The following is a 72,089-nucleotide window of genomic DNA, read 5'->3' as shown; positions in this document are numbered from 1 at the left end:
CCCACTCTAATGACATAGAGTTCCAGGGTACCAAACGACATAGCAACACTGATAGCTTGTCATATAATCCTCAATTGGCAACTGAAGAAGAAAATTCTTCAGACTATAACCCAGCAGAAGTGTTGCGCATGACATTGGTGGACCAGTTGCCAGTAACAAATTCCGAAATGCAAAGTGAAATAAGGAATGACCTGACATTGTCAAAAGTCTATGAAATCACCATGCAAGAATGGCCAGCTCATGGTAACCTTGTGTTTCCAAAGTTCTCAACAAGACAAGACAAATTGTTGGTATGTCAAGGAACCCTAATGGGTGGATCTTGGGTTGTGGATGGTTGGGATCTTGTTTACTCTAAACTGAGCACCAGAGTGTTAGAAAATCTGCATGAAGGACATTTGGGTACCGTCAAGTTGAAGCATCTCATCCGGAGCTATGTGTAGTGGCTGGGTACAGATAAACAGTTTGAAAACTTGACCAAAAGCTATTTGGGGTGCCAAAAAGTTTGAAATGCACCCCCACTGGCACGGTTACACCCATGGCAAAGAGTACCTATTGACTTTGTTGGGCCGTCATGGACTCCATGTTTCTGATTGTTGTGAATTCTCATTTGAAGTGGCTGAAACTCATACCAATGAAGTTGACCACATCAGTAAAAACTGTCTCCGCTCTGAGGACTACCTTCACCAGAACAAATTGTTTGTGACAACAGACCACAATACACGTCAGAAGAATTCCAACTGTTCATGAAGAAAAATGGCATCAGGCATTTCAGGTCAGCTTCTCACCACCCAGAAAGTCATGAGTTAGCTGAAAGGTTTATCCAAACTTTGAAGAGATCTATTAAAGCAATGGACAAGGAGGACATTTCTCTACAGAACAAGGTAGACAATTTCCTTTTTTGTGTATTGGTACTCTGATAATGCAATGATAAATCAAACACCTGCAGTGCTGTTCATGAGCAGGAATCTGAGATCTTGCATAGACCTCCTGAAAGCAGACCTCCCAAGGGAAGTACAAAATAAACAGTTCAGCCAGTTGCCAAGTAACGCAGCAAGGAGCTTCAAGATTGGACAGGAATTCCGAGCGCATGATTAGCGAGAAGATAAGTGGACAAGAACTGGACCACTAATGTACACAGTGGATTTTGGAGATCAGACATGGAGATGTCATATGGACCAGTTACTGGATACTCAACTGAAGAACACAACGGAGTTGACTGCATTCAACAAGATGGACACATTACAGTCACTGGACTTACCTCTCAGTGATGATCATGTTACTGATGGCAACATGTATTAGATAGGACACCTGCCAAACCTGAAGCCACTCCACCGATCCAGAGGCGTGATGAGAACGTTATCATTAGCAAAACACTTGCCAAACCTGATGCCACTCCTCAGGTCCAGGCGTTCTATCCTGAAAGAAACAGAACACCACCCAAAAGACTGGGATTTTAAAATGGTGAAGTTAGTTATGGACTGTTAATCGTGTAAGCATGTTTATCTGGAATATGGGTTTATGAAAAGGAAATTGAATGTTTTATACATTTACAGTTTGGTGTTACATTAATCTAAAAGGGGAGGAAGTGTAATGTATGGATCTATTTCTTTTAGAGCAATGACCTGCCCCCTTAGCACCACATATTGATCTGTTGTCTGTGCTTGTGCTGTTGTCTACCCATGCACATTGTTCTCTCTTTCTTTCTCTTGCTGAAAAGTGAATACACCAGTTAAAGCCATCTCCACATGCATGCTTTTATTTAATTGATATGTAGTTATGAATAGACACAACAACTATCATTGACATATGGTATGAAATCTGTCCTTTTGTTGTAACAGTACCATGCAATATGTAAAAATGACTATAAGTTACAATAAGAAATATATAAAAAATAAGTAGTAATAATAAGTAAAAATAAATAGAAGCCTGATAGTTGAAGGATAATAACTGTTCCTCATTACCATGTTCAGGAACAGGTTCTACCCTTCAACCATCAGGCTCTTAAACTAAAGGGAATAACTTCATTCAACTTCACTTGCTCCATCATTGAAAAGTTCCCGCAAACTCTGCACTCACTTTCAAGGCCTATACTTATTGCTTATTATTTATTTTACTTTTGTATTTAGACAGTTTATTGTCTTTGGCACACAGGTTGTTTGTCCGACCTGTTAGGCATGGTCTTTAATTGATTCTATTTTGAATTTACTGAATATAACCAGAAGAAAACAAATCTCAGGGTTATATATGGTGACATATACGTACTTTTCTAATAAGTTTATTTTGAACTTTGAATTTTGAAAAAGAGAGCAAAAGGTGAGGTAGTGTTCATAGGTCCATGGTCCATTCAGAAAGGTGGAGAGGAAGAAGTTGTTCCTAAAATGATGAGTGTGCATCATCAGGCTGCTGGTAGATGAAATAAAAGGAGGGCGTGTCCTGAGTAGTGAAGGTTGTTCATGATGGATGCCACCTTCTTGAGGCATCCCTAACAACTGCTCTTCCCTTGAGTGCAAGAAGCTGCAGAGAGATGCAGACGCAACTCATCACATTACAGAAGCCTGCCTTACCTTCACTATCCCTGTTCGTACATCTGTGGCTTTGGTAAAGCAGCCAATGTAATTAGACCCAACCTTCCAGGACATTCTCCCTTCTCCCTTCTCCCACTGGGCAGGAGATACAGAAAGCACGTACTACCAGGCTCAAGGTCAGCTTCTATCTCACTGCTATGGGCCTACTGGTGGTACCCTAGTATGATAAGATGGATTCTTGACCTCACAATCTACAGTACTGTGCAGAAGTCTGAGTCACATATAAATAGCTAAGATGCATAAGAATTTTGCATAGTACGGTAGTAATTTTATGTATTGCACAGTACTGCTGCCACAAAAAAGTCATGATATATGTGAGGGATGGTAAACCTGATTCTAATATGGATCTCTATTATGGACCGAGAACAGGAAGGGAGCAAGGAGAGGTGAATCATGGTTGGGAAAAGGGAAAGGGAAAGGGGAGATATCTGGAATCATCAAATAGACATTCTGTAATGATTGACCTTGCTAAGTGTCTCAGGGCTGGGTGTGTCTTCACCCGTACCCCCTCTGCCTCTGGCATTCCATCTCTGTCACCTGTGCAACAACTCTCCCAAGGTGCTTCACCCTCACCCCTCCCAACATCATTTTCTCCTGAAAGATTACAAACTTGCTCTCCGCTTCATTTCGACAAATATTGTACTGTCTTACTCACCCTAGCTACATGTGCATGCCTAAGATTTTTGCACAGTACTCTACCTCGTCTGACTTTGCATCTTATTGTCTGCCTGCTTTGCCCTTTCTCTGTAACTGTAAAACTTAATGCTGCATTTTGTTACTGCTTTCCCCTCACACTACCCTAATCCACTATTCTGATAAAATGACCTGGATGGATGGCAGGCAAAGGATATACTAATATTAGAGACAGTTCAGAGAAGATTCACAAGAATGATTTCAGGAATGAAAAAGTTACCAGATGAGGAACTCCTGGGCTGTATTCCCTGGAGTTGAGGAGAATGAGGCAGGATCTCATAGAAACATTTTGAATGTTAAAAGGTCTGAACAGATTACATATGGCAAAGTTATTTCCCATGGTAGGGGAGTCTAGGACAAGAGGACACAAATTCAGTATTGAAGGACGTTCATTTAGAACAGAGATGTGGAGAAATTACTTTAGTCAGAGGATGTTAAATCAATGGAATTAGTTGTCTTGAGCGGCAGTGGAGGCCAAGTCATTGGGTGTATTTCAGGCAGAGATAGATAGGCATCAAAGAGTACGAAGAGAAGGCAGGGGAAATGGGATGACTGGAAGAATTGCATCAGCCCATGATTGAATGGCAGAGCAGACTTGGTGGTTCAAATGTCCTACTTCTGCTCCTATATCTTATGACCTTATGGTCTTCAGAAGCTGTACTTCAGTACATGTAACAGTAATAAACCAGTTTACCAATGCCTCCTTTATCAGTTGGCTAAAGGCTGTGCTGATGAACTGAAGGCCATTACAAAGTTGCCTTATTAGAGAGTCATTGCAACATCTGGAACAGAGCAAAGCTTCGTGGCCCATCTTGTCCAAACTAATCCTGAGAAAAGGTCTTCATCCCTTTCCTATCCAACTATCTGGGGTGTATGAGGTGTCCTGAGAGAGTTAGCGCCACTGGTGAAGGAGCTTGACGTGTGTATTCTGGGGTAGCTCATTTGCCTTTGGCCCCCTCAGTTCTCACCATGGTTTCAAGTAGCTGTTTGCATACAACAGCAACCATACCCTGGTACACCGCCTCGAGAGGCAGGCTAAACTAGGCAGGCCCTATAGGGAATTATCGGTCCTAGTATGTGAAGGCACTTCCAATGGACTGGGCTGATGAGAGTAACAGTGAGATCCAATAGCCAGGAAGGCCATAATGTCATGCTTCATGGGGGGGTGGGGGTGGTGGAGGACATGAAAAGACACAGAGGAAGTAATGGTCATCCTCTGCAACCAAGGAAGTCCCCAGTTTGTGAAGACCACCCATACTACTGAATCCAGACTTCCAAGGTCAAGAGGCCGGTTCACCTGTGAGAAGAACTTCACCCTCCGGCCTACGTTAAATTTCTCCCCTCTCACCTTACAATTGTGCCCCTTGGCTTGAAGTTCCCCTGATCTGGGAAAAGCCCAATTATCCATCCAGCTATGCATCTCATAATTTTATAAGCCTCTGTAAAGTCACATCCTCAATCTGCTATGTTCTAGTGAGTCAATCCAATCTCTCCTTACAACACAGCCCTTCATTACATTAATCTGACTCCAGAATTTACTCCAAAGATTTCATTGGAATGAATCACATCATAAGAGATTCTCTAGATCCTGGAAAGCTCGAGCAACATACACAAAGTGTTGGAGGAACTCAACAGGTTGGGCAGCACCTATGAAGGGGAATAATTAGTCGACATTTCAGACCAAGACTGAAATGTCAGGACTGAAAGAGTTGGGGGAAGAATCCAGAATAATAAAGTGAGCAGCAGGAGATGAAGTACGCATTTTGCAGGTGATAGGAGAGACCAGGTGAGGAAGAAAGTGGGTGGATGGGGGAGAAGATTTATTCATTGGAATGTGTGTGTGCTTGGAGACAAAGACTAACTATTCTACAATCTGTTTTAGTGCTACTTAACTGTGATGGATTTCTCATCAAACATCCTCGACCACATGACGCTCGACTGACAGGCTGACATGGTGGCATGCAGTGTGTTCTGCAGCTACTGCTGGGATTGATCCTGTATATTTAAAATTGACACACAAATCCTTTAGGATATCCTGGTAACACAGCATTCAATCGTCTTTTACCCAGAGTAGCTCCATTAAGAGTGGCTCAGTCGACACAGGAGTTTGGTATAAAACTGCAAAAGACCAGCGAAATCCAGTTAGACTTAATTAAATCTCATTGCATGCAAGCCAGACACCTTAGAGACTGACATCTGTTGTCCTTGTTTTAATTGAAGGTGGCATTATTTAATTAAAAATGGTAATTGAATAGGCATTAAGAATACATCTAATAATCAACAAGAAGCACCTCTATAAGATTTGATGAAGGTACCACAGCAGATGAACCGGAACTGTCAGGCTGGGCAACAGCTTCTTCCCCCGGACTGCTGGACTTCTTAACACCCTGCTGCCACCCAGCATACACGTACACCCTGTCTGAATGCCCTGCCGCCAATCATGCCCACACACTCCCCAACTCACAGACACACTCTCATCCTGCACTGGTCACTTTTCATCTTTTATTGCTGCTGTTTTGAATATTACTATGACTGCTTGTTTTATTACGATAGGCTAGTAATGTTGTACTGTCTTACATATATGTGCTCCTCGCATTTTATGTCAACCTGTCAACCTTCGGGCCATGCCACTCAGGGACTTGTGCTAATATTATTTTGCAAGTGTTATGTGTTGGATTCTAAGTCTATGTGCTGTGTGTGACTATAGGTACTGTGGCCCCAGAGGAACAATGTTTTGGTTAACTGTACGCATGTCTATGTTAGAATAACAATAAACTTGAACTTAAACTTGTCCTTGTATATGCCAGTGAGGCAGAAGCTGGAAGCTGCTGACAGGAGAAGGGTTGACAGCAGAAATTTCTGAACTGAAGTTTGTGAGACTGTAATGACTCCTGGAACGAGGTAGATCCGAATTGCTTTCTCATACCGTCGCTACTGGCTCCATAACAGTACATGCAAGAATATCTCATGCCATTTTCTCTCAGCTACCATCAAGCAGGAGGTAGAGAACACTGGTGCCATAGGGGAGGAAGCTGCTCCTAAATCCTTAGCTGTTCCTCTCCATGTCCGAAGTGATGGTAGTGATGAGAAGATGTCATGTCCTTAATGGTGAGTGTCCTTAGTGATGGATATCACATCCTCCAGGTACCATCTCCTGAAGATGCATTTGATAGTCAGGTGGGTTATCCTCTGGATGGAGCTCAGTGAGCTGTCTGCCCTCTGCTTCCTACATTTGTCAATGTGAGGCCAAGAGTTGTGGACACAGCCCAGTCCATCACAGGCAAATCCCTCCCCACCATTGACACATCTACAAGGAACACTACCACAAGGGAGATGCATCTGCAATCAAGCAACCCCCACAATCCGAGGTTGTGCTCTCTTCTCAGATCTGCCATCAAGAATGCGGTACAGGAGCCTTAAGTCCCACAACACATGGAACAGCTATTACCCTTCAACTATCAGGCTCCTGAACTAGCAGGGTTAACTTCACTCACCTCAACTCTGAACTGATTTCACAGTTTATGGAATCACTTTCAAAGACTCTATGACTCTGGTTCTCTGTACTATTTATCTATCTGTTTTTGCACATTTTGTCATCTTTGTGCATTGTTTGTCAATCTGTGTCTGTGTGCAGTTTGTTGTTTATTCTATTGTACTTACCTGTATAGAGACATAGAACACTACAGTGCAGAAGTAGGCCACTCAGTTCATCTAGTCATGTTGAACCATTAATCTGTCTAGTCTCATCGATCTGCACCCGGACAATAGCCCTCCATAACCCTCCCGTCCTGAACTTGAACTTGTCCTTGTATATGCCAGTGAGGCAGAAGCTGGAAGCTGCTGACAGGAAAAGGGTTGACGGCAGAAATTTCTGAACTGAAGTTTGTGAGACTGTAATGTCTCCTGGAACGAGGTAGATCCGAATTGCTTTCTCATACTGTCACTACTGGCTCCATAACAGTAGAGGCATAGGCACTGGCAGCTTGTTCCACACTCTCATCACCCACTGAGTGAAGAAACTCCCTCTAAGCATTTCAACTTTTACCATTAACCCATGACCTTTAGCTGCAGTATCTTCCAACCTCAGTGGAAAAAGCTTGCTTGCATCTACCCTATTTATACCTATCATAATTTTGTATACCTCTATTAAATCTCCTTTCAGTCTATGTTCTAGGAAATAAAGTCCTAACCTATTTAACCTTTCCCTATAACTCACATCCTGAAGTCCTGGCAACATCTTTGTACATTTTCTTTGCACTCGTTCAATCTTCTTTACATTTTTTCTGTGGGTAGATGACCAAAACTACACACAATACTCCAGGTTATGGCTCAGCATTGTCTCATACAACTTCAACAATAACATCCCAAATCCTATACTCAGTACATTGACTTACGAGATCCAATGTACCAAAAGCTTACTTTACGGACCTATATCCCCGTGATGCCACTTTCAAGGAATTATGGATTTGCATTCTTAGATCCCACTGCTCCACCACACTCCTCAGTGCCCTATCATTTACCATGTAAGAACCACCTTGGTAGTCCTCCCAAAGTGCAATACCTCACACTCGTCTGCATTAAATTCCATCTGTCATTTTTCAGCCTATTTTTCCAGCTGGTCCAGATCCTGCTGCAAGCTTTGGTAGCCTTCCTCGCTGTCCATTACACCCCCAATCTTGGTGTCATCTGCAAATTTACTGATCCAGTTAACCACATTATCATCCGGATTGTTGACAAACAACAGACCCAGCACTGATCCCTGTGGCTTACCACTAGGCATAGGTGTCCAGAGAGGCAACTATCTATAACTCTATCCTATCTCAGTCATATACAGTGATATATATATGCTGTAATAATACATTTTAAGCAAGTAAACTAGAGGAATAGTTCTTTATGTTCCATCTAGTTAGTCTATAGTCTAATCCAATGCGTTTCTGACTTCAGCACCCCACCACTCCTCATTCTGTTCTCTTTTCTGCTAATTTACTCAAGCACCAATGCCTTTCCACTGCTACTCTACTCCCACTGAAAGCTAACTTGTTTCTCTCTTTTCCAGTTCTAACAGCACTGACTGTTTCTCTTTCCATAGATGCTGACTGACCAGCTGAATCTTTCCAACATTTGCTTTTATATGCATCTGCAGATTTTTGATTGGCTTTATGCAATTTTGTATTTAAAATGGTGTAGTCCACTTCATCATTATCCATTAAACCTTGAGTACAGTGTCAGCCCCAAGCCACTCTCCCCATAGGGCTTAGCATGTAATGAAACACAGGAATATGTCAATCAACTTCAGCACATCTGAAAGGACATCTCCAGCAGAATATCTGTTATCCAACTGCAAACAAATTCCATGAATAAAGGTGACAAGGGCTGTCTTAATCGACAGGACAAGTAGAGAATCAATCAAACTAAACAAAATCTATTCCTCCACTTTGAGCTGCACATTCAACAAAATTGCCTCCAGAGTTTTGCATACTATGGATCGAATATAACATAGGCATTCTCTTCCTCTTTCAACTTCACTTGTCTTCACTCAGGGGATTCTCTGGAATTTAAAATCTAAGAAGTAAACTTCGAATTTAAAGATAATCAGAATTGCGTTGTGACAGAAGGCCCAACTATAATGAATCACCAACTTTCCAGGCCAATAATCAATGAAAGATGTTGGCAGATCAATTGTTTATTGATTCATCTTAATGACTAACAGAATAGACAATTAATAACACCACCAAAATTCAATTTAAGACACATTAAATTATAACATTATCATTAAAAATAACTTTTTCCTCCCTTTGCCTATAGGCCCCAGGCCTAAAATCTTCATTTATCTTCTGTCTTGAAGAAGGGTCTTGGCCCAAAAGATCCACTGTTCTCTATAGATGCTGCCTGACGTGCTGAGTTCTTCCAGCATTTTCTGTGTTTTCCTTTGGATTTCCAGCATCTGCAGATTTTCTCATGTTCATTTAGTTTAATAGGCTGGAAAATAAGCAAGAATTCAGTGCTTTGCTGAAATTTCCGCTCCTGAAAGCCAACGGTTCCAATTAGCCCAGGTAGCCACATTCTGTTGTGTTAGATTACACATTGCAATTGATTATTTTGTGCTGTTGGCCAAGGTGGGTGGACTAAATAGATCATGAGTGTTTCTGTGCTCTGGTGAAAATTCTCAAAGGATTTTATCAAGTCCTTCTGCTCAGTAATGAGAGTTTGTCCATATGTGACCCTCACTCGGGGATTTCACATGCAGATCTTATTAGAAAGAATGGAATACAAAAGGTCATTTGACCATCATCCATCATCTAGCCTGCAGCAATTCTCAAGGATATTTAACCACCTGAAGCGATGTCTGCTGTTACTTTCATTTCTGAAGACAAATCCAATTCAATTATGAAGAAGCGCACATCAAAAACGGCTCACGAGAAAGAGTGCGCATGCAGCCATCTTCCAGGCTTCTGACTCTGCGCTGCCAGGAACGTGAGGCAGATTGGGTCACAGTGCACCGGGTCCTTCCTCTGCAGCTGGCCTCAGCAACGTATACAGCTACAGATCTCGCTCATCCTAAACTGAGCTGGTGGAAACATTCCCCATTTGTCCAGCGCGAGTTCTTTTCACAGAGGGAGGTGGATACCTAGCGTGTATTTGCTAGGGTTGGTGGCAGAGGCAAATATGATTGCTATCCCTTAGACAGACAAATGCATTCGCAGAGAATGGAGGGATAAGGAACGTGCACAGGGACAAAGGACTAGGTGTCATTAGCTTAAATAATATGGCCTAATATCAAGCTTGAAGAGCCTATTCCTGTGCTATACTGTTCTATGTTCTTGCTCTACTATTTGTTGATTAACTTTGCAAGAGTCTTAGTAGCCATATCCTACATGGCCCTGTTCACTTACCTGGATTGGAATAGAAAGTAAGATTTGTGAATTTATTTTCCTTTAATTAGTATTTATGTTCAAGTCCATTGTCATAGTCATATACTGTTTCATTCATTCATTCATTATGTGTAATGTCATTATGTGGAGTATTGTGGTCTTGACCATGATCATGATTGCTTTTGGCAATTTTTTTCTGCGGAGTAGTTCTCTCAGAGTAGTTGTCTTCTTCTGAGTAATGTCTTTACAAGATGGGTGTTCCCCTGACCCAGCCATTCTCAATAATCTACAAAGATAGTCTGCCTGGTGTCAATGGTCACATAACCAGGACTTGTGATATGTACCATCTGCTCATACGACCACCCACCACCTGCGCCTATGGCTTCATATGACCCTGATCAGGTGGCAAAGCAGTTGGTACACTTTGCCTAAGGGTGACCTACAGGCTAGTGGAAGGAAGCGACAACTTATATCTCCTTTGGTAGAGATGTATCGCCACCCTGCCATCCAATACTGTATATACAAGATATAAATACTATGAAAATTAGCTTTTTACTGCAACAGCACAGTACATTGCAAATGTCACAAACTTAAGTTAACATAAATTTAAATGACCATCAATTATACATAACTTTCATGACAAAATAAATTAAACATAAATGACATTGGTACAAGTTGAAAGAGAGAGTGAAAAAAGAAATACAGCCTGAGGTAGTCTGCCTGACTTGCTGGGTTCCTCCAGCATTTTGTGTGTTGCTCAAGATTTCCAGCATCTGCAGAATCTCTTGTGTTTATGAGGTAGTATTATGGTTTCTCTGTTCAGTTCAAGGACCTGATGGCATTAGGGAAAATGTTGTTGTTGAACCTTGAATTGTGGGTCTTCAAGCTCCTGTGCTTCCTTCTTTAAAACAGCATTCAGAAGACAGCATGGCCTGGATGGCGGAGGCCCCGATCATGGGACACTGCCTTCCTGAGAAATTGGCTCCTGTCAATGTCCCAGTTATGGGTTGCCAAACATGTGAGCTCATTAGTGTCTGTATTAATTAACATCCTAAACATATTACTTCAGCATTTTTGTTTTTGCAACTTAAACAAATGCTTTAGATATTTATTTATTTATTGAGAGACAGCATGGAATAGGCTCTTCTGACCCTTCGAGCCACGCTGCCCAGCAATCCCCTAATTTAATCCTAATCTAAACACAGGACAATTTACAACGACCAATTAAGTAAACTTCAACTGTTTCCAAAAGCTGCCATCTATCAGAGAGGTAGAAATGGTGGAGAAGACCTTCTTCTAATGTGTGTGGTTGAAAACTCAGTGTCAGCTCACTTAGATCTGACCACTACTCATGGACTTTTTTTTACTGACAATATAACCCTGACAATGATAGATCCAGCCTCAAAAGCCTTGAAAAAGTCAAATGCAACATAGAACGAGATGAGTGTCCCATCGGACATCCCAAGCCGATTTTTATTCATAACTCTTGGTTAATTGTGACTTTTTTCCCGATTTCTTTTTAGAGTGTCACTAACCCCACTCCTAAATGGACAATTTGGAGTCAAGGAATCATACAGCACAGAAACAGGGCCTTCTTCCCACCTTGCCCATGTTAGCCCACAGTTTTCCATGCAAGTTGTCACATATAGTGGATTCCAATTAATTGGGACAGTCACTTAAATGGGACTACTCTTAAAGAACAAAAACTAACCATGAAAATAGTCAGGATTCCCTTTATTTATCTGGGACACTATGTCATTTAATTGTGACAGGAGACAGTTGCCGAACAGTTTCTAATTAGCATCACTTGCATGTACGTGTGGCTATTAGACATTCTATTGAGCTCAGAGCAAACAGTTTTTAAATAGCGCAAGTTGTGCATACTTGTATTCAAAAAGCAATGATTTTTGTCACTGATACTTGGTGATAAAAAAAGCAGTAAGACAATTCAGAACTGTTCTGCTCACCGCAGTTTCAATCGTCCACAAAGTTTGGAGATGCCAGACGTGGTCGGGAATGAAAATGAAATGATTCCACTATTTCATCAAGTTAAGAATTATGAAGAATTTGAAAGTATCGACAACATCATAAATGTTGCAATGAAAACAAAGATTTGGAGACTACAATCATTGAAAGCATTGTATAACAGCATTCTATGATCTGCACTAAGTGTCCACACTGATTTTGTTCATTTATTGTCAATCAAAAGTACATGATAGCATCGAGCTCCTCTGTCAATGACTATTATGAAGTAGTACACAGTTCCATAGTACTGTAGCGTATTGGTGGTGTTCTAATTTGTACTGTATTTTATTTAAATGCATAATTTGTTACTCAGTTTAAATTACTTTATGTTTTTATACCTTTTTGAATATTTCCTCAAAACATTGGCTAATTGGGGCAGCTACTTAATTGGGCCAAAATATATTGTTCGCAATATGTCCCAATTAACCAGCTTCTACTTTTGATGATTTCATGCTGTTAGAGTTCCTGTTCTGCATCTCACTCATCTATATATATATATATATATATAAAAACAGAGGAAGAAAGGAAAGGAATCATAATCTGATTGAAGAAAATAACTTATTCATAACTTAATACTCTTGTTACATTAGTCTCCCTTCTCTTTCTCTTTCTTGGCAACAGAATTTACCATATTCCCATTTAATCTGTCTCAGATGCCGCTTGCTGTATTAGAGAAGATTACTCTCAATTGGGAGCTCTGGGTTAGTAGTTAGATATTGGCAAGTCTATTTACCAATACAGATGGAAAATTATGATCGCATTGGAGCTAAACTATAAAATTACTGACAAGTAAGTAGAGAGTCCATCTGTGCGTACACTAATGTGGATTTTACACACACGCATCAATTCACAAAAATGAGCAGGCACTTATTTGTTGCCAGAATCACCAAGTCTTTGGTCAGAACAGAGCCATTAAATACACTGGATTAATATGGCATCATTAAAATACAATGTTATCACAAAATGTATAATTCTATTGCTAAATAATTAATCTGTACAGGAGACAAAGTCTAGTTAATAATAATAATAACATCATTTATATAGCATCTTTCATATACTAAGAGCCAGGCTCAAAATACTTCACAAAGATTGTAAAGATAAATCAATATGCAAGACAAAATTTTAAAAAGTCAGAAGTTAAGACAAACATTGTATAGAATTAAATGTAATTAATTATATCAAATTACTGCATATAAATGTAATCAACATCAACAGGCATTAAGTAATCCTTTCAGTAGGTAAAATTTTAAAAAGTATATTTTTAGAAGTGTTTTGAAATGTTCCACAGTCCTAGCCTGGTGTATCTCAGTCGGTAGAGTATTTCCGATTTTTGATGCATAAGAGCAAAACGCCATATCACCAGTTGGATCAAGTAAACACACACCGAAGATAACCACATCTAAACACGTGATTTTCCTTTTGTTACAATTAGATTTTTAGCTCTGATATCTGAAGACACTGGTCTGTCGATTAAACAGAAATACATATCTAATTTATCCACCTCTACTGAATTTTAGACATCTCAAATCACTTCACAGACAATCAGCAGACAATGCTGGAAGAACAAGTAAGGCAGTATCTATGGAGGAAAATACAGTCAACGTTTTGGGCCAAGACTCTTCAACAAAATTTGTATCTTGCTGTTCCAAGACTATAGAGTGGACCTTTTAAACAATAGGATGGAGCCTTGACTTCGCAATCCACTTGGTCTTGACCTTGCACCTTATTATCAGCCTGTTCTGCACTTTCTGTGAAACTGCAATTCTATATTCTGCATTCCCTCACTGTTTTCCCTTATACTACTTCAATGTACTGCTGTAATGATGTGTATGGATGGGATGCATACTGTACATGTGATAATAATAAACTGATTACCAATTACCAAACCCCTCTCATGCTGCAGAAGATGTCAGAATCACATTCAGTTCACTGGATCTGTGAGATATCTACCTTGTGCCAACACTCCCTAATGGTTCCTGTTAGCACTCCTGAATGGTATGCAGCTGAAGCCAACTGGTCCTGGGGCTCTACAGGAGGAAGGAAAAATGCAGGGAAGCAGCAGAGGCAACAATGTGCGCTTTATTGTTGTATGAGAATATGCAATAATAGGATTCAAGCAAATGAGTTTCCAGTTTTTAGTTTTAAGCCCAATGATTTGAAGCAATAGGGAAATTAAGTCTCCAGTTGCTCATATCATTAACATTTGCAGAAAACTGTTGAAAGGCTGAGGCTGTCTTTAGATATCTGTGTTTGAAGTCCAGGTGAAGGAGGTGACTTCAGGCTGGGATGCGGTTGTTTACTCAAGGCTGTGTGAAATCATGTAAGTCTGTTGCCAGGGAAGCAGGCTTTCTCAAGGTAGGCTGCCAGTGAATGATGTCTGCACTGAAGGACAAACTGTAGAGTCTGCGAAGCTTCTTCTCATCTCACAGAACTGTTTTATTGCAGAATCTGAGAACCATTAGACACTCTGAGCGAGGGGAGCCCAATCAGCCCACTGAGTCTGTGCATCCTCCCTCAAAGAACAATTCATTTAGTCCTAGTCCCCAACCCTTTCCTATCTTGACACATATTTATTCAATCCCTTTTAAGAATAAATATTGCTTACATCAATCTTACTGGTTGTCTCAAACTATAATCATCTTTAAAGGAACTGAATAGAAGTATTGAATCAAAATATGCATTTTAAATTAAAAAAACATGATTATGATAGGCTTTAAGCATTAGACAATTAGAAAAGTTTCCCTGCAACCAAATGGTGTTCACAATTTTTATGCAATAAATTTTTCTAGGTTTCTATTTCAGACTTTCAGTTGTGCAAATACACAAATCCAGTTATTTATCTATTTTGGCATGGATGAGTTGGACCAAAGGGCCTGCTTCCATACTATCCATATGACTTTCTATATGACTTTGCTATGGTAATCAATAAGAAAAACAAAGGTTTTATTTTGTCCATGTTCACCATGTTGTATTTCCTTACAGTGTAGAAGAAGGCCCTAGATCTGTGCATGGGTGGGAGCTGAGAGATGGGTTTGTTTTGGTTCTGCTGCTTGTTCTATGTTTGTTGTGTGTTGTGCTGCTGCATATTGTAGGCAGGTTATGCCAGTGCTGTAATGTGCACTGTATCCCCAGCACATCCTCGGATTGTGCTTGTTATTAACACAAATGACACATTTCAATCCCTCTCCACTTCCCAGATCTCTCAGAAACCACACATTGGAGCAGGTTTATGATGTCCAATTAACCCACCAATCTGCAGGATTTGGGATGTGGATGGAAAATGAAGTCTGTCTGTCTGTCTAGGTATCATATCCAATGTGGATGTTGGTGACCATGGTTTCCCATACAGATGTATCCTTTGTTCTTTGGATGACTTCCATTTCCTCGATGTGAAGCCACCTGGCTAGGCTATTGATGTACATAATCCGAGGTCTTCCTCTAGGTTTGCTGTCCTCGATCTTTCCAGAGAGTATGAGTTTTTCTAGATCATCTTTCCGCATGATGTGTCCTAGGAATCTGAGTTGTCTTTCTCTTATTGTTGGTCTGAGTGATCTAACTGCTTGGGCTCTTCTGAGAACTTCTTCATTTGATGTGTGTGTGGTCCATGCTATTTTGAACACTCTCCTGTAGAACCACAATTCAGTTGCTTCTAGTCTCTTTTCCATTGCTGGGGAAATGGACCAGCATTCACTTCCAAAAGTCAGGTTAAAATAAATGTAGCACTGCACTATTCTGTTGTTAGTGTTCATGCTCATCTTTCTGTCCGTTAATATGGTCTTCATTTTCTGGAAAGCTTCTTTCGCCATTGCTATTCTGTATTTGATATCTGTGTCGCACCTGCCATCACTTGTTATTTGGCTGCCAAGATATCTGAATTTGTTGATGAGTTTGATGTTTGTATTTCCGATCTTGATCACACATTGTGGGATGTTTGTCTTTCTGAAGACGACCATGCTTTCTGTCTTCTTGGTGTTGATTGAGGGGCCTCTGTGGTTACTTTCTGCTGCCACTGTAGTGAGTAGTGCTTGAAGGTTTGTTTCTGAGTCAGCTATTAGTACGATGTTATCAGCACATCTGATGTTATTTATATTATGGCCTCCAATTGTGAGTCCTTTGATGTCATTGATACTTCTCAAGATATTTTCACTATACAGGTTGAATAAGTCGGGTGAAAAGACACAACCTTGCCTGACTCCTCTCATGATATTCACGTACTCACTCACTCCTCCTTCTATTCTGATGGATGCTGTCTGGTCCCAGTATGTTTCTTAAGAAACATATATCTTTCTCATCTATGTCAAGATCTTGAAGCAGTTCCAGGAGATCTTGGTGTCTGACAGTGTCAAAAGTTTGTATAGTCAATGAAACATAGTTAGATGTCTTTTTGTACCTGGATGGCTGGATGGATCATCTGTAGCATGAAAATTGCATTTCTGGTTCCAGTGTTTTCCACACAGCCGCATTGTTCTTTACTGTTTTCTGGTTTTACACGGTGTCTTGCTCTCATCATGATTACTCCGAGAATGATAATAAAAATGCAGTAACCAGGCGAAAAAGCCATGCAGTTACAGGGAGAATGTGCAGACTCCACATATTCAACTCCTTGGGTTGAAACTTGGTTTGTGGGTCGCTGCATCTATGAGGCAGCAGCTTTGCCAATTTCTGGTTGAATAACCTAACTCAGTTCCAATATTTTATGGACTTAGACTTCCCGCTGCATTAGTAAGAATTCAAGATCTGCCATTTTAGGATAATTCATCCATTGACTCAAGGAGTCAACTGAGACCGTGGTGACCTATGAGAATGTTTGGAATGTTGACAATAAAAAAAGAGTTGAGCACCTAAATAAGTCTGTCTGCAATTAGATTACTTTTAAACCAAACTTTGATTTATTTTCTTTCAATGAGGCATCAGTTGAAAATTGAAAAAGAAAGAAAAAGAATGAAACTATGCCAAAAATTAAAAGGTAGCTTCTGTTTAGCAAGTGTGATCTCCCATTGATGATCAATTGATAAAATGGAACTTATTTGAGAATTAAGGGTTCCAGGCAATTGATCTTGTGAATTGTTAACATTGCATTTGTTCTCAAACATTCCCCATATTGTATGATGCATAAGATATAAGATAAGGAGCATAAGATATAGGAGCAGAATTAGGACATCCACTCCATCAAGGCTAGTCTGCTATTCAGTCATGGCCGATAATTTTCAACCCCATCATTCTATATTCTCCCAGTAACCTTTCAAACCCATATCAGTAAAGAAGCTATCAATCTTCTTTACAGTGTAGAAGACTGGTTGATCTTTGAGACTTTCCCAGTAGATCTAGAAAAAAATAAAAAATAAACACACTAATACCGTTGAGAGATTGTTTCCAGGTTGCGGGGTTTTAGTTCCGTTATTTCTGCCCAGTGCGCATGCGTGTAGCTCCCCTGCATTACACAGTGTACTTCAGTGGTCCCCAACCACCGGGCCACAGGGAAGTGATATGAGTCAGCTGCACCTTTCCTCATTCCCACTGTTGAACTTGAACCCACACGAGGTCATCAGTCACCCAAATGCACTGATACCCTCATGCCAGGCGTCACTGGTTGGCCTTGCATGACTGGCAGGAAGTGCCGTTGCTACTGGCCCGGAGCGCAGACAGATGGGCGCCGCCTCTAAACCTGTTTAGCACACCAAATGTTCGTGGGGAATCCCATGCTAAAATGTTCACAGCCGACCTAATTCAGACTCAGGGTTTCGTAAGTAGCTGAGCAGCTACCTCGCTGCCAACTACTGAAACAAACCTTTGTCGGCCGATAGATCCTACTCCTCGCTCGGTCGGTCCCTCTTTCCGGACTGCGACCACTGTGGCCCCGGTACGGGGACCTCCGACCTTGAACTTGTCCTCTCACCCTCCCTGCGACCAGCCGCACCTGACCAAGGCGTCTGGTGGCGGGTGGGCGGGAGGCTGCAATTCGGGCTGGGAGGCTGTCTAATGAGGCAATAAAGCCCTCAAAACTGCTTCGGTACCTTGAATCCAAGCATCCTGCACTTAAAGACAAACAGTTGAGCTTTCTCAGCGGAAAAACATGAGCAAGTGCGACAGCAGCTAAGTTCTGAGAACAAAAAACTAAATTGCGGAATAGACTGGAGATAAGGAACCTGCTTCTAGTATCGCTGTATTCCGTTTGTGTTTAACACTCCCACCCCCCGTAGGCCGGTCCGCAGGAATATTGTCAATATTAAACTGCTCCACGGTGCAAAAAAGGGCAGGTACCCCTAGTGTTTATACATTATTTCTACTTCCAGGTTGCGGAGTTTTACCTCCGGTTTTTTCTGCCCCGGTGCGCATGCGTGTAAATAATCGATCTGGGGTTGACCTTGCCTTTCAATAAGGCCGAGGTAGGGGATCTTGAGCTTAAAAAGATTGGTGACCATTGCTTTAGAACATTCTGCTTTTGTTCCCGATTTTCAATATCACTGGGGGAGATATTGTTGTGGCAGTATTCAGATTTACATCTCCCTCAAGCAAATTTTAAGCATATTTAAATATGGCATTGGAGCTGTATTTAGCCTCACAGTCTTAAGTATAAGGCAAGTAGAGCGGGGGAAGGGGGGACTAAGTATACGGCCATCTTTATCCCTTGTATACCTGTGCTAAACACTTTTCAGGAACGTATGTATGTATTCCAAGAACTCGTGGTTCTATAACACTTCCTAGGGCCCATCCATTGCCTGGTTTATCTTGCCAAAATTTTTATCTGGGAATTAAAATCACAGCCTTGAATATTTGCATACTTGAGATGACTGTGCTTGGAGTGCATTTTACAGAGCCAATCTCACCTTTACTTATCATTCCCACTAGCATCCTGGGAGTATAATCGACCCAGTATGTAAACTATGACAAGATTTTTGACAATGAAAAATGAGGTCCAGTCAATTATTTCTACTATTTCTAAATCTCTGACGAACATGGGCATCTGAAAACAGGACGTACGTAAGACAATAAGAAACAAGAGAAATGGGTAAAGCAATCAGCCCCTCAGACTGGCCCTCCCAGTCAATAAGATCAAGGCTGATCCATTCCTGATCTCAACACCACCTTCCCATTCAAGTTCAACTTCAAGTTTAATTGTTATTCAACCATACGTATGATTACAGACAAACAAAACAGCATTCTTCTGGGGCCTTAATACCAACAATCACACGTAGCATTCAACACCGATAGCATATATAATTATTCTAAACCCCTATCTCTAAACTTCTTGTAGTTCAATTTTTCTTCAGTCTCTGCCTTGAAGATGTTAATATAGCAGGTTCAATGAAAGAAGAAGAGTTTCGAGGGATCCAAGGAAGACTTTGTTTTTTTAATAGTCTGGCTGGAGTGTGGAATGCACTGCCGGAGGGGTGGTGAAAGAAAAGTTTCCTTGCTCTCCAGCCCTTTATGTTTCCTACCCAGCCTGGCTTTGCCTATTACCCCCTAGCCATATTCCTACCCTCCCCCCACCTTCATATTCTGACATCTTCACCCTTCCTTTCCAGTACTGAGGAAAGGTCTCAGTCCAAAACGTTAGCTGTTTATTCCTTTTTATAGATGCTACCTGTCTTGCTGAGTTCCTCCATCATTTTGTGGGTGTTTCTCTCTATAGAATCTAGACCAGCACCTGACTCATCATTGCATGGAAAGCAATTGGCCCAGAGTTTATAATTAGAACTGGCATAGAAAGCCACTCGATGGTTCACAATCCAGTTGAGCCAAAGGGCTTGTTGCGCGACGCTAAGGTTCTGTAATTTACTGTTTGAAATGTTTACAAAGGAAATGACTGCTCCTTTAACTTCTCCAGCTCATCACACACTGTGTCATCTAACACATCAGGATAGATCTTGCTGGGCTGGTCAGATCTGTTGGGTGAACCTTCAGTGGAACTCAGACTTTCACACTTTCATTGCTTAATGTAAAGGTCTGAACATTACTGGGAGAGCTGTGATGCTGGCCAGACTCCATGCAAGTGATATCGAGGACGCAATCACTCAAATCGTAATTCAGTTGCGCGTGGTAGGATGAACACTCAATAACTTCACAGCCTATAGGCAAAAGGGAGGTGAAGTTGTTTATAATCACTTTACTATAGTTTAATACATCTTGGTGTTTTGCTTAGATTTTAATTAAATTTCTTTAGGCTAGCCAAGCTTTTATGCTTGTTCATGAAGATGAATCAATAAATAATAGATTTGCTAAAATCTCCAATTTTATTATTGGTTTGGAAAGGCTGATTTGTTAGGCTTGTTGTCAGAACAATACACTTCTGATTAACTTTTAAGCAGAAGTTTAATTTTCTGACTTTAACTTCTAAAGAATCCCCTGAGAGAGGGGGAGTGGAGTAGAGAGATGAAAATAGACTGCATGCTTGTTTATCCCATCCAGTGTATCGGAGATTCTGGAGATGATCCGACTCTATGTGAAGCTGAGAGTGGAGAAATTGATTTTGCTAAGTTTGATTGGTTCCATACTTGTCCAGTCAATCAAGCCAGCCCTTGTCAACTTCGTGCAGGGAATATGTGTGAAGTTAGATTACAGATGTTCTGCAAGGCATCTCATTTTATCTGCTGAAGTTGATTGACACAGTTAATCATCTCACTGCATCGAGAGTTCTCCAGGGAGAGTGGCTCAAGGGCTGAACTGAGCCACTTCCTCACTGAACTGAGGAAGTATTTTTTTAAAACAAAGTAAACTTTATTCCTAATAAAAATATATTTTCAAGAATAAGCCGCAAAATGCCTTTTCATTTTTACATTCAAAGCCACTGCTTTCAGCACTGTTCTATTACGTTCCTACGTATCAATCAATACCACTGCCATTCAGGTGGCCCTCTGGGGTGATATCGTATTACAATAAATATCCTTCCTTCTAGTAGCAGGCGAGCCCTATGCTGCTGTCCTTCTCCACTGAGCCCTTGTGGTGACTGCACCAAGCCAGTGGGTTTCTTAGCACGTACTCCTTCAGCCTGGAAAGTGCTAGTCAGCAGCTTCTCCACGGATATCTCAATGCGATGGCAGACCAATAAGTTTTGGGCAGACCAGAGAGCGTCTTTCTCCGAGCTGATAATCTGCCTGCAGCATTTGACGTCCACCTCTGTGTGTGTCCATGGGAGCAGCCCACAGATCAGGTACAGCAGGCAGTGAAGAAAGCAAATGGCATGTTGGCCTTTATAACAAGGGGAGTTGAGTATAGGAGCAAAGAGGTCCTTCTGCAGTTGTACACGGCCCTGGTGAGACCCCACCTGGAGTATTGTGTTCAGTTTTGGTCTCCAAATTTAAGGAAGCACATTCTTGCTATTGTGGGAGTGCAGCATAGATTCACAAGGTTGATTCCCGGGATGGCGGGACTGTCATATGTTGAAAGATTGGAGCGACTGGGCTTGTATACACTGGAATTTAGAAGGCTGAGAGGGGATCTGATTGAAACATATAAGTTTATTAAGGGATTGGACGTGCTAGAAGCAGGAAACATGTTCCCGATGTTGGGGGAGTCCAGAACCAGAGGCCACAGTTTAAGAATAAGGGGTAGGCCATTTAGAACGGAGTTCAGGAAAAAATGAAACAGGAAATAGTCTATTGTCTATTATCGGAGAGTTGTCTGTCATGCAGCTGCTCGGGATGGTCTGAGGCACAAGCCCTTGCATCTTTCTCCACATCCTCTTTGTAAATCCACAGTGCACAAAGGGGTGAGGTACCATCTCTTCCCTACTGCAGTCATCCAGAGGGAAAACGCTGTGGGAGTAACGCTCCAGGCGTGTAGGAAGGACCTCACTGGGAGCTGAGTATATACGTATTGTGGGGCCCTGAGAGAGTGGGTATGGTCGACAGCTCATCCCAGCGTTCCTAATGGCTAGCATTATTTATTGTTCTGGCGTTAAAAAGCTTTCATGGGATTATAGTGGGATGTTCAAGTTCATTTACTGTTACATTTTAGCGTGGGCTATACAGTTACTCACGTGTGTGTTTGTGAGTCACCCTGACTGAACCAAGGTGTGTAATAATCATCTCCTCCATCTGTATGTGACTAAATGGGTTCTCTCCCAGGGTCCTAGTGCGCAGTCTGTTTTTGTGCTTGTCGCAATAAAACAAGCAGTTGCGCTAAATGAGCTTCTGACGTCAGTCATCACGGACGGCACATTGGCTCCAGGAAGGGGATTAAAAATTAACAGCGAGATTGAAGAGCTACGACATTGGATGGAGCAACTGACAGCCCAGCCCAGTCGAGGGACCCGGCAGTGTGCCTCCGCCCCCATCCCCGGGCTGGGCTCCTGAAGACGGGATGCTGATCCGGATGGAGGACCAGGGAACCGAGCATCATGCCTTCCCAGGGAACCCTGATGAGACGAGCGTGCCCAGGCTCCCCAACCTGGGGGACACAGCGGAATGCCTCACCCATCTCCCTCATGGCCCACACTGAGGAACCAAAGATGCTGCATGGCAGGAAGCACTGATGCAGCTGGAGCAAGGGAACGACCAACAGGCCTCAGCAATTCACACCACAGGGTCCATCCTGAAGCTCCCCAGAGACAAGAGAGCCAACCACCTGGAGCCTTTCTTGCTGCAAGTCAAACCTGCCACTTAGCACTACAAGTGGAGTCCCACCGAGCCAGCGGTGAAACCTTGCCATGACGCAGGAGAGGTAAGCCTCGCGGGCCCTCCTCAGCCTAACGCCGGCTGAGCAGTGTGAGTACAGGGCTCTCGTAGCGGTGCTGGTGCGGCATTTCGGGCAGAAGCCATTGGAGGAAGCAATGAGGGAAGAACTGTGCAGCAGACAGCGCCGCGTGGGAGAAAAGCAGGGGGCGTTTGCAGCAGAACTCCAGCACTGTGATCGTCATGGCTACCCCGTGTTCCCTCCCACAGCGCAGGAGGTTGCCCTCCATGCGTTTGTAAAGGTGCTGATGCCGGAGCGCCTTTGGCAGCGTGCTCACCTGACGTCACCATCATTGCTGGGCCAGGCTGCTGGCAGAGGCGGAGAGGAGAGAAGAAATTTTGGCCCCTCAAGGTGTTCCAGCCTCACCCTGCGCATGATGTCACCCTGGCCTGGGAGGAAACTGGTGAGGAGAAGCCTGTGAGACAGGTCTGGCCAGCACCACACTGGCCCCGTTATGTGCCATGGAGCGATCTCTGCTGGCGGTGTGACGAGGCAGGCCATGTGGCCCAGGACTGCTCCACACCAATGCCACGCCATGCCACAGCCCAGTGCAGGCATCTGGAAAAATCAAGATGGAGGTACCACCCAAGTCCTCCAGTAGAATCCCTCCATTGTCGCCCCTCTGGGTGGGCCATTTGGGGGAAGAGCAAGGCTTATACATGGACTGTATGGTGGAGGGCATCAGATGCCATGCATTGGCGGACGCAGGGTCAACCGTCACTATCAGCCATCCTAGTGTCCTCCCCAACACAGACCAGCCATCCCCACCTGGGTGGACAACGACAGCGGTCCAGCCGGCGACTGTCACCAGCTACTGTGCGGCGATGTGAGGGAAGATGAGGCTGCATATCGCAGTGGGGAGAAACACAGTGGAGCACAAGGTGTCGCTAAGTGACATCCAGGAGTCCTGCATCATTGGTCTGGACCTGCTGTCTCGCTGGATGTCCTGCGTGGATGTGCCAGGGGGCAATGCTCTACCTGGGCGCTGAAGCCGTGGCTCTCCCGTAGGACAGCTCCAGAAAGCAGAGCCGGCGCAGGTAGTGACCACCACTGGTCTCACAGAGGCTCCCAGTGCAGCACACCCTGCAGTGGTCCAACCAGCACGGCAGAGCCAGGGGCAAGTGGCGGTGGTGGTGCTTCATGTGGCCGCGAGGTAGAGCTCTCCACCATGGACCACCAGCTGGTGAATGGATACCGTACCAGCCCAGGTGACGGGTTGGCTTAGCGTGAGATGGCTGCCAGAGTAGGCAGAGGACTCCACCCTGGATCCAGGGACCAAAGCCCTAAATCCTCAATGGGGCACCCTGGAGATGTGGAATGGGTCGATCTGCCGGTGGTGGCTGTTTTCTGGTGACAACAGACATCTCCTGCAGCTGCTAGTCCCCAGGAGCTCCACACCATGGTGCTGTGGTCAGTACTCTTGCTGGTGGGGTTCAGCCATTTCAAGGCTGCAAAGACATTGGGTAAGTTGCACAAATGCTTCTGCTTGTCGAGAGCACCAAGGCACGTGGTGAGTCTGCTGCCTCTCCTGGATAAAGGGACTATCCCCCAAGCTGGGAAGCTACGAGAAGGGGCTGGGAGAGCTGCTCAACCACATTTCTGCTGTGTTATATTGGGTGCGGTTAGCTGAGCAGCAGAAGGTAGTTGTGTTGCATCAGTAAACGACTGGTACAGTATTGGCCCTCGACCACCACTGACCCCGTGGGGCTGAAAGAAGGAAGTTGCACCCTGGGTGCCTTGTCCTTTGCCTTGCCAAACAATGCCTCCTATTGGGGGGGTGGGTGCTACAGGCACCTCACAGTGCCCCAGGTGGTGGCATTCACCACCACCACCAGGACTTTTGGACTTCATTGTGGACTCTGGGGTTGCTGGGGACACCCCTGACTGTAACCGGGGTATGTAATAATCACCTCCCCCATCTGTATGTGATTGAGTGGGTTCCCCCTGGGTCTGTTTTTTGAGCTTGCTGCATTAAAACCGGCAACTGAGTTAAACGGGGTTCTCCCATTTGTCATCGTGGACCGAATGCTCGCCACAATATGTATATTAACACACATCACACATACACACAGTACTGTTCAAAAGCCTTAGGCACACACATATATATATATAGGCTAGCATGCCTAAGACATTTGCATAGCACTGCATTTGTCAACGTGGGGTGCAGAGTGAGTTTGTAAATCTGGCAGGAGCAAAGGATGTTGGGAACGTCAAGCGTGAAGCACCACGGTAGGGGTGTGGGACAGGTGGCAGAGAAGGAGTGCCAGTGTGTGGGAGGCACAGATGCAGAAACACACAGCCCTGAGACACAGGGCAAGGTAGTTTGATTCCAAACAAATTGTTTATTAATCCTTACAAGAATGTTTCTCTAGTACTTCCCCTCCCTCTCCTCTCCGTTCCCCTTTTTTCCAATTATGATTCATCTCTCGCTGCCCACTTCCCATTCTCAGTCCACAATAGAGACTCATATCAGAATCGGATTTATCATCACTCACATATGTCATGAAATGTGTTTATTTTTTGTGGCAGCAGTACAATGTAATACATAAAATTACTACAGTACTGTGCAAACGTCTTAGGCAACCTAGCTATAAAATTCAAAGTTCAAATAAACATGCCTAAGACGTTTGCACAGTACTGTATAATTTGTGTGTGTGTGTGTGCCTGTATGTTTGCTTTCTATCTTATGTGTACTATATGTGTCTTGTGCTGTGTATGACTGTTGGTACTGTGTTTTGCATCTTGCCCCAGCGAAACATCATTTCCTTTGTCTGCATTCATGGGTATTCATCAATGTTTGAAAAATGATTAAATTTAAACTTGAATTTAATCTCTGATTCCAAGAGTTAAAAGGGGGGCAATGGTTTCATATAGACCCCCTGTTCACTGGTGAAGTGGACGGCACATTTTTAATGTGGGATCATACTTGTAGTCCCAAACAGAAGTCTGATTCAAGCAATGGTTGTCTTTAGCATTAGAACCAACTGTTCTTGGGTGTACAGTGTTGTGACTGACAAAAACTGAGTCGACAGAAGCTGTAACAGGGAAGTACAGTGAATAAATCTTCAGTCACACAGCAAACCTTCAGGACAGAGAGTCAAGTCAAGTCAAGTCAACTTTATTGTCATTTTACTATATACATGAATGCCATCAAACGAAACAATGTTTTTCTGGACTAGGGTGTAAAGCACAGTTATACACTGTTACGAAGCCCCATAACTGGGTCACTTACCAGCAAAGATAGAGAGGTCCGTTGAAGTCTGATGGTACTATTTTTAAAAGTATTTATTGATAAAGGGGCACAAAAATAAGATTAATGCAAACATACAGATAATATACATCGTCAATACCAAATCTAAAGCACGGGTATAATAATAACTAATAAGAAATAGCTCTATCGTTGTCTAGGGGTTAATGTATTGTCTGATGGAAATATAAAAGTCACTGTTAGTTTGTTCAAGCTGCAGTGTTTTGGGTTTAAGAGAGAGACGGTTTAAAACTTGCCCAGGTCTTTTATGATGCCAGTCCTTTGAGTCAGGGGAGTGGGTTTCCCCGTTGTTAGCTAAAAGCCGTTTTCCGTGGTACCAGCCACCAGTCCCAGGCAACGGAACTGAACGCACGTGGCCTCCTTCAAATGGCTTCCAGCTTCCCGCTATTACGGGAGCGATAGTGTTTCTTCTGGTGCGTCTGAGGGGCTGTTCCCACAAACCCTCTTTTATCCTGACTCGCAGGGTCGCAGATGTCAATCAGGTTGGGGGTGATGCAATCCCTCCCTCAACCAGCCCACTTTGCCTGAGGGCGTTCACGTAGCATAGTCTCCAATCCACAAATTCACCTTCCGGAGACAGTGGCTATGTCCCGTAGCTGGGGAAACGAGACATTCTGCACATCTCCATCTCATTTCCTGGGCCCTCTGACCCAACCCAACAGCGATCTTGCGATTCTCACAAAGGAGGGGGCTGCAGGCATAACAACACATAACATTTATGTAACCCACAATAACTTAGGAAAGAAATAATAAAACCTACAAATGAATTATTCATAATTAAACAAACTAAAGTGCTTAAATTAAGTATTGCAGGGTACAGAACAGATTAACTGCTGACACTTCAAATGCGATGTAGCAGGGAGTTCAGAAGGCAAACGGCCTGAGGGAAGGAACAGTTTTCCCATCCTATCCGTTCTTGTCTCTATGTCTCCTACCTGATGGTAGTAAGTCAAAGAGGATGCTGGATGGTTGAGTGGGATCCTTGATAATATTTCCAGGAGAATCGAAGAGAATCTCACCCTCCTGATCCAACACGAAGATGACCATAAACAACTAGCACAGTTTGTATTGCTATATTCATCTACATAACTTTAACATTTTGAATACAGTCCGGTGAATTTACAGAATTACAGATTTACAATGGTAGCACATCCCAACTAGCAGAAAATCTGTGAATGTTCGATACCGGTGTCTGTTCCAAAAACCAGACAGCCAATATATATCCCTTTTGTTACAGTGCTGAGGCATCAATAAACTATTAACCAGAAGGTTACATAACAACTCAGATATGTCCTGAACTCTATCATAAGTGGCAGGGTTACACCTTCAACAATGCACAAATAACAGGAGCATTCATCTATTGTCTTTTCCTATGTCGTTACAGTAAGTTGGCCAGCGGAGTAGTAGCATCCACAGCAGATTTCGAGGCAAATGCTCCAGGTTCGAATCCAGCCAGCTCCTTGCACGCTTCCCATCTGTGCTAGCGTCAGGCTAGTAACTCGGTGTCATAAAACACAGATAAATGCTAAAGAAAAGGCAAGTATGCTGGCCGATGTGCCACAAGTCATGGGGGTGGGGTGGGAACAATGACACAGTTACAATGGGTCAGAGAATGTCCCTTGCCTAATGCTTGATCTCACCAGCCATAAAGTACCAGTTGGAAGTTAAATAGTGTGCGGCTTTATGTCCTGAAGACCGGCTTTCATATTAGTTAATCCATAATTATGCTATCCTTAACTTCATAATCCCAGAATGATACCTAACACAAGAGTTCTGTTCTAATAGTCCTATAGCCTGGACTGAGAACAAACCAAAAGCTGAGTTCAATTGTCAAATTAATTCCATCATTGTAATCTGTGGATTTCAAACCATTTAAAATGACAAGCTGTGGTTAGAAACATGATCTTATGCAATGCTGCCTTTCCAGCATTCCTGGGTTTTGTTTCAGGCTTGCTACATTTGCAGAACTGAACTTTTCCAATCTGTAACTTGCACTTCAAATTCAAGATAGTTTATTTTCAATCTTCAGTACCCAAGTATAAAGGAGAGCAAAATGATGGTTGCTCTGGATCTGATGAAGCATAAAAATCACAGTAATCAATAAAAACAAAAAAGAAACATTGATGAATATAAATATAGAAGCAATCCTAAAAATACGCAATGTACAAGTGACTGTTTTATAACGTACATAAACTTACAATGTTAACAATAGATCTTCCTATTTACACTTTCAGCACAGTGAAAAGCCTTCTCCACCCTCTCTCACTCAGCTCAGTTCTACTTATGTCAATTATCTGCTCCATCACATACATTATCTTCATTCTCACCACCCCTCCTTTTCTGGACATCTCAAAACTTGACGAGGCGATGCTTCAAGAAGGCAACATCTATCATTAAAAATGCCCACTATCTGGGTGCTGCCACTTTCTCATAGTTACCATCAGAAAGGAGATACGGAACAATTAAATCCCACACCACTAGGTTCAAGAACAGCTACTTCCCTTCAACCATTCAGTTTCGAACTGACTTGCACGTCCTTAATTACCACACTTTAGAAACACTTTGACCGCATTGCACAAAGGACTTCACTTTTCATTGTTATAATTGTGGTTTTTTCTAGTAAAAATTCTGTAATTATTACGTGCTTTTATTGTATATGCTGCATTTCTGAATCTATCTGCCTGTGATGCTGTTCAGTTTATCTTGCATGTACTTGTGCATATGACAATAAACACAGCATCGACTTTGATTTCAATAAAATTTAAGTTTAATTGTCATTCAACCATTCATGAACACCTATGAACACAGCAAATTAGACAGTGTTACTGTGGAACCAAGGTGCAAAACACAGTACTAACAGTCATACACAGCACAAAGCACTTTTCATACATATAAGATAGTACAATCTTACACTGCCTAGCTTCATTGATCTGAATCACAAGTTCTGCTCATTGCTTCACTGCCTGACCTGCTGATAATTTCCTGTATTTTGTGTTTTTACACAAAAATATATATATGCACCTGTAGTTTTCATTTGTTTTTCTCCCTTTTGTCACTGTTAGGCCAATATCCCCAGAATCTTTTGTCCTCATCTTTGGAGAGAGCTGAAACTGACATTCTTGGACTGTTTTGATGGCTTGTGGTTTGATGTTTCATATTCTGTTTTTTTTGCCGTATGTGCATAATTGCATCCACCACTTGCACCACTAGCTGGTTCTATACTCTCTGAGTGAAGAAATTTCCCTTAATGTTCCCCTGAAATATTTCATTTTTCACCCTCAAACTACAACCTCTAGTTGTAGTTTCACCCAGTCTCAGTGGAAAAAGCCTGCTTGTGTTTACCCTATCCATACCCCTCATAATTTTCAATACCTCTATCAATTCTCCCCTCAATTTTCTACGTTCTATGGAATAAAGTTCAAACTTATTCAAGCTTTCCTTATACCTCAGGTTCTTAGTCCCAGCAATGTCCTTGTAAATTTTCTCTGTACTCTTTCAATCTGATTTTCATCTTTCCTGTCAGTGTGTGGTGTGGCCTCCGTCAGTTGTGGTTGACCATGGGTACTGCACCTCAGGCAGTCACTGGGAGTGGCTTCTCCAAGGCGCAAGCCAGGGCAGAGTTGATATGGAGATCCGTCTGTTGCCCATGCAGTGGGACCCCCTCCCCCCATGCTGATGACAGGTCTAAAGGAACGATGAAAGTCGATACAGTTTGATGGCAGCAGGATCGCAGGAGTTGCCATGCCAGTGCTGGGTACAGCAGTCAGCCCCTTCGGGACTCCGACTCTGGACTTTCCCTCCGGGTTTACTCCCAAAGCCTTTCCCGTGAGCGGGTTCAGCCGCAAGGCAGCGGAGGTTTGAAACTGTTCTCCCTCTCCTGGATGAGCTACCATCCGTGGTTAACGACCCCATCTGCCCGGAGCAACTGGTTTTAAGGTGCCAGTGGCCCGCCTTTGCCCTTTCTCCTGACAGTGAGAACAGCTCTGCCAGGCATAAGAACTGTGCCACACTTGAAGGCCAGGAGTTGGACTTGGTTGTCAGAGGCTGTGTGAGATGCACGCCATGAAGAGCATTTGTTTAGCAGTGGGAGCTCATCCCCACTACCACCCTTCGGCTGTGACTACCCTTGGACCTAGAAAACAGCAAACAGTACTCCAAATTAGTCCTCACCAACTTCTTCCACATAACATCCCTTCTCCTGTACTCAATACTTTAATCAATGTAGGCCAATGTGCCAAGAGCTTTCTTTACACCCTTTCTACTTGTGACACCACTTTCAAGACATTTTGGGCCTAAGTGCCCAGATCACTTCATTCTTCCACACTCCTCAGTGTCCTGTGGCTCACTATGTAAGACCTGCTCTGGTTGATTTTCCCAAGGTGTTCTCTCAAACTTAACCTGAATGAAGCAGTCCCGTCCATACCACAGGTAGCTGAGGCAGAATATGACCCATCCTCATTTTGTTCACCAAAATAAACTAAATTATACACACAGTGCTGTTTTGTTAGTTACATTTGCTTGTCAATACAAATATCTAATAAGCAAATCATATGGCAGTAACTCAATGCAGAAAAACATGCAGACATGGTCGAGAGGTACAGTATTTTTTTTCAAATCAAACATCAGAATGGAGAAGAAATGTGATCTAAGTGATTTTGACTGTGGAATGATTGTTGGTGCCAGACAGGGTGGTCTGAGTATCTCAGATACTGCCAGTCTCCTGGGATTTTTACACACAACTGCCTTCCAAGTTTACAGAGAGCTTATGTGAAACAAACAAGCAAACAGAAACACTCAGTGACTGCAGCTCTGTAGGTGAAAAATTCCTTGTTAATGAGAGAGGTTGGAGGAGAATGGGCAGACTGGTTCAAGTTGCCATGAAGGAGACCGTAACTCAAAGAATCATGTGTCCTGACAGTGGTGTGCTGAAGAGCATCTCTGAATGCACATGTCAAACCTTGAAGTAGATGGGCAACAGCAGCAGCAAACCACAAGCATACACACCGTGGCCACTTTATTCGATACAGGTGGTACACAATAAAGTGACTATTGAGTGTACAATATGTCCCAAAGATGTGTTGGTAGTTTCACTGATGACTGTGCTTCCTTTTTATTGAGGTAAATGACTAAAGTAGTTAAAGGGAATGAGTGCGTAATTAAGAAAACATTTCAGATTTAGAGGGAAATATAGAGAGCATGATTTGGATTGATGAAGGGTGCTGGTCTGAAATGTTGGCTCTTTATTCCTGACTTGCATTCAGGGAGAAAACTTCATAACATTTGGATTTCCCAAAGAGCTTTGCAGTTCAACAAAAAAAAGAAAGCCTTAATATGGGAAGCTCTAGGGAGATTAAGTAGTTATTCAGCCATGATGTATTCCATAAGGGTACTCAGTGCTGTGGCAAACAGGGTAGCTGTCTCAAAGCTCCTGTAGGCAAGGTTTTATTTTAATTCTTGTTACTGTCCGTGTGGATTTTGCACACTATTCCTTTGACAGTGTGGGTCCCTCATGGGTGCTGTGCTTTCGGAGGTGCTCCCAGTGAGAGGACGGCGTCAGTGCTGGGCAAATGGGATAGGTTGAGGAGGGGAAAAAGCTGCATGATAGGGACTGGTTTGGTGAGGGGCGGTGGGCCGCAGGGTGGGGAAGTGGGGTGATGAGGAATTGCGTAGACCAGGAGGAGAGAGAAAGGGACAAGATCTAGACTCCAGCATCTGCTGTCTCTTCTGTACGGTGGTTGTCCGTCACATCTGATGACGACAGAAGACCTGTGTGGGAGAGCCGTCGCACTGGGGCAGTTCCACTCTCTTGACCTCAGAAATCTGAGTCCAGTGGTACGAACAAGCGTCACAAACTGGAGTCTTCCTTGGTTGCAGTGGATGACCATGTTATCTTCTGTGCCATGTCATGCCTTTTGCTCTCTAGCAGTAGTGTCTTCTTGGCCATTCGATCTCACTGTAGCTCTCATCCAGTCTGCCAGAGCTGACTTCACCTGCTGGGACAGGCATGTCCCTAACTCACCGGGGTATGAGGCCACCAGCTACCCTCACATGGTTTAGCCTGACTGTCGTAGTGTTGGAACAGGTTGTGGCCATTGTCACATGTAAACAGCCACAGGTGGGCACTGAGTGTCCAGTGGGGAAGAAAGGTGATTAAGCTGCCTCAGAATGGACACGACAAGCCCCTTCACTAGAGGAGCCAGTACTAAATGGAAACTGATTCTAAGTTGCTTCCCAACTGAAAAGTGTAAATTTAAATCCCACAATCAGCTTAGAGCAAAATATATTTGAATTATCAGCAACTTGTATTTACACCACAAATTCAACAGTGCTCTAAGATATTACATTGCAATATTGCATGAAAAAGTTTCTACTTTACTGTTCTTTTTTCTCACTTCCTGGTCTATTCAGTTTTTCCTACATTGCACCCCACCCCACATTCATCTCATTTTCTTCCCCTTCCTCCACCCTCTTCGTCTACCCATCGCCCACAGACTTATCCTGCTGGGTCTTCTCCCCACTCTCGTATTTGTACTCCCCATCTCTTATTAGTTCCATGCTCCAGCTTCCTCGTGGTCCAATTCCATAATATGCAGCCCTTTGTCGCCTGTTCCTGTCACCTCCCAGTTTCTGTTGTTATTTCCACTTGTTCCTCCTATTGTATGCCAATTTTTATCCCACCTTTCCCCCTCACCTCTTTACACTGGCAATCTCCTCATTCTCCCAGATGAAGGATTTCCATTAGAAATGTTGTCTGCTTTTTCCCTCTGCAGATGATGTCTAACCTCTTAAGTTCCTCCAGCAGTTTGTTTCTTGTTCCATATCGCAGCATCTGCAGTTTCTTCAGTCTTCATTTCTAAATGGATTCAGTTCATAACATCAAAGGTTCAAATATTCAAAATATAGTTATTATCAAAGTATGTGTGCCGTATGCAGCACTGTGATTCATCCTCCCGAGGCGAGCCATGCAACCAAGGAACACCATGGATCCCCTTCAAAGAAAATGGCAAGCTGCCGACACGCAAAAGAAAAGAACAAATCAGGCAAACGGCAAAAAATGAATGAATAACACACAGGATGTTGAATATCAAACCACAGAGTCTTTGAAAGAGTCTAGGAATATTTAGTTCAGTTCAATTTAGCGCTGTGTCGTTCGTTGACTGCAGGCCTCAGAGCCACTCTGCCCAGATCAAAATTACACAAAACACCAATAAAAAAAGGAGTGACGAGAAACCAGAAACACGGTTAACATGAACTGCGGAGTCCTTTAAAAATGAGTCAGACCCACAAACCGTGATAATGAAACCCTGCCCAAGACCCAAGAGTCCCGCACCTTCGTCTGGCAGCAGAGAGTGAGAACGAACGGGTAACCAGTCAAATGCAGGCAGACGGAGATTCAAAGATTCAGACAACACTGAACACCGCTTCACCTTCCACTCTCATCCACATTGATTTCAATCCTGCTCGACTCTTTAATCAGCGAGTTGGTCAAGAAATGATCATAGGTTCACAGTCCACCATTAGGCACCCTCCATTCTCAACCAAGCCACGTCACAGAAATTTTTGAATTAGCTCATAGTTTGCATTTGAAATGTAAATCACATAATTAATTGAGAGCAAAATATATTTGAATTAATCTGACAGTTTGCATTTAAAAAGTACCTTTAACATGAAATGCTGCCCTAAGACACTGGACTGGGACATTATATAGAAATCTGTTGCCAAGTCACTTAAACAGAAGTTGACCAGCTTAAAGAACTGGGTTTAAAAGTGTATCTGAAAGCAGGAATGATGGAGGAGAGTTGCAAAGAACCACATTTTTAAGATTCTTAATTATATAATTATTGAAAATTGTCTAGCTTTCATCACATGCTGGCTGTTGGTTGTCAATTGTCAGCCAGCCTATCCCTCGTACCTTCACGTTTTCCAAAGTTTAGATTGAAATCTCTGGTTCAGATTCACTTACAAAGTCAATGTAAATTCCAAGAGTCCCTTACCATTCACATTATTAATTAACTTTCCACACTTTCTAGCACTGTTGTGTTCCTTCTTTCATTCCTTAAAACATTGATCTGGAAATCTCTTTTACATTCCAGAAATTCAGCCACGTCATTATTAATATTGATTTGGTTTATCCAGTCTAGACCAACTAGAGCAACTAAAGAGCCCCTTGATTACTGTAAGCCACTGTGTAAATCATCTCTAATTTCCTCATTTATACCCTGCTCTGCTAATGTTCTCTGTGCCCCACCACGTCTTCTCTTCACTCAGACTAATTTTATACATTGATCTGCCAAGCATTGTACTGCTGCCACAAAACAAAAAAAATATATCATATCTAAGCTGTATAACGTATAGGGCGCCATAGTGGCATAGACAGCACTACGGTAGTGTAGCAGTTCACACAACACTATTACAGCTTGGGGTGCTGGAGTTCAAAGTTCAATTCCCGTGCCTTCTGTAAGGAGTTTGTATATTCTCCCCGTGATCATGTCTGTTTCCTCTGAGAACAGAGTCAGAGAATAGAAAAAAAATAAAAAGCTGAATTTAAAAAAAACAGTATTTCCACAATTAGCTATACAATCCACTATTGCTGTTGCTCCTTCATTCTCTTCCTCCTCTCAGGTGAATCCAAGGCAATTATGATGCTGGTCTGCCAGTTCTGAACACACTCTCCGAAGGACCATTACACTTACCTGGCTCCAGATTGGAAAATTGGTTGTCAATTTCAGCATCAATCATTTGGTTCCGACCAAAAGGGTCTGTCCAGTGATGAAACATGAAGACCATTGGGAAAGACTGGTGCTGATCTTCTTCCTCTTCACCACCTCAGGAAGCAACACGATTGAGGCCGTGAACCAACCCCTGCTGTACAAAGGGACAAGCACAGAAGTGTGGTATCACAGGTGCAGAGATGCACTGCTGTAAATCAAAGCTCGGTCAGGCAAAGACAGATCCACATCAGAACCAGCTCCACAGTATTGCTGCATCTTTGGGACATATTACAGCATCTTCTTGTGAACTAATTGACTTGGCTCTTCAGTCAATGCTGCACTGCAGGTAAGCTTGGCAATCTGTGCATGGCATCTGTCTATAGTTGAGATGAAAGGTGGTATGTGGTGAAGCGTGTATGCAGATTGTAGTGTTGTTTAGAAAGAAAGAAGTATCGGCAAATGACATCTCTTGTCCTTTTAAAATAATTTCTAACCATTTATGAAGAAGAATCTGACTGTATATGGTATACATACTTCTGTAATAACTTTGAACTTTGAACTCACTGTAACATAGAGGCAGGCCCATGCCAGAATGAGACTCTACTCAATCTAATTCATCCTTATCCATCATGGACTTAATTAACTTTGCTTAAATCTTCCCATAGTGCTTGCTTCTAGTGATTAAGAGGTCCACAATATTCACAAATTAGCTTGTTGACTGAGAGGGCTTTAACTTGAGGCCTAGTCATTGCTACAGTCGAGACTATGCAGCTCCCCTGCTGTCAGTCTCACCACTAAACAATGGGAACAGACTTGCAGTACTTTAGATAACCAGTGTGCAACAGGGTCTTGTGATTTCAAGAGAAACTTTCAAAATAATCACTCGCTGTTAGACTGCACACTGCCTTAGTGCACCAGCTTCAGCGCCCCCATAGTAGGCAGGAACATGGTCCACACCGTCCAGCTTTTCTGCAAATGAGCAGCTCATTGATGGGATAGAGGTGCAGAACTTGAAGTTCCTCATATCCAGCATTGCCGTGTGATTTTAAGAAAGATGTTTAAAAAATATTTTACAAAACACATTTAGTTGGCTGAATGTGCTGTCATTGTACCAGAAAGATCTCATCTGTATAAACAATTTGTAAGACAAATGTTTCACCGTGTCTCAGTATATCTAGCAATAATAAACAAATTCCAATTCCAATTCCATGCTCAGTCACAGAATTTTAGTCTAGCAATAACTGAATGAAAAAAGATATATTCTTAAGTCATTTTCCATGTGACTTGATAGTGGGTTGAATATACAGATAGTGGTGGAAATTGAACCTGGGGTATTAACACTGTAATAGTGTTATAGTCACCTCCTGTAAGGAGTTTGTTCATTCTTTCCATTTCCATGTGGGTTTCCTCCAGGTGCTCCAGTTTCCTCCTACAGTCCAAAATTGTACAGGGTTGGTGGGTTAATTGGTCTTGTAAATCGTCCAGGATTAAATTGGGAGATTGCTGGGTGGTAAAGCCCAAAGGGCCAGAAATACCTATTCCACGGTGGATCTCAATAATTTTTTAAAAATGCTAACCACTATGCCACCATGGTAACCCAAACATCTGAAAATTCCTGAACATTTTAGATTCTGGAAATGTCATTAAAGTAGTTCTGGGTAAGATTGCACATGGTGTGACAATCTGAAAATGGTTATCTGAAATCAATAACTAATCAGCATTTTACATGAATATCTTTGTAACTAGCTTAATAAATGGGCAGAGCTATTCCAAATAAACCTTCATGCAATAAGCAGAAGAAATGAAGCTTTATGGGGAATGCATTCAAGTGCTTGTTATTCATATCACACTGTGCTATTTCAACCCACTGCTTTCTTGAATAACAAACCAATTGTTCACTGCGTGTTTCAAAGACCTGCAGCTAGTTTTTAACTAACATAATAAATTGCAGTTATTTTTCATGCATCTGTTTCGAGAAAGGTATAACGAGTGGGAATGAGGGTGCAAAATGCCATCACTGGCAGACAAATACAAGCAGTCCATTCTTTTCCCCCGCAATGGGTGATGAGGCAACCTTGTGTAAGAAGCTGCTAGTATCTAAAAGAAAAAATATAATTTTATACCATCATTTACTTACATAGACATTCACCTTTAATTATGATTTTAAAATTCAAGCATCTTACAAAAAAATTCCTTGATGTACAATACAGACGCTTCTGTGCCTACCGTCACTTTATGGACATAAATATAATCTATTGACGTAAGCTATCTTATTCATTTATATTTATTGCATTTTTTATTATTACATTATATATATCACATATGTATAGTTAATGTCCCCAGGACTTTTACACAGTACTGAAGTAATTATACAACTGCTGCTGCTGCAGAGAAACAGATTTCATGACATATGTGAGAGATGATAAACCTGATTCTGATATTGGTCTCTATTGTGGACTGAGAGTGGGAAGGGGGCAGAGAGAGGGGAATCATGATTGGGAAAGGGGGAAAGGAGAGGGGAGGCAAAGGGAAGCACCAGAGAGATCTTCTGTAGTGATTAATAAAACAATTACTTGGAATCAAACGACCTTGCCTGCAGTCTCTGGGCTTGCCTGCACCTGCGCCACCCTACACCCCTTCTTTGTCACTTGACCAACACCTCTGTTGCAGCACTCCACCATCACCATTCCCAACATCCTTTGCTCCTGTCAGATTTACGTACTCAGTCTCTGCTTTACATTGACAAATACAGTACTGTGCAAATAGGCACCCTACCTATAAATATATATGTGCCTAAGACTTTTGCACTGTACTGTATAATCTATATCTTACTGCATTTTTTGTGTCACATCAGATACAGAGAAACAATCATGCCCCTTTACACTTGTTTACGGGAAATGATATTAAACAATTTTAAATCTTGAGTCTTGAAAATGTATCACAAAAACAAGAACTGCTGAAACACTCAACAGGTAAGATAGTATCCTTGGACTGAAGAAACAGAGCAAATATTTTTGATCCAAGATCTCTGATATATGATCAAAGTCAAAGTTGCTTTCATTGCCCTGTACTCAAATACATGAACATGCAAGTGCAATGAACAACTTCTGGGGGCTTCCTCTGGGTGTTTTTGTTTCCACCCTCATTCCAAAGACACATCGGTAGTAGGTTATTTGCTCAGCTGAGTGAGGTAATTCAGTGGAGTATCTCTAAATAAATGAAAATAAAATGCATCACACTCCCTTCCCACCAGTCATTCTGAGAAGTTTGATGTTTTGTCCACTTTGGAGTTGATTTGTCATATTTCCTGGTCCCATCTCCTAAAGTTGCCAGGGAGAAGCAACAAGCAGTTTACTAGAAAATAGGCTTTCTGATGGTCTTGGAAGACAGGAAATTCAAAAATCAGTTTGGAGAGTTCAGACCTAATGCAGGGTCTTCGCCCTAAGCATCCCAGCTGTGGCAGGGGCTGATGCCACCACCTCTTACAAAGTGCAATCAAGTGACAGAGGTGACAACAGGGCTTCACTTCCAGATGAGCTCGATGCCTTCTATGCTCACTTTAAGGGTCAAAACATGGAGGAACTATCACAAACTCCACAGCCTCTGATAATCCTGTGATTTCAGTCTCTGAGGCCGGCATGAGAGCATCCTTCAGGAAGCTGAACCCAAGGAAAGCATCCAGCACAGACGGGGTACCTGGCCAAGTACTGAAGACCTGTGCTGATCAACCGGCTGGTGTGTTCACTGAGATCTTTAACCTCTTGCTTCAGCAGTCTGAAGTACCCAACTGCTTCAAAGAGGCTTCAATTGCACTGTGATAACCTGCCTCAATGATTATTGTCCAGTTAAAATTACATCCAGGTGTTTTGAGAGGTTGGCGATGAAACATATCAACGGCAGCCCGAGAAGTGACTTGGATCCAATCGAATTTTAGTACCAGCATAACAGGTTCACAACTGATGCCACTTTATTGGCTCTTCACTCAACCTTGGAATATCTGGATATCTAAGACACATACTATACATCAGGATGCTTATCAACTGCAGCTCAGCAGTTAATACTATCATCCCCTCAAAACTAACTAATATGCTTCAAGACCTTGGCCTCAATACCTTCTTGTGCAATTACATCCTCAATTTCCTCACTAATAGACCCCAGTCAGTTTGGATTGGCAACAACCTCTCCTCCACAATCTACATCAGCACAGGTGGACCATAAGGCTGTGTGCTTCGTCCCCTGCTCTACTCACTTTAACAAGACTCTGTGGCTAAGCACAGCTAAAATGCCATATTTAAGTTTGCTGATGGCAGCATTGTTGTAGGATGAATCAAAAGTGGTGATGAATCAACACATAGGAGGAAGATTGAAAATCTGGCAAGTAAAGCCACATCAACAAATACCTCTCACTCAATGACAGCAAGACCAAGGAGTTGATTATTGACTTCAGCCCACGAGCCTGTTCTCGTCAGATCATCAAAGGTTGAGAGGGTCACCAACTTTACACCCACCTCCGAGGACCTGTCCTGGGCCAGGCACATTAAGCACAATAGCGAAGAAAGCACACCTACAGTTATAAGTCTGCGAAGATTTGGCAGAACTTTGACAAACTTCTATAGGTGTGTGTTGGAGAGTGTTGGCTGAATCACAGCCTGGCATGGAAATATCAATGCCCTTAAATGGAAAATCTTACAAAAAGTAATAGATACTGCCCAGTCTATCATGGGTGCCCACTACTGAGCACATCTACATAGAGTATTGTTGCAAGAAAGAAGCATCCATCTTCAAGCCATCTGGGTCATGCTCTCTTCTCAGTTATGCCATCAGGAGGAAGGTACAGGAGCCTCAAGGCTCACACTTGCCCTGTTCAGGAACGGTTATTACACCTCAATCAGGCTTTTGAACCAGAGGGGATAACTTCACTCAACTTCAATTGCCCTGTCACTGAATTGTTCCTACAACATATGGACTCATTTTCAAAGACATAACATCTCAAGTTATTGATATTTATTGCTTATTTATTTATTAATAATATTATTATTGTTATTGTTTCTTACTTTTCTTTCTATTTGTATGTGCACAGTTTGTTGTCTTTTGCACACTGGCTGTGCATGCTGTTGGTATGCTCTTGCAATGATTCTGTTCCAGTTTTTGGATTTATTGAGTATGCCTGTAAGAAAATGAATCAGAGTTGTATATGAAGATATATATGTACTTTGATAATAAATTTACTTTGAACTTTGAACACTTCCTTTCTTCCCACGTGTGCTGCCTGGCCTGCTGAGCTTCTCCAGCATATTGTTTGGTGCCAGACAGTCTTTGACCTGAAAAGTTAGATCTGTCCCTCTTTCAACATTTGCTGCCTGACCTGCTTATAATCATTCCATCATTTTTAATTTCACTTCAGGTTTCCAGTATCAGTGTATTTTGTTGGTTTACAGTGCCTACGTGCATTAGCATATAGTGGTTAGACTCCAGAATTCACTCTATCTACTTGAAAGGATTGTATATTGGAGGTAGAATTCAAAGATCAGCCTCTAATCAGGGTCAAACTGCATGACAAGATGATAATATTAAATTCTTTTTGCAATTCATGTGATAAAACCTAATCCTTACCAGGATGAGTGGTCTGAGGGAAGTGGGCTAGATATGTTGTGTCAGCGCACTCCCTTGTCACCTCCAAGAAGCCTCCAAACCCAATGACAAAATTGAGGCTTCCGTGCCTCAGTGACCTGGAGAGCTACATTGGTTGGAGTTAGGGCTCTTGGGAGGGTTACCCATGCCAAACAGGTGAAAGGGTAGAGGCCGGACAGAGAGTGGTCCACCGGTCCTCCAGGTTCAGGGGTTCAGATCAGGGCAAACGCGGACTGGTAAAACAAAATTGTTATAGATACAGCAATGAAGAATCTGCTCACATCTGAGTGTGAATGTATTCCTGAGTCTCCACCCGGGACTTGTGTGACCGACAGTTGTGAAAAATCAGAGAAAGCTCCTGACATGATGATGGAAGACCTGAACACTGCTGGAGATGGAAGACCTTATTGCTGCCCTAAATGACAGTAGTGTGCTGGGCATTAAGTATGTAAGTACTCCCTTGTCCAGAGGAAAGTAACTTCCTTCAGCAATTCCTTGTGCTAACCTAAAATAGGACTACACACCCCAGGGGGTAGCAGTTAACTGGAATGAGCTGCCAAAGGAAGTGGTCAAGGCAGGTACAACTGCAACATTTAGGAGGTGTTTGAACAGATACTTTGAGTGGAAGGGTTTGGAAAGTTATGGGCTGAATGCAGGCATCTGGGACTAGCAGGGTTGATGCTGAGGTGGATCAATTAGTGACAGACCACAGATAACAGGGAGCAGCATGGTGGATACTATGGTGGACCAGTTGGGCCAAAGGGCCTATTTCTGTGCAGCATTACTCTATGAAGCTATGACCATAAAACAAGTATGGTTTATTGAGCTGAAAAACTTGCTTCTGTGCTCTAAATACATTGTAGTACTTTATACTTTTATTAAGGTGTGGTATTATGAAGAAACAACCTAATAATTAGGGCACACTGTAGTGTAGTGGTTAGCGAAATGCTATTAAGGTGACATCTGGTGGTTCAATTCCTGCCACTGCCTTTAAAGATTTTGTACTTTCACACTGTGACTGGGTTGGATTCCTCCAAGTGCTCCGGTTTCCTCCGTATTCCAAAGGTTAAGGTTAGTAAGTTCTGGGCATGCCATGTTGGTACCAAAAACATGGTGACGCTTCTGGGCTGCCCCCAGCACATCCTCAGGCTGTATTGGTCATTGATACAAATGACAAATTTCATTGTATATCCTGGTGCATGAAGCTAATCTTTAGAAGGGCGGAATGGTAGCATAGTGGTTAGCATAATCTTTAGACGGGGTAAAGGTAGCGTAGCAGTTAGTGTAATCTTTAGAAGGGTGGAACGGTAGCATAGTGGTTAGCATAATGCTTCACAGAGCCAGCAACATGGGGTCAATTCTGCCACAGTCTGTAAGGAGTTTGTGGGATTCTTCTGAGTGCTCCAGCTTCCTCCCGCGTCACAAAGACATACAGATTAGTAGGTTGAACATTAACATGGGTGTAATTAGATGTTGCGGGCTCATTGGGCAGGAAGGGCCTGTTGCTGTGTTGGCTCTCTAAATGAATAAAATAAACGATAATCACCAAATTCTGCAAAAAGCTAACCAATGTTATTTTGCACTTGGAACTAAGAAAGATAGCTGTGCTGTAGGCTAATTACGAGCCATTTCCTGATCCTAAAATCCTGCTCCAAGTAGATGATAATTTGGACAATAATCATTCCATTGCTGATAGTTTGTAGAATTTAAAATGCTGTTCAAAAGACCTAAAATAGAGCATTATTTAAATTGTACTACTTTATTTTTGCTTTAATCACCAACATTTCTTAACATTAGATTACTTTGCAGTCCAATTGAACATACTTTCATATTACTTTCTTATCCAAGTGAACTATCGGTCGTATCACCAGTGGAGTGATGAAAAGGTCTGTTGCTTCATGCTTTATAATTTATTTTGCATTTTCATAAGATTTTGTTCTTGTCTTTGAGGTTGTTAAAGTATTTCTATAGACCTCAACAAGCAAATCAATTTTATAAATGAACATAATTAACTATAAATAAATTATGTGTTAACAGAAGTCACCATTGCACTCAGTACTTGAATGAATATGATAGGATTTCAGTCACAGCAGTAAGCTAAATTACCTTGTCTCTGTGTCAAAAGAACTGAGGGTGTAAATCCTCAAATCTTTGCTCAACCCATTGGCATGACCATACTGACCTGGAAGAAACTGGAGTTGAACATAGTACATAGAACAGTACAGTACAGTAGAGTCCATTTGGCCCATGAATCTGTGCCAACCTTTGAGTCTACTCTCAGCTCAATCTTGCTGGCCAGTGGGGTAGTGGCATCAGCACTGGACTTTGGGGCCAGAGGTCCCAAGTTCAAATCATTACACACTTACCAGTTGGGCTGAGCTGGGTGTCAAGCTGGGAACTTGGCCTCGTAAGAAACAGGCTAATGCTAAGGAAACAGCAAAAAATGATGCCCGGTGCACCGCAAGGTGCAAAAAGTAACAACAAGTTGAATCCAACCCTTCTCGTGCCTATAGCCGTTTACTTTTCTTTCATCTATGTGCCTGTCCAACAGTCTCATAATTGTTCCTAAAATATCTCCCTCTACCACAACACCTGGCAGCATGTTCCACGTGCTTACCACTCTCTGTGTATAAAATTTACCTCTACTATCTCCCCTGAACTCTCTTCCAACATATTAAAATTATACCCCTTCGTATTTCACCCTGGGAAAAAGTCTCTGTCCATCCATTTTACTATGCCTCTTATTATCTTATACACGTCTATCAAATTACCTGTCATCCTCCTTCTCTCCAAGAAGAAAAGCCATAACTCACTTAACCTATCCTCAGAAAACATTAATTTAATGGTGTCTGTTTCTCATGTGCTAAATTATAAGGAGAGTTGCTGGAATATGTGAGGTAAAGTGTGGTTTGTTTGAGGTTTTCTATACATTATATGAAATTATTAGGATTAATTTCAATGCTCTGGTAGGATGACCAGAGCATTGAGTTTACTTGAGTTTGCTCCACCATTCACAAAGATCACAGTCAATCCAACCTTCTTCCAACCTACTTTCCTGTCCTATCTTCATAACTTCCAATTCAGCCCCCAGAGCTTTCTAGAGCAAGGAACAATGAGGAAGCTGTTGTGATGAAAATTAAAATGGCTAAAGGATGTTTTTACAGGTAAATGAATATTTAAAATCTAAATATATATGGGCAATGTGCATGTAAATAGAGAAATCTTGGTCAGCATGGGTGAGTTGGACTGAAAGGCCTGTTTCCATGCTGAATATCTTTATAATTCTATGTCTGAGAATTATGGGAGCTTATCTCCTAGTAAATTATTCTCACTGAAAAGACAAATTTATTTTTGAAACACATCTTCACCACTTGACATACAGTTGAGGACAATCATTAAAGCCTGTTAGATTTTTTTGTTCTCTGTTGATGGTTCTGGCTGACTCAATGCACCTGTATGCAGTAATCTTCAAAAGCAGGAGAAAGCTAAGTACTGGCTTCTTTTATTTTGCCTCAGTGAAAATCACAGCCTTTTGCCTTCAGTATATTTTCGCTACCACAGCAGTGTCTACACTTTCTGAGGAGACTGAGGCATGCAAGACTCTCTGCCATCATTCCGACAACTTTCTTCAGGAGCAACATCGAGATTGACATGAGAAGAAACTGTTTTTCCCAGAGAGTGGTGAATCTGTGGAAGTCTCTGCCCAGGGGAAGCAGTTGAGTCTTCCTCACTAAATATATTTAAGAAACAGTTAGATAGGTGTTTACATAGTAAGGGAATTAAAGGTTATGGGGAAAAGGCCGCTAGATGGAGCTGAATTTATGGACAGAGCGGCCATGATCTTATTGAATGGTGGGGCAGGCTTGATGGGCCAGATGGCCTACTCCTGTTCCTACCTCTTATGTTCTTATGTTAGGTTCTTATCGTCTTGTTTTGTCTTGTCTTGTCTGGCACAGAAGTTGCAAGGTATTAGACTACAATACCCTACAGAGGACAGTAAAAACTGCCAAGAAAATCATCAGGGTCTCCCTCCCTTCCTACTTATGATATTTACAGGGAGTGTTGTAGACAAAGGGCAAAAGCACTGTTTAGGATCCCTACACCCCTCCCAGAGTCTTCTTGAGCCACTATCATCAGGAAGGAGGCACAGAGCATCAGAACTGGGATTCTCATACTGGGTAATAGCTCCTTCCCTCAGGCTGTGAGACAAATGAATACCATGCCACCACTGAGGTCTCATCAACAGGACAGTGGGTTGTTTACTGCCCACCTATACTGCATACTTCACATGCATTTTGTGGGTGTGGCGTGGTCCATAGGAACATTGTTTCGTTTGGTGGTATCAATGTACAGGCAGATGACAATAAACTTGAATTTGAACCCGAACCTTTGAGAGAGAGTAAGGGGAAACAAAATAAGGTATTTTCATTTTTACAGTTTTTCATTAAGCATTTTAAATGTCCCAAAGCATGTTACAAAATGAATTCCTTCCTGAAAGTTACTGTCTGTTCTGCATCTAATGCCATTCCACATCAGAAACTGCCTCATAAACTAGGATGAGATGAACTCATCAATAGAGTTCTACAACACAGACTCAGGCTTTTCAGCCCAACAAGCTCATGCCAGCCATCAAACACCTGTTTACACTAAGCCACCCACTAATCCCATTTCACTCAATTCATCTTCTTCCAGGGTTCCACCACTCAGCACCACACCAGGGATAATTAACAGTGGTCAATTAATCTCCCGACCTGTACGTCTTTGGGATGTGGGAGGAAGATGGAGCAGAGGTTTGGGGGAACAAGGAGAATCCTAAGTAGTCACATGAAGAAGGTGCAAACCTCATGTGGGAAGCGCCAGCGGTCAGGATCAAAGCCAGGTTGCTGTTACAAGGAGGCACTGACACCCTTAGCTGTGCCACTGTGCTTCCAGGCATGTTTATTTCCACCAGAGTATTTTGGCAGCACTGTTTGAGGAAGGCATATTGGCCAGGTCCTCTGGGAGGACTACCTGATCTGTCTTAGAATCGTGCTATAGGATTTCTGATGAATATCTAGTTTGCAATCAGTTTGTTGTTAATATTAATTTTACCAATAAAGACAGCACATGGCATAACACCGCTGAGTGTCGGTAATCATGATTCAATTCCTAATGGTGTCTATAGGAGCTTGTATGGTCTGCCTGTGACTGTGAGTGTGTTTCCTCCTGCATTCCAAAGACACATGGGTTAGTATGTTGGTACCAGAAGCATGGCAACACTTGTGGGCTGCCCCCAGCACATCCTTGGACTCTGCTGGTTGTTACATTTCACTGTATCTGTTGATGTTTTACTGTAAATGTGACAAATAAAGCAAATCCTTAAAGCTTTATTGTCATGTGTAGCGAGATACAATGCAAAGCTCTTGCCTACATACCATCCGGAAAGATCATTTCATAGATCAGTAAATCGAGAGGGCAAAAAGAGCAGAATGTAGTGCTGTTACATAGAAAATGCAGTTCAGGTGGACAGGTAAAGTGCAAGAATCATAAGGTCAACGTGAGAATGTTGAATTAGGCATGGATCCTGTTGCATATTTTCTTCCTTAAATTCCTCTTTCCTTTGCATTCTCTGTCATGGTGAGAGATGGTGGGTGAGTGATGTGATGGAAGGCAGACAGGTCCTGATGGTGAGAGATGGCGAGTGAGTGACGTGAAGGAAGACAGACAGGCCCTAATAGTGAGTGTGCTCATCGATAGATGGAGGAAGAATCCGTTGACAAAGATTGGGGTTTCCAGATAAACTTGCCATGTCTAGAAATAAACATTTCTGTTTCTCCTGTCCTCAAGTCAACAAATGTATCGTCATGTGTACGTTCAAGATTAAAGATCCAAGATTCAACATTCAGGTTTGTTTATTGTCATTCTTCAATACAAGAGTGTAAAGGTGAACAAAATGATCGTTACTCCGAATCTGAGGCAGCATGAAAAAACACAATAAGCATAAAGAGCACAATAAAAGAACACAATAAATATAAATATGGAAGCAATCCTATATAACATAATAAGCAAATAATTCACAAACACAAGAAAAGCTGCAGATGCCGAAAATCCAGAGCAACACACACAAAATGCTGAAGGAACTAGCAGGTCAGGCAGCAACTATGGAAATAAATAAACATTTGATGTTTCGGGTCAAGATCCTTCTTCAGGACTTCTGTACAAGTAACTAATAACTAATATCCCCTTCGTATTGAAATGGATATCCAGTAATTGCTATTATACCCCTCTCTGCCATTGTATAAAAAGTTCCCTTCTTAAGGAATTCAGTGGCTCAGGAAGAAATGGAGAGTCATTGTCTTGGGTTGAGACCTTTCATCTGGATTGACAGTCATGATTGTCCAATTCCCTCCCACAGATGCTGCCTGACCCATCAAGTTCCCCCAGAAATTTAGGTTTTTTTTCTCTGTATTCCAGTGTCCACACTCTCCTTACTAAATATCTGCTGCTCTCACCACCTATTCTTTCCCTTCACAAAGTATTTCATAGACCAATCTCTTCATCACTAGATCTAATGCCATGTGGCTCAGTGTCAGCTGTTTTTATAACATTGCTGTGTGTGTTCACTAATGTGTCGGTAATGCTGTTGTTATAGAGATATATAGGCAAGAGTTTAATGACTGCATAGCACACCATCTGCAGTTAATAGCTGTTACAGGATCTTGATAGGAAAATGAAGCAGAAAGATTCAGATTATTTATCACATGTACATAGAAATAATCAGTGAAGTGGATTGTTTGCTTTAGCAACCAGCACATTGAAGGATGTTCTATTGGTGCTGGAATGTGTGGCAAAACTTTGCAGGCTGCAACTGTCACAACGTATACCAGAGCCAACACAGCAGGCCCACATCCTTCTACAGAACAACACAAGCAACAATGGCAACAACAAATTAAACATGATAACAAAAGCAAAACAAGCCCCTTTCCCATTCCCACCACCCACTTGCAGACTCACTCCAACCCCAGGACCAGGCAGCCTTTGGGCTTTCAGTCCCTGTCCTTGGATTTTCAGACTCACAGACATTGGGCCTCCATCTTCAGACTTCACCGCAGGATACTGATCGGTGGATTGATCCACGACCAGGAATAAAGCAAGCAAGTTGTTCATTCCTGTTGGGCGCTATTTAAGTGATTTAGCTATTTTGCAGCCATTTTGTTTTCGGATACGTTCATGAGAATTGGCTGACAGCCAATCCATCCATATCAGAAACTAATGTTACATGTGTAACACTGTAAGGTTTCGCTGCTAATGCTAATGTAATGGCTTCTATGTAATGTTCCGTTGTTAAGGTAATGATTTCTGTAGCAGCAATGTTTAGGTTATGACTGGACATAACGGGACTTTGGAATTCAGTGGCTATCCAATGGAAGAAATGTTGTTCTTTCTCGTGTGTCTGGGAGCCGGTTTTTTTGCGGTCTTTCGTCGATGGGAGATGAAGAGGGAGGATGCCTGTGGAGAGAGCTGGTAGACCACCGGACAGAGTGGACTGGGATCTGAGGGTCCAAAGGTCAGCGATGTTCGGAGAAGATCCATGGTGGAAGAATGGCTACTGAGCGAGCTCTAATGGGGACTTTGACTTTGACTTGGGCCCTTTTATTGTTTTGTTTATTTTCATTACTAACCCTATATTTTAGATTAAGATTCATGTAGTCTTTCAGTTAATTGCATATGGTGTACTGTCTGATATTTTATGTTGTGGGTTTATAACTGGGGGAACATTACACAGCATCCACACAAGCATGATTACCCACTTTGGCAGGGCCGAAGGCTGATTCTCCTAGACGAACGCGAGCTGGGCGACCCTGAGGGTTACACACGTTACTCTCACTGACTCTAATAAATAGATATTGCTAAACTGCTTGTTCGTTTTTATCCTGTCATGTCCTTTGGAGATTTGGTACAATGCGCTGAAGGCCAGTCTGCCATGTTCTCCCGCTTCCCTGTGATCACAGCTGCTTTCATTTCCCCACCATTATCCACACTATCACCACGAATAATCAGTCAGATCAATACCAAACAAATTTCAATTTCACATGTTATTGAAAGCAGAACAGATCAGCTCAATCTTATTGATTCAGAGTATTTAACTTTGGAATTATATTTTCCCAAGCAAAACTTCAGGCATTAATAAAGTATTTGTTGGCCCAGGGAGTCTTTACTTCTTTTTTTTGCTGAGAGTAGATCAGGAAGCTTTGCAGTTTGAAGGATTTAAAATGTAGCACAACATGAGATGTTAAGGACATTATGACAGCTAGCATCAGAGCGAAGCCGACTAGGATGAAGCAGAGAGTTTTAAAAACCCTGTGCACTTGTTTTCAAGCAACACTGATTTTATAAAAGGATTTTTGGAAGAGAAGGAGGTTTGTCAGTTCACAAATGAACCTGAGATAGCACATCGTCACTAATGAGTTTATTGAACCAATTGTCACCACAGTCAATCTTCTGTCATCAAAATAAGAATCTTCACTTAACCTCGATTTATAGATCAATGTTCTAAGTACATTTATTACCAAAATATGTATATAGTACAAATGCCTGAGCCACAAAGAAATACTATAAACCCATTCAAAGAAAACCTCCACCAACAAGATGCCCGAATGTATGAAAAAGAACAAATCTGTCAAACAACAAGAAGTGAAATAACACAGAAACTCTCCCATGCTGTGATCATCCACCACATGCAACATCTCTTCCTTCTTCACCTTCATTCCCCTCCGTCTCACCTCGAAATGCTTTCAGCTTTATCTTTCCTCTATGTTGTCCTTATACGAACACTCTGCCACTAACTAGTCCAATCTTTTTGCGCTACTGATTTTCTTTTAAATTTTTTATTGTAACTTATAGTAATATTTAATGCATTGCACTATACTGCTGCGGCAAAACACAATGTTCACTCAGTGGCCATTTCCTGTGCTGAATAAAGTGGCCACTGAGTGTATCTACATGGTCTTCTGCTGCTGTAACCCATCCACCTCAAGGTTCAATGTGCTGTGCATTCACAGATGCTTTTCTGTACCCTGCTGTTGCAATAATGATCATTGCAAAACTGTTGGAACACAAACAGGGTTGCATCTTGGCACCAATGCTCTTCAGTCTGGTGTTCTCTGCCATGTTATATGATACCTTCAGAACAGCAGCATAGGCCTTGGCATCAGATTCCACACTGATGGGAAACTGTCCAACCTCAGGTGGCCCCAAGCAAAAACTAAAATTAAGATGGACATCATCAGAGAGAAGATTTCCTTTTTGCTGATGGCTCTGGGCTTACTATCGATACCAAGAAGACTGGACTAAGCAACAGCCATTACCAGGGAAATCACACATTGAGCCAAACATCACAATCAACCATCTAAGACACAACCCAGGGAACAGGCAGCACACTGCCAGAACATCAGCATTGACGATGGCCAAAGCCAGTGTAGCCTTCAGCAGACTTTATACCAATGCCTGGGACAGAAGAGGCACAAGTCTATAGATGAAGTTAAAGATGTGTAGGGCCATAATATTTCCCATTCTGCTTTATGCCTCTGAAATATGGACAGTGTACCAACAGCATGCCAAGAACCTGAACTATTTCCACACAATCTGCCTCAGAATGCTCCTCAAAATTAAGGGGCAAGATTGAATCTGTGACTGCAAGGTGGGCCCACCCAGTATCTAAAACATCCTTATGCAGTTCCAGTTACTCAGAGCGGGCTGGGTAACTCATATGTCAGATTATCGGCTGCCTACGAGACTGCTTTGCAGTGAACTACAGAAAGGAAAGTGTTCCCATGGAGGCCAAAGAAAATGCTATAAAAAAGCCCCGAAAAATTTACTAAAAGATTTTGGCGTCAACCCAGACACATGGGAAAATATCTCCCGGGATCAGGTTAAGTGGCACTACTCCCTCCATAATGATGCAGTGGCACATGAGGTAGATAGGACAATTGCAGCAGAGAGATGTAGGCTGGTCAAGAAGGCTCAAGCCAGTAACAACCAACCCAATGTGGCTGCCATCTTTTGTCCACACTGCCAAAGAACTTGGAGTATGGATTGGCTTCTCCGGTCATCTGCATACCCACAGTCCAGCCCAACCCCTACAAATCACAGATGACTAAAATGGTTTTTGTCATTGCACAATAGACAAACTAACAAACTGTGTATACCACTGCACTGTTGTAACATGTGGTTATTGAAATTACTTGTTACCTTCCTATCAGCTTAACCAGTCTGGCCATTCTCCTTTAACCTCTCTCAATAACACAATATTTTCACCCACAGAACTGCTGCTCACTGGATGTTTCTTGTTTCTTGCACCATTCTCTGTAAACTCTAGAGACTGTTGTGTGTGAAAATCCCAGGAGATCAGCAGTTTCTGAGATGTGGAAACCACCCCATCTGGCACCAACAATCATTCCACAGTCAAAGTCACTTAGATCACATTTCTTCCCTATTCTGACAATTGATCAATTGAACTTTTTGACCATGTTTGCATGATTTTACAGTTTGAATTGCTGCCACACGATTGGCTGATTAGATATTTGCATTAACAAGCAGATGTACAGGTGTAACTAATAAAGTGGCCGCTAAATGTATGTCAGTGATAATACATGGAAATATTCTGAGGAAATGTTTGCACAGTCTTTCCCCATCCAGTTAAGTCATTCAGTAGAGCACGGTGTAACAATCATTATGTAGCCTCCATATTAGATGTACTAATTGTAAATTAGAAGTTTGGTTTCCAATGAACCTCTGTCATATAATGACGCAGAAAGAGCAAATCAGCCCAATAGATTTCTTGAGAGCGTGTGGCGGTCCCATCCCCCCCACCCCACCTTACTGCCTTCTATACCCACAGACTATTCTTTGTCACAATACTCCTTTCTGTTCTTTAATTGCATTAATCTATACCAAGGGGTTTCTTGAGTAGTCAAGTAAGCTATCTGCACACCTTTGGGATAGGGGAAGATGCCTATACGTTCATAGGAAAATGTGTAAGCTTCACATGGATAGCTCTCATTGTCAATGATGAATCCTGGTACAAGGAGCTATGAGCCAGCAGCACTAAAGAAAATGAGTCCATTGCACAAATACATATATGAAGGGTGCAATGAAAATCTTACCTGCAGCAACATCACAGGCTCAGAGCAGCATTAAAAAGAGAAACATAAATGAAACATAAATTATATGCAGTTTTTAACAAGAAAAAAAAAACAGAACTAGAACAAAAAATTTCCATTGTAATGCAAAGTGGTCAACGTGGTCTTAGTTTTGGCATACTAAGTTCATAATTATGGTTGTGCACTTAAGTTCAAGGGAAGTTCAACAACCTGGCAGTGTTGGACCTTAGGTCTCTGTACTTCCTGTCTGATGGTAGCTGTGAAGAGATACCAGGGGATCTTTGATAATAGATGCAGGGTGTCGAGCCCAAAATGTCTACAGTTTATTCCTCCACACCATTGATGCTACCTGACCCACTGGATTTCTTCAGCAATGTGTGTGCATATCTCAAGATTTCCAGTTTCTGTAGATTCTCTATTGTTTTTGATGATTGATGTTGCCTTCTGCATGACAAAGGGATACATGCTGAGTGCTACATAACCTGCTGATTTCACACTCTTCCTGGTCTTCCAGAGAAATTCATCTGAATCCATTTTGGGGCTGATTTCTCATTTCTTTTTCTTTTGCAAGGTTTTCCACATTGAGCTGAACCAATTTCCTTTATCAGCCATCTTATCTTCCATTCTCCAAATTCATCGGTTCATTGGCAATTAAAATTTGCACAACACTGTGGTATTTTTCTCTGCCCTTCTACTTTGCACAAGTATGAGATCTGGGGATGTTAAGTTTTGATGTGGAAGCCAAAGATATGACAGCTTCATTTGAAATAAATTGGGAAGTTGCATGGTAATCTCTAACTTTATCCAATTTTTTTTAATGAACACTTGTAACATATGGCAAGTAGGATAACAATCACTACAGAAGATTTGTTCAGTAGATCAGTTGATACATCGCAGAAGTTATAAATCTACCCCAAAGTTCAATCGAAGTACGGGGGAAACTGTATCCAACAGTTTATCACTTTCTAGGCTGACATAATTTGCTCACATGTTCTTCCCCTCCCCTAATCCACCTGACTCAACATGCCTGTCCTCATGGAGTCATAGAGCACTACAGCACAGAAACAGGCCCTTTGGCCCAGCTAGTCCATGTCAAGCCATTAATCTACCTACTCTCATCAATCGGCAACCCTATTTGGAAAGGTTATTCCTATCTAAGTTTCTTTTAAATGTTGATATAGACCTCACATCCACCACTTGCACTGCCAGCTCATTCATACTTTCAACACGCTCTGAGTGAAGAAGTTCCTCTTTATGTTGCCCTTAAACATGTCACCTATCAATTTCCCCCCTTTCCTCTATTCCCCACTCTGACTTTCACTTCTTCTCACCTGCTTATTATTTCCCCATGGGTCTCCTCCTCCTCCCCTTTCTCCAATGGTCCACTCTTCTCTCCAATAAGGTAATTTCTTCTCTAGCACTTAACCTTTCCCATCCACCTGATTTCACCTATCACCTTCCAGCTAGCCTCTTTCCCTTCCCCACCACCTTTTACATTCTGGCATCTTCCCCCTTCCTTCTTGGCCCAAAACATTGATTGTTAATTCTTTTCCATATATGCTGTCAGACTTGTTGAGTTCTTCCAGCACTTTGTGTGTGTTGCTTTGGATTTCCAGTATCTGCAGAGTCTCATGCTCATGCTTAACCCATGACCTCTGGTACTAGTTTCTCCCAAATTCAGTGGAAAAATCTGCTTGAACTTACCCTATCTGCATCCCTCATAATTTTGTATATCTCTATTAAATCTCCCCTCAATCTTCTGTGTTCTAGAGAATGAAGTTCAAACCTATACAACTTTGCCGTTCAACTCAGGTACTCAAGTCCAGGCAACATCCTTGAAGATTTTCTCTGCGCACTTTCAATCTTATTTACATCTTTATTGTAGGTAGGTGATCGAAACTGGGCTCAATACCCCAAGTTAGTCCTCACCGATGTCTTATACAATTTCAGTATATCAAGCCAACTCCTGTACTCAGTACCTTGATTCATAAAAGCCAAAGTGCCAAAAGCTCTCTTTATAACCCTAACTACCTGAGACACCACCTTCAAGGAATTATGAATCTAATTTCCTAGATCCCTCTGTTCTACTGCACCCCTCAGTGTCCGAATACTCATCATGTAAGAACTACCCTGGTTGGTCCTCCCAGCATGCAACACTTGTCTGTATTAAATTCCATCTGCCATTTTTCAGCCCATTTTTCCAGTTGGTCCAGATCCCACTGCAAGGTTTGAAAGTATCCCTCACTGTCCACGACACCTTAATCTTGGTGTCACCTGCAAATTTACTAATCCCGTTTACCATATTGTCATCCAGATCACTAATACAGGTGACAAACAGTAACAGACCCACACTGATCCCTGCAGCACATCACTCATCATAGGCGTGCAGTCAGGGGGGCAACCACTCTCTGACTTCTCCCGTGTAGCATCCTTGAAAATGAAGTTTACTAACTCATCCTAAGTACAAAGCGAGAGAATCTTCTTGACCAATTTCCCATACATGACCTTGACAAAGGCCTTGCTAAAATCCACGTAGACAACATCCACTGCCTTGCCTTCATCATCTTTCCTGGTAACTTCATCGAAACAAACCTATTAGATTGATGAGACATGAGCTACTATACACAAAGCCATATTGACTATCTCTAATCAGTCCCTGTCTATCCAAGTATTTATATATCCAGTCCCTTAGAATACCATCCAAACACTTTCCCACTACTAATGTCAGGCTCAACAGTCTATAATTTCTTTACATATTTGTAGAGTCTTTTTTAAACAACAGAACAAAATTAGCTATCCTCCAATCCTCCAGCCCATTACCCATGGCTAAGGATGTTTTAAATATCCCTGCTAAGGCCTCTGCAATTTCTGCACTAATCTCATAACCACTAACCTCTGAGGGAACATCTTGTCAGGCCCTGAGGACTTATTCGCTCTTATTTGCCTCAAGTCAACAAACACCTTCCCCTCTGTAATCTGTATCAGGTCCATGACCTTGCTGCTACATTTCCTAACATCTATAGACTCTCTATCTGTCTCCCAAGTAAATAGAGATGCAAAAAAAAAAATCCATTTAAGGTCTCTCCTATCTCTTTCAGCTCCATGCATATATTACACTCATATCTTCCAGAGGACCAGAGGACCAATTTTGTCCCTTGCTATCCCTTTGCACTTAACTTATCTTGGAATTTTTCTTCATCTTGACTGCTAGAGCAACCTCATTCCTTCTTTTAGCACTCCTGATTTCCTTCTTAAGTATTCTCCTGCATTCCTTATATTCCTCTTTTTCAATCTTTTTATTAATATCAACATATTAAGATAACAAAAATTGATACATAGTTATTGTGATTACAAAATTAAAAGTTAACATAGAAGGATATATAAACAATGGGTACAAAAAATTAAGTCTCCCAAAGTCATACAAGATACAAATATAATGTGTACAAGACAAGAAAACTAGGTATAACAATATGGAAAAAAAAGAAAAAGAAGAAAAAAATTATACCCCAAACAGAACTAAAAAAAAGAAACTACTCTAACAAGCTAACCACTAAATAAAAAAAAAGAAAGAAAAGAAACATGGGCTGTTTATAATATCTGAGAAAAGAAAAGAATCATAAATGTCATCAACTCCGATCCTCTCTACATGTATATAATCAGAAGCAGAAGGGAATAGGTTTGGAAAAAGTTCAAATTACATCATATGAAAATATTGAATAAATGGCCTCCAATTCTTTTCAAATTTAATAAAAGGATCATATATAGCACTTCTAATTTTTTCCAAATTTAAACATAACATAGTTTGAGAAAACCAATGAAATGTGGTAGGGGGATTAATCGCTTTCCAATTCAACAAAATAGATCTTTTAGCCATTAATGTAAGAAATCATCCAACAAACAAAAGGAGATAAATGAATTGACTCTTATCATTGGTAAAACAAAAATTGCGGTGAAAGGGTGAGGTTGTAAATCAAAACTCAGTACCATAGAAATAATATCGAAGATATCTTTCCAATATTTTTTCAAAGACGGACATGACCAAAACGTGTGAGCTACAGAGACTGTCTCAGGATGACATCTGTCACATATAGAATTTATATGGGAATAAAGATGAGCTAATTTATCCTTTGACAAATGAGTCCTGTATCAACGAATGTTTGGAACATATAGAGGATGAACTAACTAATTGAAAATGTTTTCCCCATTTTTCAAAAGGAATAGTAAACTTAAGTTCCTTTTCTCAATCATTCTTAATTTTATAAGAAACCTCTGAACGTATTTTCATAATTATATTGTAAACATTTGCTATTACACGTTTCTGAAAAGGATTTAATTTTAAAACTTTCTCCAAAATACCCATAGAATCCAGATTTGGAAAGGTAGGAAGTAGAGTGTTTAAAATGTTCCTAATCTGTAAATATCTAAAAAAATGAGATCTGGACAAATTATATTTATTAGATAATTGTTCAAAAGACATGAAACAATTATCCAAACACAAATTGGAAAATCGTAGTCTACTTTTAGTCTTCCAAGTTAAATAGGCTTGGTCCATAATAGAGGGATGAAAAAAGAAATTAGATATAATAGGAATTGCTAAAACAAATTGATTCAACCCAAAGAATCTCCGAAATTGAAACCATAAGCCTAGATTGTATTTAACTATCAGATTGTCAATTTGTTTATGCAGTTTAGAAAAAGCAAAGGGAAGAGAAATCCCTAAAATAGAAACCAATGAAAACCCTTGTACAGATTTGGTTCCCAAATTTAGCCAATGTGGACTAAAAGATAAATCCAAATCCCATAACCAACATTTCAAATATCAGATACTAATTGCCCAATAATAAAATCTAAAATTCAGCAGCGCCAGTCCACCTCCTTTTTTAGACTTCTGTAAATATCTTTTACCTAACCTAGGATTTTTATACTGCCTATGAACAAATATATGAACAAATTTTTGAATCAACATTATCAAGAAAGAATTTTGGAATAAAAATTGGTACTGCTTGAAATGTACATAAAAATTTAGGTAAAATAATCATCTTAATAGCATTGATCTGACCTATCAGTGATAGAGACAGTGGAGACCATTTAGTAAACAAATGTTTAATCTGGTCAATTAAAGGTAAGAAATTAGCCTTAAATAAATCCTTAATTTTTTTTGTAATTTTAACTCCTAAGCATAGAAAGGGATCAGTAACTAACCTAAAAGGTAATTTTCCAAAAATTGAAACCTGCATATTTAGGGGAAACAGTTCACTCTTAATAAGGTTCAATTTGTAACCAGAAAAAATACTAAACTGAGCCAACAGTGATATAACTGCAGGAATGGATTTCTCAGGATTAGAAATATATAATAACAAGTCGTCTGCATATAATGATAGCTTATGTATATCAATCCCACGAGTAATGCCAAAAATGTTAGCTGATTTTCTAATAGCAGTTGCTAAAGGTTCCAGGGCAATATCGAATAGTAATGGACTAAGAGGACAACCTTGCCTGGTACCCCGAAATAAGCGAAAAAAGGGAGATCTCTGGTTATTAGTAAGAACTGAGGCTACGGGAGTGTGATATATCAATTTAACCCAAGATATAAATGTGGGACTAAAGTTGAATTTCTCAAACACAGTAAATAAATATGGCCATTCAACTCTATCAAATGCTTTCTCAGCATCCAATGAAATGGCACTTTCTGGGGTGCTACTTGAAAGAGTATAAGCAATATTCATTAATCTCCTAATATTAAAAAATGAATAACAGTTATTAATTATTATGAATAACAGTCCTTTAACATCTGCCAGACGATGCTGAGGATGTTCTATGAGGCTGTGGTGGCCAGTGCTATCATGTTTGCTGTTGTGTGCTGGGGCAGCAGGCTGAGGGTAGCAGCCACCAACAGAATCAACAAACTCATTCGAAAGGCCAATGATGTTGTTGGGGTGGAACTGGCATTGGTGTCTGAAAAGAGGATGCTGTCCAAGTTGCATGCCATCTTGGACAATGACTCCCATCTACTCCATAATGTACTGGTTAGGCACAGGAGTACATTCATCCAGAGACTCATTCCACCGAGATGTAACACTGAGTGCCATAGGAAGTCATTTCTACCTGTGGCCATCAAACTTTACAACTCATCCCTCAGAGTGTCAGACACCCTGAGCCAATAGGCAGGTCCTGGACTTATTTCCACTTGGCATGATTAACTTATTATTTAATTATTTATGGTTTTATATTGCTATATTTCTTCACTATTCTTGGTTGGTGCGGCTGTAACGAAACCCAATTTCCCTCGGAATCAATAAAGTATGTATGTCTGTCTGTCTGTCTGTCTATCTGCTTGTCTAATAAATCCAGTTTGGTCCTCAGAGATAATTTGAGATAAAATCTTCTCCATTCTGGTTGCCAGTATCTTGGAAAAGATCTTAGAATCTACATTCAACAGGATATCAGCCTATAGGATGCACAATCAGTAGGATCTTTATCTTTTTTTTTAATTAAAGAAATAGAAGCTCTATCAAATGATTCTGGTAATTTACCTAATCTAATTGCTTCTTCAAAAACCCTACATAACCAAGGAGAAACAGTAGAAGAAAAAAACTTGATAAATTCAACTGTATACCCATCTGGACCTGGTGCTTTTCCAGAATTCACTGAGGAAATAACACCTTTTATTTCTGCATCTGTAATAGGAGTTTCTAATTTTAAACATTCTTCAGATGATAGTTTCGGAAAATTCAATTTCCCTAAAAATCATACATGGTATTGAGATCATGAGGAAATTCAGAGTGATACAGAGAAGTATAAAAATCTTGAAAAGATTTGTTTATCTCATCATGATTAACTGTCAAATCACTATTCTGTTTACGAATCTTAATAATTTGATGTTTAACCGAAGCAGTCTTCAGTTGGTTAGCTAACAATTTGCCCGCTTTATCACTGTGTATATAAAATTCACTTCTAGTTTTCATTAATTGATTTTCGATTGAGGATGTAAGTAATACGCTGTGTTCCATTTGAAGTTCAACTCTTTATTTATAGAGCTCCTTACAAGGAGCAATAGAATATTTCTTATCAATTTCTTTGATCTTACCAACCAATAAAAGAGTTTCATTCTTAATATTTTTTCTCAAACCAACAGAATAGGAGATAATCTATCCACATATGTATGCTTTAAAAGTGTCCCTAAGTGTTCTGCAGGAAATTTCTTCCATGGTATTAGTTGAAAAGAAGAAATCAATCTGTTCCTTCACAAATTTAATGAAATCCAGATCTTGAAGCAAAGTAAAATCAAATCACCATTGTCTAATACTAGGAGCTGAGTCCATTAATTTAATAGAAAGTTTCATTGGAGCATGATCAGAGATGGCTATAATGTCATAATTTCAACCAATTACAGATCGAATAAAATGAGAGTCAATAAAAGAATAGTCAATTCTCGAGTAAGAATGATAAACATGTGAGAAAAATGAAAACTCTTTGTCCTTACGGTGTAGAAATCTCCAAATATCTAAAATTCCAGAATCAGTCAAAAAAAAGTTGATAAAAGGAGCCCACTTATTTGGTAAAGTCTGAGTGGATATAGATCTATCCAGCAAAGATTTAAAGAACAATTAAAGTCACCGCCCATTATCAAAATATATTCATTTAGATTAGGTAGAGAAGTAAATCAAGACTTGAAAAATTCAGGATAGTCCACGTTTGGAGCATAAACATTAATCGTAGTGACCTTGTTATTAAAAAGTAACCCAGTAATTAACAAAAATCTATCATTCAGATCCAAAATAATATCATATTGAGCAAATATGATAGAGGAGTCAATAAAAATTGAAACTCCTTTTACTTTGGCATTTGAATTCGAATGGTACTGTTGACCCTTCCAAAACCTAAAAAAAGTTGATTGTCCTCTTTCTCACATGAGTTTCTTGTGCAAAAATAATATGCGCATTGTCTTTAGAATACTTTAAAAATCTTTTTCCGTTTAATCCGATGGTTTAAGCCATTAGTATTCCAAGAGACAAAATTAATAGACTGAGCCATATTTCCTAGGATCAACCCTTTGGTATATAAAGAGTTAACCAAAGTATGAACTCATGAACCCAGAAGAGGAACAAAAGTACAGGGAGGAACCGGAAGTGACGACACAGTGGACATTTCTTATACTCCTCATGAACCTCATTTGTTTCAACCTGTCTATACCTGCTATCCACCTTCTTCTTTTTCTTCACCAGAACCTCAATAAACCAAGGTTCCCTAACCCTGTACTCTCAAACTTTCACTTCTGAAGCCCTCCCACTTATCAAATACACATTTGGCAGAAAACAGCCTGTCCCAGTCCACTCTTGCCAGATCATTTCTGATACCTTTCTCCAATTTAGAATCTCAACCCAAGGACCAGACCAATCATTTTCCATACCTACCTTGAAACTAATAGCATTGTGATCATTAAATGCAACGAGTTCGTCTACACAAACTTCTGTCACCTGCTGTGTCTCATTCCCTAATAGGAGATCTAGTATCACACTCTTTCTCATTGGGACTTCTATGTACTGATTAAGGAACCTTTCCTGAACACATCTGACAAAGTCTTTCCCATCCAGCCTTTTTACAGTATGGGAGTCCCAGTAAATATGAGGAAAGTTAATCTCACCTATTACCACAAAAATATGGCTTCTGCAACTGTCTGTGTTTTCTCTGCAAATTTGCTCCTCTAAATCTAATAGACAGTAAGGCAATCTATAACATAATCCCATTATCATGGTCATACCTTTTTTATTCATCAGTTCTACTCATAAAGCCTTACTAATCAAGCTCTCCTGTATGTCCTGACAGTGCACTGCTGTAACGTTTTCCCTGACTAGTAATGCCAACATTCCCCCTTTAATCCCAAGGTAAATAGGCTTGGTCTATAATAGAGAGATGAAAAAAGAAATTAGATATAACAGGAATTGCTAAAATGAATTGATTCAACCCAAAGAATTTCTGAAATTGAAACCATATGTGTAGAGTGTATTTAACTATCAGATTGTCAATTTGTTTTTGCAATTTAGAAAAAGCAAAGGGAAAAGAAATCATGCAGTTTACTAGGAGGCTAAGGAGATGGGGGATGCAGGAGGATAGTGATTTTTGGATTATCGGACTCTCTTCCAGGGAAGGTGGAACCTGTACAGAAGAGACAGTTTTCACTTGAAGTGGAAAGGGACTAATATTCCAGCAGGAAGTTTTGCTAGTGCTGTATGGGGTGGTGGTTTGGGGGGGAAGGTTAAACTATACTTGCAAGGTAATGGGAACTGGAGCACCAGAACAGAGAGTGGTGCGGTCCTGGAGAAAGATATTGTTAAGTCTATATGCCAAGTCAGAAATTGAAAGTCGAGCATGGTGGGATTAATGTCCTGAGCTGCATATATTTCAATGCAAGGAGCATTGTAGAAAAGGCAGATGAGCTTACAGCATGTATCAGCACTTGAAATTATTGAGATTTGGTTACAGAAGTGGCAGGACTTGCATGCTCAATGTTCCAGGGTTCCATTGTTATGCAGGGGTAGGTGTTGGGACCGTTTCTTTTGGTGCTGTATATCAATGGTTTAAATGATGGAATAGATGGCTTTGTTGCCAAAGTTGCAAATGTTATGAAGATTGATGGAAGGGCAAGTGTTGAGGAAACAGGCAGGCTACAGAAGGACTTAGACAGATTAGGAAAATAGTCAAGAAGTGGCAAATGAAATATAATGTTGGAAAATGCATGGCCATGCACTTTGGTAAAAAAAGTAAATGTGTCCACGATTTCCTAAATGCGGAGAAAATCCAAAAATCTGAAATGCAAAGGTACTTGGGAGTCCTTGTGCAGAACAACCTAAAGGTTAACTTACAGGGAGAGTCAGTGGTGAGAAAAGTAAATGAAATGTTAGCATTCATTTCAAGAGGTCTAGAATACAAGAGCAGGGATGTAATGCTGAGGCTTTATAATGTAGTGGTGAGGCCTCACCTTGAGTATTGTGCACAGTTATGGGCCCCTCATCTTAGAAAAGATGTGCTGGCATTGGAGAGGTTTCAGAGGAGATTCACAAGGATGATTCCTGGAATGAAAGGGTTATCATACCAGGAACATTTGATACACTGGGTCTTTACTGGTTGGAATTTAGAAGAATGAGGGATCTTATTGAAACCTTCCGAATGTTGAAAGGCCTAAACATGGCAGATGTGGAAAGGATGTTTCAATAGACAATAGACAATAGGTGCAGAAGTAGACCATTCGGCCCTTCGAGCCATGGTGGGGAGTCTAGGACAGGGGGGCACAGCCTCAGGATTGAAGGGTGTCCATTTAAAACAAAGATGCAGGTTAATTTCTTTAGCCAGCGGGTGATAAACATGTGGAATTTATTACCACAGGTAGCCGTGGTGGCCAGATTGTTAGATTTACTTACGGCAGAACTTGATAGGTTTTTGATTGGACATGGCATCAAACGTTACAGGGAGAACGCTGGGGAGTGAGGCTGAGGAGGGGAAAAAAAATAAGGATCAGCTATGTTTCAATGGTGGAGCAGACTCAAAGACCAATTAGCCCAATTCTGCTCCTATGTCTTATGGTCTTAATATCTCCTGCAATGAGAGGGCAGCAGAAGTCCACAAGATAATCCAACTTTTTTTTTAGGGGTAAAATATGATCCCATTTTCTTTTAATTAAAGTTAAACTAGCCTCCTGCTTTCATCATACTTTAAGTAATTAATGAAGGATATACTGTAATTCCATTGCATTTTGTACCACAGGATATGGAATACTGGGGTTGAGTGAGTGGAACTGCCCCAGTGCAATGGGTATTCCTCTTTAAAAGTTCTCCCGCACAGGTCTCTTGTCATCATTGGACACTATGACTAACTACTACATTACAAAATTCCATTGGAGACATTTCAGGGAATGCTTAGTAGCTGATTCCTGATTTGAAGGGTTTAGATTAGTACGTGTTCAGAATCAGGTTTAACCATATAACAATCACAGCACGGAAACAGGCCATCTTGGCACTCCTAGTCCGTGCCGAACCCTTAATCTCACCTAGTCCCACCTACCCGCATTCAGCCCATAACCCTCCACTCCTTTCCTGTCCATATACCTATCCAATTTTACCTTAAATGACACAACTGAACTGGCCTCTACTACTTCTACAGGAAGCTCATTCCACACAGCTATCACTCTTTGAGTAAAGAAATACCCCCTCATGTTTCCCTTAAACTTCTGCCCCCTAACTCTCAAATCATGTCCTCTCGTTTGAATCTCCCCTACTCTCAATGGAAACAGCCTATTCACGTCAACTCTATCTATCCCTCTCAAAATTTTAAATACCTCGATCAAATCCCCCCTCAACCTTCTACGCTCCAATGAATAGAGACCTAACTTGTTCAACCTTTCTCTGTAACTTAAGTGCTGAAACCCAGGTAACATCCTAGTAAAGCGTCTCTGCACTCTCTCTAATTTATTGATATCTTTCCTATAATTCGGTGACCAGAACTGCACACAATATTCCAAATTTGGCCTTAACAATGCCTTGAACAACTTTAGCATTACATCCCAACTTCTGTACTCAATGCTTTGATTTATAAAGGCCAGCATTCCAAAAGCCTTCTTCACCACCCTATCTACATGAGACTCCACCTTCAGGGAACTATGCACAGTTATCCCTAGATCTCTCTGTTCCTCTGCATTCCTCAATGCCCTACCATTTACTCTGTATGTTCTATTTGGATTATTCCTGCCAAAATGTAGAACCTCACAATTCTCTGCATTAAACTCCATCTGCCAACGTTCAGCCCATTCTTCTAACCGGCATAAATCTCCCTGCAAGCTTTGAAAATCCACCTCATTATCCACAACACCTCCTACCTTAGTATCATCGGCATACTTACTAATCCAATTTACCACCCCATCATCCAGATCATTTATGTATATTACAAACAACATTGGGCCCAAAACAGATCCCTGAGGCACCCCTCTAGTCACCGGCCTCCATCCCGATAAACAATTATCCACCACTACTCTCTGGCATCTCCCATCTAGCCACTGTTGAATCCATTTTATTACTCCAGCATTAATACCTAACGACTGAACCTTCTTAACTAACCTTCCATGTGGAACTTTGTCAAAGGCTTTGCTGAAGTCCATATAGACTACATCCACTGCCTTCCCCTCGTCAACATTCCTCGTAACTTCTTCAAAAAATTCAATAAGGTTTGTCAAACATGACCTTCCACGCACAAATCCATGCTGGCTACTTCTAATCAGATCCCGTCTATCCAGATAATTATAAATACTATCTCTAAGAATACTTTCCATTAATTTACCCACCACTGATGTCAAACTGACAGGTCTATAATTGCTAGGCTTCCTTCTAGAACCCTTTTTAAACAATGGAACCACATGAGCAATACGCCAATCCTCTGGCACAATCCCCGTTTCTAATGACATATTAAAGACATATTAAAGATTTGTTTATTATTATGGTAATGTGATATGAACTTTTTGTTTTGTGAGAGCAGCATAATGCACGGCACAAAAGTTACTAAAGGTTACAAAAATAAATAAAAGTGCATAGGAGTGATAATGAGATTCACAATTGGCATGCAGTATATCAGTTTAGAAGAATGGGAGGTAATGTAAAATTCAAAGAGTATTTGACAGAGCAGATAATGAGAGGACATTTTTCTAATTATGTTATCTAGAGCTAAGAGGTATGAGTCCAGAATAAAGATTTACTTATTTAAGGTTTGCCTCTATAAATCAGACCATTGAGTATACAAATCAAGAACTCACTTTGCAGTTACTGTATATAAAATGTTGGTTAGGCTACATTTTGAGTAGAGTATGCAGTGAAGGATATGAAGACTATGGAGAGGCTGCAGAAATAGTTTACCAGGATGCTCCCTGGATTAGAGGATATGAGTTGTGAGAAAGTGAACAAATCTGGGCTGTTTTCTCTGGAGCATTTGTGGTTAAGGGAAGACCTTTTAGAAGGTCATAAGATTATGCATAGATATGGTAGAATGACAGATATTTTTCCCCAGGGTAGAAATGTCAATCACTAGCGGGCATAGTTTTAAGGTAAGCTGAGAAAAGGGCCAGCTCTTTTACAGAGTGGTAGGCTACTGGAATATGCTGACAGGCGTGGAGATGGAGGCATTCCATGCAGGGAATGGAGGGATATGATCATGTGTAGGCAAAAGGGATGTATTTAATTTGGCATTGTGCTCAGCACAGACACTATAAACCAAAGAGCCATTTCCTATACTGTACTATTCTATGTCCTTTTTGTTCTAAGGCTGAGCTAAGGAAGAGATCCTTCTCACAGAAGGCTGTGAAAATTTGGATTTTTTTTTTGCCACAAAGCTGTGGAGATTAAGCCATTGCATAATGCCATGTGAAGTAGACAAGTGTATTGCCATGGACACTAGAAGTGTCATGGCATTGAAGACTAAAGGACAAGCGATGGGAAACGAGTTTTGTAAAGAGAGGTCCTTAATGACCACCACAGACACAATGGCCCATTTTCATGGTGTGTGTTCCTATGACCATAATCAGAATGATTAATCAAATTTGTCAAGAGTATCCTGTGTGCAGATTTAAGACAATAATGAAACAGAACTACAGGTGCAGGAAGTATGAAACAAAAGAAGTAAATCTGAGAGAGCTAGACAGCACCTGAACAGAGTAAACATTCAATGTCAAAACTCTTTATCGGTTCATCTTTCAGCTGAAGGAAATGCCTCTCCTTCCAGGACCTGAGGAAAGGTCTTAGCCCTAAATGCTGACTATTTATTCCTCTTCATAATTTCTCTTGCCTTGATCTGTAAGATTCAATTGTTCATTTTATTATCAAGGATGTATGCAGAATATAACTCTGACATTTGTCTTCTCCAGATAGCTACATAATACAGAAAACCATACGTAATTGAAAGAAAGACATCAATCCCCTTCCCAGCATGAAAAGAAAAAGAACCAAAAACTCACAGACCCCAACACTCCCCCAACCCTTTCCTCGAATAAAAACTAACAGATCACCCAAACCCTGAGCTCTCCAATCAGTAACAAGAAAGAATAGATAAGAACATTAAAAAAATAGAACTGAGAGAGGCCAATATGAACTCCAATCAAATCCATAAATCTCAGAATTTTGATAACATCTCTGAGAGAAACGGGACCCAGACATCTGTTTGAGGGAAGTGACTTGAAACAGCAGTCCCCTCCAAGAAAAGTGTCATGAACTAGCATCCTCTCTGAGAACCACTTGCTCTCCTCCACATTTGCCTCGATGTTTTAATCAGTGACAAGTGTAGTCATTCGTGGTCCCTCATCTCATCTCTGAGCTCCTTCTTGTGGTAGCTCTTCTCTTTCTCTTCTGGAGTTTTCTCAGGGACTAGCTTAGTGCTAGCTTACTTGACCAAATTACAGACTGTAAGGCCCAAGCTCCAGCAGTTTCAAAAATAAAATTAAGATTAAAAGAATAAGGAGAAGACGTAGAAAAATGTAAATGATTGACTAGCTAGAAGATGCCGCCCAAGGAATCATTGTTTACCTTACTACTTCTATCATTTCTATTTTTTGCACTACTTATTTAATTTAACTATTATATATATACTTACTGTAATTCATTTTTTTTATTTTTATGTTTTGCATTGTACTGCTGCTGCAGACAACAAATTTCATGACATATGCTGGCGATATTCAACCTGATTCTGATTCCAAATCTGATTCTGAGCTTCCTCTTGATTTTTACTACTGTTAGTCATGAAAGTCCCAGGTAGAGACTCAGGAATATTGTTGTACTCAGATGTAGAAGGACTCTTCATTGCTGTTTCTGAAAGAATTCTGTTTTACCAGATGTGGTTGTTAGCCCTGAGCTGAACTGCCAAACCTGGAGGATTGGTGAACCACCCTTAGTCTGGACTCTACCCTTTGAAATATTTGGCATGGGTGACCCTACCAAAAACCAAAGCATAAAGCCACGCAGCATAGCTCTCCGGGTCACTGAGACATGCAAACTTCCAAACCATGACAAAGAACTAAACTACTATAGCATCCTTACAAATGGCACCAGACTGTAAGTCCATCAGAAAGAAATCAGACACAGTATTGGGACCATAGAGCCCATGGAACAACTTTCCTTGAGAAGTGTTGGTGCTTTATTTCACTGCTAAATGCAAAATACAAGACAGTAATCTGTCAATTAATTGAAGCTGTTGAGTGGTTACATTAAACTAACCATGGAAGCTTCAGGTGCTGCATTTCTTGATAAAGAAACATTAGTTAATAGTTGCATATTCTGGGATTAAAAGGCTTGTCATACAAGATTGTTTACTTACTGGAATTCAGAAGAATGAAGGGAATCTCACTGACACATATAAAATTTTGAAAGGCCTCGATAGAGTGGATGTGGAGAGGATATTTCCTATGGTGGAGGAGTTTGAGGCCAGTGGACACACCTCAGAATAGAAGGGCACCTTTTTGGAATGGAAATAGGGAGAAATTTCTTTAGTGAGATAGTGGTGAATCTGTGGAATTCATTGTGACAGGCAGCTGTGGAGGCCAAGTCATTGGGTTAATTTAAGGTAGAGGTAGATTAATTCTTGAATACTCCGGGCATGAAGGGAGCCGGGGAGAAGGCAGGAGGTTGAGACTGAGGAGGAAAATGAATCAGTCATGATGAAATGGAGGAACAGACTCAATGGACCAAATGGCCTAATTTTGATCCATATTCTGCTTTATGGCTTGGCGGACAAAACAGAGCATTCATTTAGCAGCTGGTGTGAAGCCCATTGAAAATGTAATGTAAATATTTCTACGGATTAAATTACAAAGGTTCTGTGGGGGTTTGATAGGTAGATTCAGCACAACTGCACTAACCCAGTTTGATGCGAACTACCAGTGCTGCATTATAGTGGGTTTTTGCCAGGGGTTCTCCCATCTCCCAAGGACATGCTAGTTGGGAGGGTAATTGTCTGATTTAAAAACATTTATAGTGGTAACGGCAGGAGAATCAGGGCAAAGTTGATGTGTCAAGTTATAAAGTTGTGCTTAATGAAATTTGACTACCTGGTCCATGTTGACTGAGATTTCTGTCTAAACTGGTCCCATTTCAAGTTATTCTCAAAGAATGTATATGTTACCATAGAAAATCTTAAGATTAATCTCCTTGCAAATGTTTATGGGGAAAAAAGAAACATAGTTTAACTTTGTAATCAGTTCTACTGGGAACTTGTACATATTAACAGAGGAAAATCATTTGTGACAGAACTGTTTGATGGATAAACTCTTCTCAGGCTTTCAGCCAGATCCAAGTGTAAACTTTAACTGATGTTTTCCTGCATCTTCAACAGAGATGATGCCTAGTCAAGTGGTGTATATATGCAACTCCTGTCGTCTGTCCCTCCTGATTGGTTAATCCCCAACCAATCAGGTTTCTGCTGTCCCACCTTGTTTAAAATCACAATCTAGTTTTTACTTAGAGTAAGACCTATGTCTTTGATGAAATTCTTATTCTCTAGTCTTATTTCAATGGCCTCCTTCACCAGGTGGTCTCAAAAGCCATTGGCGCAGGACAGTAGTTCTGTGCTGTCAAAGTCAATCTGGTAGCCATTACAAATGCAATGTCCTGCTACCGCCAATTTCTCCAGGTAACTCAAATGGATACAGCTCCTGTGTTCCTTGATGCGGGTCCCAACTGGCCAATACACAGTGCTTCACATTCACAGGGAATCCGTCCTGAGTCCCAGATCATCACAGGCCCGCATAAGCAGGGATTTGAGCTTCCTTACAGGTCTGCGGATGGTATTTATCCAGTACTTCTTCAGAATCATGGCAATCCTTCCAGAAACCACGGCGACTTCATTGCTTGCATCTTCAGAAACAGATCTATTTTTATCTTTAATATCTCTTTTTTCCCCCTTTCAGGTTTCTTTTGAAGACCCTGACCTGGAGCTAAATGCTGACCGGTTCTTTGCAGGAATGGGACCAGCTCTCGAAGTCTTACGACTGGCCGCTATTCAATATGCCAAGGGCGCGGCCTAGAAGACCACATGCCTTCAGGCTGTCAGTTTCTCATGGCTCTGGATGCAGATGGACTCGAGGTCGGGACTGCCGCCTGGTGCGTCATGGGAGATAGGAGAGAAAGCAGTGACCTGGCTGCTGGCTGTGTGCCCAGAGACCCAAGTTCTTTGGGCACAGAGCTCGGAAGAAGCAATGCAACAGACTTGTAACACCATCAATTGGCGAGTTGTTTTGTTATGCATCCCCTCTCGCTGGGACACCTCCTTTTCACTTATTAGGGAGAGAGAAAGAGCCTGTGATATGTTGAATAACAGGTGAACGAGTAGTCTTTGGGGGATAGCAAGTCTATGTCTATTAATGCTTTGCAGCAATGGGTTCCTCCTCATTGGTAGATTTTCCTGGTTTCTCTGCCGGCCCTTTCAAGGGCCCAATTGATTTCCTTTGCTTCGTAGCTATTCTTTAGGAATGATGTGCATAATTGTCTTATTTCCTCGTGGAGACTCTCCAGGTCCAAAATGGTTTTCACATGGTTAGTCAAAGTAGAAAGAACTGCTCTATGGTGGGAGGTGTGATGGTGGCCAAGAAAGCAATAGGTCCTTCTTCAAATCTGTTGTGAGTTTCTTGAGTTTGTGAATCACCACTATGAAGGGCGGTGGCGGTGCTGTGGATAGTGTAGAAGGTTGTCATAGCTTAAAACAGGATATTAATAGGATGCAGAGCTGGCTGAGAAGTGGCAGATGGATTTCAATGAGGAACTTTGTGAATTGAGAAAGGTTAAACTCGAAGGCTGCTATAGGGTTAGTAATACAATGTTTGGCACTAATTCAAGATTCTTTAATATCATTTCCTGTACACAAGTGTAAAGGATAGTGCAATAAAGGGGCATGCTAAAGGTATTCTATTTTTACATTGAGAGTGGTGGGTGTGTGGAATATGTTGCTAGGGGTGGTGGTAGATGCAAATATATTCGGTGGTCACTTTATTAGTATCTCGTGTACTGAATGTTTGTTTATGGTCTTCTATTGCTATAACCCATTCTCTTTCAGCTATGATGCGTTGTTTGTTCAGAGATGCTCCTCTGCACCCAACGGTTGTAATGCATAGTTATTTGAGTTACTGTCAACTTTAACCAGTCTGGCCATTCTCCTCTTACGTCTCTCATTTACAAGGCATTTTTGCCCACACAACTGCAACTCACTGGATGCTTTTTTTCACTCTGTTCTCTGTAAGCTCTGGAGATTCTGCATGAAAATCCCAGGAGATCAGCAGTTTCTCAGATAATCAAACCACTAACAATCTGGCACTAACAATTATTTGAAGACCAGGGTCATTTACTTGTATATCATATTCTGATGACTGCAACATAATTTGCTGATTAGACATTTGCATTAACAAGTAGCTGTACTGGTGTACTTAGTAAAGTGGCCACTGAATGAACATTATGGACATGCAAGAGACCCTTAGGTAGGCACATGAATGAAAGAAAAATGTAGGGAAGGGGGAGACCAATCTTAGAGTAGATTAAAAGATCGGCACAATATTTAGTGCTAAAAGGCCAGTATTGTACTTCACTGTTCTATGTTCTTTTTACTTTTATGATAATATGTACATAAACAAAGACTGATGGACAACCAATGTGCAAAAGAAGACAAACTACAAATAAAGAAAAATACTGAAAACATACAACAGCCTCTCACTCAATGTCAGCAAAACCAAAGAGCTGATTATTGATTATTGGAGAGTGTTAGCAGCTTTAAGTTCCTCAATGTTATCATTTCAGAGGATATCTCCTGGATTCAGCTTGTAAGTTCCATTACAAAGAAGGCACCTTAACATTCTTAAAGGTCGCCAACATTCAGCATATCATCTAAAGTTTTGACAGACTTCTATAGATGTGCAGTAGAGAGTATACTGAATAGTTGCATTGCATCCTGTTATGGAAACACCACTGCCTTTGAATGGAAAATTACAAAAAGTAGTGGATACAGTCCTATCCATCACAGGTAAAACCCTCCCCACCAGTGACCACATGTACACTGAGTGTTTGCGCAGGGAAGCAGCATCCATTATCAGAGAACCTCACGACCCAGGTCATGCTCTCTTCTCATTGTTGCCATGAGGAAGAAGGTGCAGGAGCCACCATCAGGTACAGGAATAGTTATTACCCCTCAGCAATCAGACTCTTGAACCAGAGGAGATAACTTATCACAATTTCACTCGACCGATCTCAAAACGGTTCCCACAACCTAAAGACTCACTTTCAAGGACTCTTCAACTCATGTTCTCGATATTTATTGCTTTTTGGGGAGATTTCTTCTTCACGTTTAAATTCGCACATTGCTCGTCCATCTTTGTCGTATGCAGATTCTCATTGATTCTGTTGTGTTTCTCTATACTCAGTGAATGGCCACAAGAAAATGAATGCCAGGGTTGTAGGTGGTGCCATATATGTACCACAATAATAAATTTACTTTGAATGAGTTGTAAAGAGTCCTTGAATATGTGTCGTTGGGTTGTAGAATCAGTTCAGAGTAGTGGCGATTGAAGTTGTCCACATTTTCCAGGCCAGTTGAGGAGCCCAACAGTTGTAGGTTAATATCTTCTCCTGAAACTGGTGGTGTGGGACCTAAGGCTTCAGTATCTCCTGCCTGATGACAGTAGCAGGAATCTGGCATTGGCCTGGACAGCAGAGATGATGGATGCTGCTTTCTTGCTGCAGTGCTCCATGTAAAAGCACTAAATTATGTGGGGAGGAGTGTAGCTTTGCCTGGACTGGGCTGTATCCACCACTTTCTGCTATATTTTCTGATGCTGGGCATTGTTGTTTCATTACCAGACCATGATGCAGCCAGTTACGATAATTTCTACTGTATATCTACTAGGATAGCAGCTCAATGCATTTGCCTGCATTTGGATCATATCCTTCTAATTATTTCTTATGTACCTGTCCAAGTACTTTTTAAAAATGCTTTTATTGTAATTGCCTCCACCACTCCCTCTAGCCACTCATTTCATCTACCTACGTGTGTCTGGGTGAAAAAGGGTTGCCCCTTGTGTTCATTCTAAATCTCTCCCCTTTCATATTAAACCCATGCCTTTTAGTTCTTGATGCCTAACCCTGAGAAAGCACTGTGCATTCACCCTGCTTATGCTCTTCATGATAGTATACACCTCATTCTCCTTTGTTCTAATGAAGATGGCCCCAAATTGCTCAATATCTCTCCATAACTCAGTCCCTCAAGTCCCAACAACATCCTTGAAAATGTCAAGCAGTAGTAACTCAAGGTAACTTGCTGTGAAGTCAAGAAGACGTTTCACCACTCATCCAAGAGGCTTCAAAGATCCTCGTAAATTATGATACAAGAAAGAGTAGATACATGAGAAAGAATAGTTCACAGGCAAATAAGTAGGGGAATTGGACTGAAGGGATTGCTATGGGAATGGGCATAGACTCAACGTTCAA

This window comes from Hypanus sabinus, chromosome 7 (genome assembly GCF_030144855.1).
Source record: "Hypanus sabinus isolate sHypSab1 chromosome 7, sHypSab1.hap1, whole genome shotgun sequence".
NCBI classification, from domain to species: Eukaryota; Metazoa; Chordata; class Chondrichthyes; order Myliobatiformes; family Dasyatidae; genus Hypanus; species Hypanus sabinus.
Note: the sequence above shows the minus strand (reverse complement) of the source record.